At 49.5% G+C, this 71,122-nt stretch overlaps 1 protein-coding gene across 1 annotated transcript; it reads left to right on the top strand.

Moving 5' to 3' along the window:
• The first annotated feature begins 36,176 nt into the window (after positions 1-36,176).
• On the top strand, positions 36,177-51,688 carry MEX3A (mex-3 RNA binding family member A). Its single transcript, XM_070951079.1, has 3 exons — positions 36,177-36,538; positions 36,576-36,727; positions 50,586-51,688. Exons 1-3 carry the CDS (start codon positions 36,177-36,179, stop codon positions 51,686-51,688), a joined length of 1,617 nt encoding a protein of 538 aa, XP_070807180.1.
• The last annotated feature ends 19,434 nt before the right edge of the window (positions 51,689-71,122 follow it).

The following is a 71,122-nucleotide window of genomic DNA, read 5'->3' as shown; positions in this document are numbered from 1 at the left end:
TATAGAGTGATGAATGGATGGTGGGAAAAACTGGACATGGAAGGAAAGGAATGAAATAAGAATGAAAGCGGAATGATTGCATGGCTGGCTGAGGAATTCAATTCGATTCAAAGATGGGATGTTTTGCTAACTACGGATAAGAAAGGGTCTCAAGTTCCCAAAAGCAGCAGCTGGTGGTCAGTACTGACCCTCTGGCCAGAAGGGAACAGCTCCCAAAGAAAGAAGACGCCCCTTTCCTTTCCACTTGGAAACCGTTTCTAGACTTTGCACTTTAAAACAGAAGGAAATTAAAGTTTGACTTTGGGAATTGCTAAGTCTCTTGTTAGATAAAGTCTGTTGTTGCAGGAATGGCTAATATCTTTTGTATGTAAAAGTAAAAACTGGAGGCTTTACCTTACTATTTTTATTCTATTGCACTGAAAAAAAATTAATGCCTTTTTTCCCCCATTCCCCAATTTTTTTCTTTCCATCTTTTCTCTTCCCCATTTCTCTGTTGTTTTTCATATGGTTTTCTTAATTTTCTTCACATTTTTGTAGGGAATGGTACATAATATTGTGTGTATTCTTTTGTAGTAATAATCAGTATTTGCTGATTAACTCGAATGTTTGTCAGACATATCAAAGTTACTAAATTTGAGTATCCATGCTAGACCTATGCCTATCCATTACAAACAAGATTGTCACTTTAATGTTTAAATGTTGTATCTTGCCTGTTGTTTTTTTTATTAGAAGGCAGCAAAATAACTAACTTCTAATTCATTATTCTTTTTGATAAGTATACATGTACCTAGAATTAAGGAGAAATTTCCTGACAGTGAGAACAATTAACCAGTGGAACTCCTTGCCTTTGGAAGCTGTTGGGGCTCCAACCGTGGAGGTTTTTATGAGATTGGGCAGCCGATTGTCTGGAATGGCGTAAGGTCTCCTGCTTGAGCATGGGGTTAGACTAGACGACCTCCGAGTTCCCTTCTGGTTAGATATTAACAGGATAGTTTTCCCTCTGGTCCACTGTTTGGGCGGGAAGAATGTTTAAATGTGATTGGCTGAGCTCCCTGACAGCCCTCTATATAAAGGCTGGCTGTTACAGGGACTGGCTGCCGGATAGTAAATAGTTGCTGAATAAAGGGCTGTTTTCTGAAGCCTGTCTCCAGTCTCTTCAATCCATCTATCTAACACTGGCGACGAGGATGGGATACCGAAGAAAACACTGAGACCAAAAAGAGCTGATAACGAAACAATCCAGCCCAGCGGCAAACACGAACGGCAGCCATCTTGCGCGCCAAATTCAAATGCTCGGAACTGCGGCAAGCATTTCTGCGTTCCACCCACCGGCTCCATTCGACCCAGCAAAGGAGAAATGGGGCACTTAACATGATGAGATTTGAATGCTTCATGGAAGCAAACTACTTCCTTGGACTGTCGGACAACAGGAAAAGAGCACTGTTCCTGAGCCACTGCGGGCACGTGTTCGACACTGCTGAAGCCCTGTCCGAACCATCTCCAGTACAATCCGTACCATGGCAAGTGCTACAAAATGCACTAAAAACACACTATGCTCCTGCCCCATCAAAGACGGTGAGGCGCTATGAATTCCGGCACCGAATGCAGCAGGACAGAGAACCTATCAATCAATTTGTCGCTGCGCTACGAAAAGCCGCTGCCCACTGCGAGTTTAGAGACCTGGACGATATTTTAATTGACAAAATAATTTGGGGGGTAAAAGACCTCCGGCTGCAGAGAAGATTCTTAGCAAAGACAAATCTAACAGTGCAGGCTGCATTGGACAAGGCAAGGGCAACCGAGTCATCAAATAGGGTGGCCGAGTCCCTCCAGAAGCTTGCTACAGCTCCAGGTGCAACAAAACAAACTGCCACTATACATAAGAGCCATCACCAAGACGAATAATCTGAAAGCAACGAGGATGAGGTCTATTGGACAGAAAGGAAGAAACACGCAGAGCCAGAAAATAGAAGGCAACCATGTGCCAGCTGTGGGGGGCAGCACCCTAGGGCATCCTGTCGTTACAAGGACGCCATATGTCGACATTTGGCAAAAGTCTGCCGAGCGAACCTGCCCGCTAGTTATCGTGCAGACACAGACATTCCAAAGACAGAGGGTTCAAGACCGTTTAGGCGGGAAACCTGGAAGCCTAGGCGTGAAGCTGCTAACGCAAGAGCGCCAGAAACAAACTGCCAAACTAGGATAGCGCAGGCGAGCACCCCCTGCAGGAAAAAGTTTCATGTCACTGTACAGATACAAGGGCTGCCCTGCGGCATGGAAATTGACACCGGCTCATCGGTAACAATTATCTCCTGGCAAGCATTGAAGGCTGCTGTCCCAAGACTTCAAAAACACCAACTTGGATGCCAACACTTGCGACTCAGCGATTACCAGGGGAATCGGATCCTTGTCATCGGCTGCGGAACCTTCAAGGTCCAGTTCAACGAATTCCAGGGTGAGCTGACCTTAACAGTCGTCAGAGGAAACCTTCCCAACCTGCTCGGGCTGGACTGGTTCGAGTCCCTTGGCCTGGGGGTGACCGGAATCAACGCCATCGCCAGCTCGCGGGCCAATGACCTGATCTGGGAATTCCAAGATGTGTTTAACCTGAACTCGGCAAGTATGTGAGCACCCCAATATCATTCAGTCCAGACCCCAAGGTGGCACTGATTAGGTTGAAACCCTGGAGGGTTCCATTTGCCCTAAAACCCAAGATTGACAAAGAACTTGATAAACTGATCAGGCAGGGCATTCTTGAGCCAGTTGACCACGCTAAGTGGGAGACCCCCATTGTCACCCCAGTTAAGAGTAATGGTTCTGTTATTCTATTTTATGTGTTTGTGTGCATACGTATATACATATGAAATATATTATATTCTTATTTTATTATTTATTGTATTATACACAAAAATACACATGGGCCCTTCGCACTATGTATCTTGTGCCTAACAAAAAGTTGATGCTGGGCACCAGACCGGTATTAAAAGAAATGGTTGCATTCAGCTGACTATATAGAGGCAGAAACTGGTAACAGCAGCAACTGAAATTGTGGAAGAGAAGAAAGGGCCCCAGGCACCAGGGCATCTGCCTTGAGAGTGGGTAGAAACAGGCTGGCCATCCCCCAACACACAGAACCCACACCCGGATGGTGTTCCTGAAACAGTGAAGACTCTGCACTTGGGTCTCACTTCCCCCCCCCCCCCCGCACCATCAGATAACTTTTGCAGCACTGAAATTTTTATGTACACAAAGCCTCTGGCCACAATATTTCTGTTTCCTTCACTTTCTCTGCCTTGCAAATGTGTTGGGTTTGGTTTATTGAACCTGGGATCATGTTTCAAATGTGTAAGAATGTTGGACCATGTTTCCCCAACCGGCTGTCTTTTTTATTTTTTTTGCAAGTTTGCAAAGAAAGACAGTTTTGGGCTTGCAAAGTTAAACCCCCCCCCAAATAAAAAGCCCACCCAAATCACTGCAAATACCATTAAAAATCATAAACATATTAAAACCACTAAAAAGATAATTTTGGGAGGGTCCAGTTCGTCTTTCTAAAAGTGCAACCCTTTAGCAAGCTCCCCACCAACCTTCACCAGTCAATCCCACAATGCCAACCCAGTGGGGCCTGCGGGCATCCTCTCTTCCTGGACGCAGAGCTGGCAAGGCTGGAGGGAGCCGGGATGCTTGGCGCAGCTCTCACCTCCTTGGTCCAAATTGCCCTCAGCCAGACCCACCTCCAAGGGTTGCTGGGATGGGCACAATGGGAGGGGAGGGGGTGGAAAGGCGAGACCAGACACGGGAGCCCTGAGGAGAGGACTTAACCCATAGGCGCCGGGAACACGAGGGATCCCCTGCCCAGCCCTGTGGGCGCCACCTCCGGGCCCTTCAGCCTGGCCCGGCCCGGCCCTGCTTGCGGCGGACCCCTGGGAGGAGTGCAGCCCGTAGGGCGGGGAGGCGGCGCCGCTTCCCGGTGTCCCCCAGACCCCGCAAGGGGACAGCGCCGCCTTCCGCGAGGGCCCCTCGGTCGGGACACGTGTGAGTGTTTGTAGCAGCCGCACCAATACCCAGAACCGGCCCAGCCCCGATAGGGACTGCCCTGCTTGGCTTAGGTGAGCGAGGCTGCCCCGGCTTCCCCCGGGCACCATGGGGGGCCCCATCCGCCCCTCCCAATCAGCTGTTCGCTGAAAGGCACCGGAGGAAGTGAAGCTTAAACGAATTCCGAGATGCTTATTTCTATTCGGGCTTTTAAAAGGGGGGGGGAGCAATGGAATGGGGGAAGTCAGCTGCAAGGAACTTTATTTCTTTGCAGCAATCCTGAAAATGGTTATGCTGGAAACAGAAACAAACATGAAACTTTGATTTTGGCTTTTGATGATTAGATTAGATGGTTGTTATAGAAATCGCTAGTATTTGCTATACAGATAAAGCAAAAAAGTTGAGGCTCTATTTTGTATTTTATTGCACCAAAAAGTTGGAAGTCACCATTTTTTGTTTCTTCCCTTCTTATTGCACTCCTTCTTCCCCTTTCTATTTCCCTTTTTATCCCGCTATTATCTATTTGCACTTTAAATTATAAGTAAGCTTCAATAAATTATAAATTTAAATTTATAGAATTTAAAATTTAATAAAATACATTATAATAAACTTTAATAACAACTTAAAAATCCTTTACAAAATGGCAAGATTGAAGTTGCGGTGGTGTGTGTGATGCACTTTGCCTTGTGTGAGCCACACAACAGCCCCCGGAATAGAACTGGCGACCACAACCGAGCCCCTTTTTGACCTGCTCCCTATGGGGGGGGGGTGGCCCATAAAAGGCTTGCATGATGAGAGGGTGGCCACCATCTTGACTTTGTGGACCCCTTCCCTGCAGACGCCCCCCCTCCTCCCCCAATACACCCCTGCACGTCCCTTGCTAATCATGGCTTCATGGTTCAAACACAGAGGACCCTGGGCAGACTGTGAAAGGCCGTCTTCAGAACTGGACTTTGGTAACACAGTGGCTGCAAACGGCTGCGGTTTCCCACCTGGAAGCTGAGCAGCCCCTGAGTGGAATTCAGGGGGATCCAAAAAGAGCCAGCAGGAAGGATGGGGAAACAAGCAGTCACACCCTCCTTCGTACACAAACCACACCTGAATGCAAACAAAGGTAGATAAAGGGAAATCCAATATGCCTTGCAGCAATTTTAGGACTGCAGTTTCTGGGGAGGGGGCGTGGCCAGCCCCTGCAGAGGAAGACCTCTCCTTTTGCAAGGCGGGGATGTTGGGGGGCAAAGAGGTGGAAGCCGTTTGCTGCAATTAGATTCCTCCCTGCAGGGGCTGTGTGGGGCTGGCCCTGGCAAAGGGACAGAGAGAGGCTGCCTAGGGGCCCAGTCCGGCGGCTGCACAGTGGGCAGAGCTTCAGGATGGACCTTCTTGAAGTTCTTGAGCTGTAAAGGAGCCAGCTGGAGAGCTGGACTTTCAGATGGGCAAGATTCTGAAAATGCCCCTTGCTCACCAGCCGTGGCGTGTCCCTCTGGTCTGCTTGGAAGGGCTGACAGGAGGTGGCCGAGGGCTGGAGCCTTTAGATGAGCCAGGGCTGAAGGGGGGTTCATGCTCCTGCCTCCCTGAGTCTCTTCGCAGGGCTGGGCATGGGGTCTTCCAGGCTTTCATGCTGGGGACTTTTAACCACCATGCTTTGGGAGAGAAATTCAAAGAGGTTCAGGTCCATCATGGGCTTAATCCCTGGTCATCTCAGCCTCACGCCAGAGGGCAGGTGGTCTGAAGATGGAGACATGGATGCCAGCCTCCTGCCATGGTCAGATCACTTTCTGCTCAAGCTGCTATGACCCCCCCATCCCTAACCGCTCTTAAGATGGCCTGACCTAGGATCTGGTGGATCTCTAGACAGATCCCCCAGTGCAGGTGATTTTCCCAGTCATCTTCCAAGCAGCTCTGCAAAACATCTGGTCACCTGCTGGAAGGTGCAGGTGGATGAAACTGCTTCTGAGTGGCCTTTCTCCAGCCACCAGCCCTGAGTCCAAAGAAACGTATGTATAGGTAGTCCTCGACTTACAACCATTCATCTAGCGGTCATTTGAAGTTAGAATGGGATTGAAACAAGTGGCTTACAGCTGGTCTTAGCGTTCCAGTGATGAAAATTCGGGCAATGGGCACTTGTAGCATCCTGGGGTTACCTGATCGCCATTTGCAGCCTTCCCAGCTGGCTTCCAAGAAGCTAAGCCAATGGGGAAGCCAGATTCACTTAATGACCACATGATTCACTTAACAGCTGTAGTGATTTGCTGAACAACCGTGGCAAAAAAAGGTCCTAACATTGGGCGTGACTCACTTAAAGACCACCTTGCTGAGCAACCAAAGTCCTGGCCCCATTTGTAGTCATTTGTAGTCTAAGTCAAGGGCTGCCTCTATTTGAGGGCTCTGAACCCTCAGCAGGTCAAGACCCACTAAGGGGGAGGTTCTAATTCTGCATGTCTGTCTAAGCCTGGCGAGAGGAAGAGGAAGGGCTGCTCCATGCTGAGCCTGGCCCTGAGACCTTCTCCATTGCCCTCCAGGCTCTCAGCACAGGTGTCCAAAGCAGCGCCTTCTTCCGACCTTCTTCTTCTGAACTGGCCCTGCTCCTTCCTGCTTTCCTCCACCTTGTAGCCTTCGGCCAGGCAGAGGGTGGGAAAATGTGGACTTTCGGCCAGAAAGGTTTAAAACAAATGGTTGGAGCAAGTCCAGCTGATCAAATCTCCCTCCGGCAAAAAAAGCTATGGTTCAGTCCAGGCACAGAATCTTCTTTAGAATAGAATAGAGCTGGAAGGGACCTTGGAGGTCTTCTGGTCCAACCCCCTGCTCAAGCAGGAGACACTATACCATTTCAGTCAAATGTCTGCCCAGTCTCTTCCTAAAATCCTCCAGTGATGGAGCACCCACAATTTCTGGTGGCAAGATGTTCCACTGGTTAATTGTTCATTCTTTCAAGGAGGAAGAGGCCTTTGGCCTCTGGTCTTGCCTTTCCCTGCTTTTAGGAATGGGGTTTCCTTGTTTCTTTTTTTTTTTTTTCTCATCAAGAGACAACCCACCATTTCTCCCTAGTTTTGACCATCGGGGCAGTTTTGGCCTCATGGTTTGGCCTGAGAGTGGGTCAGCCAGGGAATCCCTTGAGAATAAGATGGAGAACCACAAAGTCCTACATAAATATCCCATTGAGTGGGATGCTCCAGTCAGCAGCAAATGCCAATCAAGTCCTCTCTGCATGTTTGAAGTGTCTCCTTGAGAGCCATGTTCCCCGCTGGGCGTGAGGCGGGGTCTCATTTAGGCACAAATGCTGTTTTTCCCAGCGCAGGGCACTCAAGCATCCTGCCTCTCTTTTGCCTGACTTCTGCATGGCAGGAGGTGTTCCTGAGGGCCGGTAATCTTCAGCCTGGACCTGGGGAAAAATCTGGTAAAGCAGATCCAACTTGGACAGGGACCTCTTCCTAAAGTTTGCCTCCCAGAGTTGTGGGGGTTCCATCACTGGAGGTTTTCAAGAATAGACTGGACGACCATTTGAGCAGAATGGTCTCTCCTGGTTTGAGCAAAGGGTTGGACTAGAACAGGGGTGTCAAGATCAAGGCCCGTGGGCCGAATGTGGGCCGCGGGGTGCTTAGATCTGGCCTGCAGGACCAGCCTGGAAATAGCAAACGACCAGCCCACAGTGCCTCTGCTAGCAAAAACGGGGCATGGGGAGGCGTGGTCCCCGGGGTGAAATCCAGAACCCCTGGAGAACCGGTAGCAGGAATTTTAAGTAATTCGGAGAACCAGCAAATACCACCTCTGGCTGGCCCCAGAGTGGGGTGGGAATGGGGATTTTGCAATATCCTTCCCCTGCCACGCCCACCAAGCCACGCCCACAGAACCGGTAGTAAAAAAAATTGAATTTCACCACTGTGTGCGCCCCCCCTGTGCCCCATTTTTGCCCTGGACGGCTTCCTGCAGCACTCTGCCAGCCAAAACAGGGTGCGGGGGCCTCCAGAAGCCTCCCCCAGCCCATTGCTGGCTGAAATTGAGCCTCCACAGGCGAGATCCGGCCTCTGAGGCTCCGTTTGGCCCTCCCCTGGCCTGTTACAGGCTGAAATGGAGGCCTCCGAGGTCAAACACAACCCTGATGCGGCCCTCAATGAAATCGAGTTTGACACCCCTGGACTAGAAAACCTCCAAAGTCTCTTCCAGCCCTATAATTCTATGTTCTGTGAGGGATTCTTGGTGCTCTCCGAGCATTGATGTTACCTATTCGAGCCATGTAACGTCTGCACAAAAACAAGCTAGCTCAGAGAACGCCAAGGAGCCTTCGTGTCAACCCTGAGCTACAAATATTGTCCTTATGTTCTGTGAAACAAGCCTTTTCAAGCAATGGGACCAGGGTGGGGGGTGGGTGGGGGGGGCAGGGAGGGCACCCCTGGCTTGGGGGTCCAGTGTCTGCAAAGGGGGTCTCCTCCTGTTCAATTTCCGTGGATCAGCACAGGGTTAAAAATAAAGACTATGCCGACACTCCCACAGAGCCTCCCTTTCCCCTCCCTGCCAGCTGAGGCGGCTCTTTGAGGTGGTTTCCTTAGTGACATCAGGGAAACCCCAAAGCCTCTGCGGTCTGACAAGCGCATCACATGCTCCCCTCCCCCCCCCAGTGGCAGCATCGGCAGCCTCATGCGCTGGGGAAGCAGCAAAGAGGCGACTGGTCAGCACGGCCGGCCTCTGGCACTGAGGCAGCTCGGCCAGCCCTTGTCCAAAGGGGAACCCCCACCCACCCCCACCCCCTTTGAGTTGCTGGAGACCTGTCCAAACAGTGCCCACCCTCCCACAACTGGCAAAATCCACCAGGACAGGACATCCCAGGGGGAGGTTAAAATGCCAAGATGGCAGCCCCCATTCAGGTCCTGCCTGGCCATCTTGAGCTTTTTAACCTCCCCCTCCCCCAAATGCCCCTGCTTTGGGATATGAACTTGAGGAGGCTTCTGAAGGGGGGAAAGCTTCCTCCCTTTTGGAGCTGATTTAAAGTCTACCCCCCCCCCCCCAAATCTCTAGGTTGCTGGGAGAAACTCTTGTAAGGCTTCCTCACTGATCTGGCTGTGTGGCTGGGAAACTGGATGAGCTTGTTCTAGAACAGAGGTCTCAAACTCCATTTCATTGAGGGCTGCATCAGGATTGTGTTTGACCTCGGGGGGGGGCCTGGGGGGTCATGGCCATGTCACTTGTGTTGGGGGCACCTGTGGTGGCCCGGGCGGGGCTGGGGATCCTCCCTCCCTCCCATCTTTCTCCTTCCTTCCTTCCTTCCTGCCTGCCTGCCTGCCTTCCTTCCTTCCTTCCTTCCTTCCTTCCTTCCTTCCTTCATTCCTGCCTGCCTTCCTTCCTTCCTTCCTTCCTTCCGTAGAAAGTTAGCACCCACCTTTCTCATAGAAGAATGAAATATTCTAGAAAATATTAAAAAGGCAGAATATTATACGTCCCTGGATGAGAAAGGAGAAACATGCTCTTGGATCTTTGTTAATAACCCCAGAAAGCCTGGTGCCAGCCTATCTACAAGACAAATGGCTGGGCCAGCTTATGAGGGTGAAAAGACCTTCACCCTCAGGACATGATAGGATTAGCCCTCACTCAAGATCCAAACCAGGACAAAGCCATTAAGCCAGGGGTGAAATCCAGCAGGTTCTGACAGGTTCTGGAGAACCGGTAGCGGAAATTTTGAGCCGTTCGGAGAACCAGCAAATACCACCTCTGGCTGGCCCCAGAGTGGGGTGGGAATGGAGTTTTTGCAATATCCTTCCTCCAGGAGTGGGGAGGGAATGGGGATTTTGCAGTATCTTTCCCCTGCCACGCCCACCAAGCCACGCCCACAGAACTGGTAGTAAAAAAATTTGGATTTCACCATTGCATTAAGCCATAATAGGAATTGCCCAAAGCCCTTTCATTACATCACCCAGCAAGATTCAACCAAGCCTGGATCTCAAGACAACCTACAAAGTTACCCCTGCATGGCCCCATGGGAGTCTGACAACCAATCAGAATACATTTCTTTCACAGGAACAGGAACCAAGTTCAAAGCCCAAAAGAGGGTGTAAAGCTCTCTCTCTCTCTCTCTCTCTCTCTCACCCATGTGCCTTTTTTTTTGCCCAGGACCTCAAAGCATGTGGTCCTGTTTACCATAAAACCATCTTCCAAACAGTCTCCGTGCTCCCCGTGTCTTTCTCCCCACTTGGAATTGAACCCAGATGGACATTTCTTCCAACCCTTCCTTCCTTCCTTCCTTTTTCTTCCCTCTTCATACTCCTCCCTTCTTCCTTCCCCTCTTTCCTTATTTTTCCTCCTTTGCTCTCTTTCTATCTTTCCTTATTTTCCTTTGTCTTTCCTCTTTTCCTTTCTCCTTTCCTGTCCCTTCTTGGATGCTCAAATGCAAAAGGGGAAACATTTCTCCTTTTGTTTTGTTTTGCTTTTAGTTTGTTTTGCTAGCCCTCTGCCAGCAAAAACAGAGCTGGGGGGGGCCACGCATAGCCCCCCCAGGCCCCATTTTCGCCTGCGACGGCCTCCTGCAGCCCTCTGCCAGCGAAAATGGAGCCTGTTTTCACTGGCAGATGGTTGCAGGAGGCCGTTGCAGCTGAAAACGGAGCCCAGGGGGCTGAATGCGGCTCTCCTGGGCTGTTTTCACTGGCAGAGGCACCGTGGGCCGATCCTTCACTGTTTCCAGATCTGGCCCACGGGCCTTGAGTTTCACACCCCTGTCCTAGAAGGTTTCAGGAGGGGAGGGGAGGGGAGATGCTGATTGGCAAATTCTGGAAATTGAAGTCCACACATCTTAAAATTGCTGAGCTTGAGAAATGCTGCTCCCAGCCCTTGAGTCCCCCTTGATGAGTCTGGACCAGCTAGTAACCTAATGATTTCTGTCAACCAACCCCCTCCTCCCCCCCCCCCCCGCCCCATGATTGTTTATAAGATGCGGTGACTCATGCAAACTAAAAAACTAATCAGGTTCAATTCATCAAAGCTAGATACGCTATGCCAACACAGCTTAGCTCTATTTCTTACCCTTCCTGTGGAAGTCCCACCTTATGGTGGTTCTCATGCAAACCAGGAATGTCTGAAGTGTCTCCCTTTTCCACCCCTCCATCGGGACTCAAAGCCCTCAGGCCAGACAAGGGTCGCTGGGCCAACTTTGGGGGGAGGCGGCTTCGGAAAAAAGGGTTGGAGAAATCCAGCTGCAGAGAATTCCTTGAATTGATGGCTATTTTTCAAGATGAGAATTCTGTTTTTCTCATTTGCACTGGGTTTTACTAAGACTCCATCCCCTGCCTTCTCAAGGGTGCCACGGAAGTCAGACATCCATGAAGTCAAGTTTGACAGTCCTTCACAATGACCCTGTGAGGTGAGCCATCCTTATTTCTGCAGTAATTTCTGGAACAAAGAGACTGGGCCAGGGTGAGCTTTCAGACAAGGCCTCCCAGCTGCTTTGAGAGCCCTGCCCCATCCCCCTCCAAGTGTGGTCCCCTGGGAGACCCCCACCCCAGACAGTCAGAGCAAGAGCCCATCTGGACAAGGTCTCTCCTCTGTGGCTCTTTATCAGACGAACACATTTCATTACAAGGCAGAATCTGCGGCTTCCAGCCCCCCTTGATTGCTCTTTTAATCACTCACTCGGGTTAATTTCCCTACATGCTGATCGATTCCAGTCTCCTTATTAGCATATGCAAATAATATGCAAACCTCCAAGTGCAAAAGAGAGTGAGGCTGCCATCTGGTGGTGAAATGTGCTTTCCAGGCCATCCTGGTGCCTCCGCCCCCCAAATCAAATGATCTCCCGTCAGACTGAATGTGATTGGGGTGAGTTGTATGAACCCCTCAGTCTGGATGAGGGACTTTGAGCAAGAGCCAAAGTTATCTCTAAGTAGTACAAAGGAGAGTGGTTGAATTAATTGGCTGACCGATTAAATGCAGTTAACAGGCTGACTCTTCATGTACTGAATAACTTCCTACCCTGCCTGGGACCCACCTTGTGCAGCCCTGAATGACTTTAGGTTCCTTCAGAAAGTTTTCAAAGTGGCAGCTTAGCGTAATTCCTCCACGCCAACACCCCTTCGCAAGGCCCCGCAGGTCTGGTTTTGCCAAGGGCCCTGGGGAACCCAGAGTGGGAGGGAGGGGAGACTATCAGGTGGCTGATCGGTTGAGTGATTGTTGTTCCCAGGAGGGTGGGGTGGGTGGGGTGTCATTGCTTTTTTTTTTTTTTATATTAATCTTTTAATCTTTGTAAGCCACCCGGAGTCACTGAGAGTGAGTTGGGCTGCCCTATAAATTTTCTTAAATGAATAAAATAATTTGATTGATGGGTTTTCTCATGGGTTTTAACATTAATTGGCTTCCTGTTATAATTTTACTTATTGATCCGTTCATTCACCAACTTTCTATTCACCTGATTCTAAGAGCCCTGTGAAGCCCTCTTTCTTTTTTGAGGATCGCCTGGGGGCTTCGGTTTCTGCATGAAGGCTAAGCCCCCAGAGGGGGGGAGCTGGATGGTGAGACTCTGCAGGGGTGTTTTCCAGCTCAAGGGTGGCTTTTCCAGGCCTTTTGGCATGTCTGGGGCTTCAGCAGAATCCAGGGAGCAGCTTCCAGGCCCTGCTCTGCCCCCCACGGGAGCCCCTTGGTGGTGACTCTGGAAGCCTAGGGTGAGGACTCAGAGCCCCTCCAGATGGTGCTACCAAGTTATACGGGTAGTCCTTGCCTTATGACCGTAATTGAGCCCAAAATTTCTATTGTTGAGATATTTGTTAATAGAGTTTTGCCTCATTTGACTACCTTTCTTACCACAGTTGTTAAGTGAATCACTGCAATTGTTAAATTAGTAACACAGTTGCTAAGTGGAGTATGGGTTCCCCGTTCGCTCTGCTTGTTAGAAGGTCACAAAAGGGGATCACGTGAACCCAGGACACTGCAAGTGTCATACTTATCAGTTGCTAAGCATCTGAATTTTGATCACGTGACCAAAAGGATGCAGCATCGGTCATAAGTGTGAAAAACTGTCATAAGTCACTTTTTCAGTACCGTTGTAACTTTGAACGGTCACTAAACAAACAGTTGTAAGTCAAGGACTACCTGTAGTTGTTATTGTGCAGAAGGTGTAATGGTGTCTGAGAAAGACTTTGAGAGAAGAGGTAAGGAGGCGTTCCCTAAAGAACAGTCCGAGAAGAGACTGCACAGCCCTTGGTGCACAACGGGGGTAGAAAGAAGCTTCCTTAAAGGCTGCTCAGAGGCCAGAGAAGGTGGGAGGTGTGCACTTGCAGGATTATGTTGATATATAATTGGCTCATCACAACAGGTGGCACCCTGCCTAGTGCCTTCTCTCGGCGTCTGGCCCACCACCCTGGAGCTCAGTCAAGGTGGTGTGGCCCCCAGCCCACTCCCCTCCAGCGCGGGCTTCCTCGTCTGGGGAGCAGCTTTAGGAGTTTCCAGGCTATCTGTCTGCCAGTCTTAAGGCCCATTAATACGCTCAGAAATACCAAGAAGGTCCCATAGGACCATTGGGGCCCAAAAGGGAGGTGCCAACAGTTCACATGTCCGCAACTCAGCCATCGATGAGCTGAGGACAGACCCCCGGCTCCTTTGCCCATTTAGTGCCACAACCGGGACTGCCTCCTTCCGCCTGCCAAGCCCAGGGGCTGATGTGGCATCATGAGTATTGCGATGGTGTTGTTCACAGGGTGTGGGCAGAGAGCCCCCAAAGAGGATTTTCTGCAGGACTCCCTTCCTTGGGACCTTCGTGGCTTTCTCTTAGGCAACAGGTCCAGGGCGGCTGAATTCACACAAGATGCTTATTCAGCATTAAGGTAACCATTGTTTTCTCAACCTCATTTTCTGAGTTGGCACAATGTCCAACTGATCACACCCTAGGGCAGGGGTGTCCAGCCTTGACAACTTTTAGACTTGTAGACTACAACTCCCAGAATTCTGAGTTGAAGTCCACAGATCTTAACGTTACCCAGCTTGGACACCCCGGCCTAGACAATGGAGTGATGCAAACACAGTCGCCATCCAGAGCTATGGATGTCTCTTTTACGTTTAATTCCTGTGGATTTCCCTCTGCTTTGTGGTTCCCCAAACCCTGCTGGTTAGCCCCCTTGCCTGCCCTCCAGAGCAGAACGGGCTCCACCAAAGCATGCATGCAATAACCAGCATGCCCGATTTGGGCCCCTGTGTGCCAGTTGCCCACTCTTTGTTTCCAAGGGCTGCTCTGTGACTCCAGCTGGCATCGCCCTGGCGGCTGCCTTCCCGGCCACCTGGGCCTGGTGTTGAATGTCACTCTTGCCACGTGGCTGGGAGTCTGAGCCACCCTGGCGCTGTCCCCAAGGAGGCCAGACGGCGCTCTGTTTCCATGGGGTAATCCCCATTCAGAGTCGGGTCCCGCACAAAGCAGCTCTCAGAGTGTGTCCCCTTCCCCCCCCCCCCCCCGGGAAAGCTCCGGCTCTGCCTGAGGCAGGGAGAGAAAAGGAGGGCAGGATTGTGTCCCCAGCAGAGGCCATCCAGATGGTGAAGAAGCTGCCGGAGATTCACACTCCATTCAACATCCTAGCCACTGTGACATTTATACTGTGACTCAGAAATATCCTCTCTCAGTTCAACTTCCTCCCTCCGAGGAAGAAGAAGCACACCAGAATCCCCTCTGCCCTGCCTCTTTCAGACAAAGCTGCTCCCTGTTTTTTGTGGCAGACACAAGTTTGATTGGATTTCAGCCGGCGGAACTCCTAGCAACAAGGAGTAAAGAGCTTCCGCCAGGCTTACCAGGAGTTCTCCCTCTTCCCAGGGGGCGGGAAACCTGTGGCATTCTGGATTTATTTATGGGTTATTGATCAAACCTGCACACGACCCAACTCCCAGCAACTCTGGGAACCTGCCAAAGTTAAAACACACACACACACACACTGCAATAAAACCATGTTGTAGGATGTAGCAGGACTACCTGACATCCCCCAGGATTCCTGATCAGCAGCATTGCATGCTGGGAGTTGTGGTTCAGCCGAGTCTAGCAGGCCTACATCTGCTCGAAGAGATAACAAGCTGGAAGCCTGAGTTGCCTTTCACTCCAAGCTACAGTTGACGGGTTTAGGGGGGAGTGGAAGGAGTCGGCTGTTGGCTTTCTGCCCACAAGTCAGCCTGAAATGTTTTCACAGAACTGGCATAAAGAGAGAGAGAGCAGGAAGAAGAGGGCACCCTGTTTTGCCAATCTGGGAGGCCAAATTCCCTTCCCCCCCACACCGTGATTGTCCCGGGTGATGGGGGGCGGCTGGGGCTTGTGAAGGTCTCTCTCTTCCCTGCCCCCCAAGAGCCCGGCCCCAGCTCCTTGCAAACTCTGCCTCGGGTCTCCCCACGGCCATCCCAGGCAGAGCTGTTTGGTTCTCCCCATCATGCGAGCGATGGGTGATCTGAATCACTTGAGGGGTGCCAGATTTATTTTCAAATAAACCAACTGTTCCTTTCTGAAATGGGGTGTGTGTGTATCAAACATCTGCCTCGCTCCTGGGCTTGGTCTGCAAAAAAGGAGAGGCAGGGGTGTGCAAGTTATTTTATGTCAGGTGAACATCATGGTGACATTTTTAGATTAACCATGGTTTACTAAATAAACCAAGATTAGCTGAACTGTCAACACATATTAAGCCATAAATCATGGTTTTCAATCGCTAGATTCATGTAACATTAAAACCAAACCAATTACTTTTTGGATTTGTGGATCCAAATCAATATTCTCATCCTCTGCCTAAATTCAAGGAAATTACACTGAAATAACATCTGTGTGGTACATCACTCTAGTGAAAGTGATATATATATAAAAATAAGAAGAAATCTATGCTCTGCCTGCATGAGGCATTAAGAAAGGCCATCTGTGAGAGCCATGCCCAAGAATCAGAAATGTCCGGGGTTTATTATTTACAGGAATAGGTAAAATAATCAATCTGGAAATCAAAATTCAGACTCCTCACGGCAAGATGGGCAGCAAATAAATTTAATATATAAAAAATAAAATTGAGTTAGCTTTGTTCAGAAAAATGCATTGAAGATGAAGAAAATAAAATATACAAACATTGTTGAGAGTAGCGAAAACAGAATAACAGGATGCCAATGTTGGAAGGGACCTTGGAGGTCTTCTAGTCGAACCCCCTGCACAAGCAGGAGACCCTCTATCATTTCAGACAAATGGGGTTTTTTTTTGACAGCCTCCAGTGATGGAGCACCCACAACTTCAGGTGGCAACCTGTTCCACTGATAAATTGTTCTCCCGCTGTTAGGAAGTTTCTCCTGAATTCCAGGCTGCTTCTCTCCTTGGTTAGTTTCCATCCATTGTTTCTTGTCCTGCCTTCAGATGCTTTGGAGAATAGCTTGACCCCCTCCTCTCTGTGGCAGCCCCTCAAATGCTGGAAGACTGCTATCATGTCCCCCCTAGTCCTTATTTTCTGTTTTTCTGTGCTGTTTGCACTATTCTCTACTATTACTACAAGTAACAGTACTTGTAGTACTGTTAAAACACTCGATGGATATAGTGAACTTTATCTTTAGGTGAGTGGGATATTCATTTTGGTACACTGTATATTGATTGCAAAAGTAAATTAATTAATTGTTACACCTTCAAGCAAGATAATCCAAACTTTTTTTTCTGAGATGTTTCTGGATTTTGCTACTTTCTATCAGTCAAAGATAGATGAAGGAGGAGAGTGTAAAAGTTGGCTTGAAACTCAACATTAAGAAAACTAAGATCATGGTGCCCGGCCCTCTCAATTACTGGCAAATAGATGGGGAAAGTGCATATAGTCAAGGCTTTGGTTTTCCCAGTTGCAATGGATGGCTGTGAAAGTTGGACCATAAGGAAGGCTGAGAAGGCCAAAGAATGGAGGCCTTGGAACTCTGGTGCTGGAGAAGACTCCTGCGAGTCCCTTGGACTGCAAGGCCATCCAACCGGTCAGTCCTAGAGGAGATCGACCCTGACTGCTCTTTAGAAGGCCAGATCCTGAAGAGGAAACTCAAATACTTTGGCCACCTAATGAGAAGGAAGGACTCACTGGAAAAGAGCCTAATGCTGGGAATGATGGAGGGCAAAAGAAGAAGAAGGGGACGGCAGAGAACAAGGAGGCTGGATGGAGTCACTGAAGCAGTCGGCGTGAGCTTAAATGGACTCCAGAGGATGGTAGAGGACAGGAAGGCCTGGAGGAAACTTGTCCATGGGGTCGCGATGACTTTGCAACTCACAACAAAAAGACCAGTTCTAGGACTCCAAAGGAGGGCAACATCTCTTTGAGAGAACATCTTGGAGAGCACCTGGATTTTCCAAGCAAGCAGCCATGCCCAGCTTGGATGAGACCACCACCATCATGCCTGGTGTGAGTGGGACAGGCCTTTATTTGCCACCTAGCACCCAAAGACTGAGAGGGGCAACTTTCCTCTGGATCAGACCTGGACATTTTTCAGCCTCTGGGCCACATCCAACCCTCTGACTGTCCCTGTCCCACCCACTTGAGGTCAATCAGAAATTAGAAAACCAATGTAAATAACTGTATGCCAGGCACACAATACAATTGCATTGCTTCCATTTTGAAGCCAATTGCCTTTTTTTTTTTTTTTGCAATTGATGCATTTATGTGCATGCATGCCTCTGCACCTTCACGATGCAGCTCTTCCCATCCGTCCCAGGTTCTCATGTGGCCCCTTGGAAAAATTAAAGCCCTCCCTCCCTGCTCTGGATGGTTGAAATTGTCTCACATGCATTACCACATTGTCAATTTTACAAAGACATTTCGTGAATCTACACTGTACCCCTAACAAATAAATTATTGAAGAGTCCAGCTAAATTTTACACGAACTTTCTCTGGGTCTTTGTGCAGAAGTTAAATTTTCTGTTGCGGCAATGGAAGTAAGATAGAATTGGTCAAAGACATGTATACCTTTGTTTTAAAACACTACTTGATTTGATATATCTTAACTATTAACTCTGGGTGATATATAGTTTTTATTTTTATTTTATACCTATTAATATTTTATATTTATCACCTGGGTAAATAACTGTATTAATTAATACACGTACATAAATGTATTAATACAGTAAGAGGAATGTTTATTATATTCCAAGATTTATTCTACTAGTTGTAAAAATTTCATTGTATTTATTTATTTATTTATTTTTGTTTGGCTTGTATTAAATTTTGCTGGTCATTGACTGAATAAATATCATTAATTGATTGATTGATTCCTCTCATGGCCAGCTAGCCTATTTGTTCAGGATGTTGGCTGGATCAACTCCAACTCCTCCATTTTACAACAGTAGACCAAATCCAACAGATGAGGGAATCCAGCCCCTAATAAATATATTAGTTTTGTAGCGAAGCACGGCTATCCCCCCATCCAATCAGAGCACAGCCAAACCCCCAACCAATCAGAACACACCTCCACCCAATCAGAACACAGCCAAGCTCCCACCCAATCAGTTCACACCCCCACTGGCAGTTAAAAGGAAGAAACAGCTGCGATCACACACATTGCTCCTAGAAGCACGAAGCCGAGAACACCAGCCTGAAGATGACGAATGAGACTTCATCGAAACGTTGCCAAGACACCTCCAATTTTATGCGGGAGAAAACCCGAATAACCAAAGACCTACATACACACACACACACACACACACACACACTAGCTGGATACCCGTGCTTCGCTACAAAACTATGTGATCCGGCTTGATAAATCGACACAGCTTGAAAATAGTAGTTACGATCAGCCTCTCCTCTCCCTTTCTCTCCCTCAGCCTTGCCCCACAGAAGCCTATCCTATCCTATCCTATCCAGGGGTGGGTTCTACAATTTTTTACTACCGGTTCTGTGGGCGTGGCTTGGTGGTCATGTGACAATTATTTAGGATTTAGCAGAGGTACTGCTTGCAGAGTTGTACCGATCTACCCATTTATTTTTGCAGGCACTGATCTACTCATGTATTTTTGCAGGCACCGGTCTACCCATTTGTTTTCTTTTAACACTGATCAGCTGTAGGGCGGCTCTTTGAAGCCCCCCCCCCCGCAAGAGTTTAAACAGTTTTTTTCCCTCTAGCCATCAGCTGTGACTCAGGAGGAAGCAATAGATTGGGGGTGGGGCCAAATAAAAGGTAAGAATAACACGGGCTGGGTGGGGGGGGCAGAACTGGTTCAGTTACATCATATCGTCACCGCTACTGGCTCGGCGGAACCAGGCGGAACCAGGAGGAACACACCACTGATCCTATCCCCTTCTCTTCCTCAGGCTTGCTCCACGGAAGCCTCCCCTATCCCCTGCTTGCTGCTGTGAAAGTAAAAGTGAAACTGAAACTCCTCTCCTCTGCTTGTGTTTGGAACATTTGGAACAGATTTCTTTTCAGGTGGGAAGGGGGAGTAGAACTCCTTAGCATCAGAGCATGTTAATCATAATATAGACCCTGGTGGCGCAGCAGACTAATAGCCTGTTATTAACATTCAGCTGCCTGCAATTACTGCAAGTTCGAATCTCCCCAGGCTCAAGTTTGACTCAGCCTTCCATCCTTTCTAAGGTAGGTAAATTGAGGACCCAGTTTGTGGGGGCAATAAGCTGACTTTGTATAAATATACAAAAGTATGAAGGCTATTGCTTAATGCATTGTAAGCCGCCCTGAGTCTCCGGAGAAGGGCAGCATATAAATCAAAATTATAGATATATATATGTATGTATGTATGTATGTATGTATGTATGTATGTATGCATATATATATATGAAATACTAATGCTCTGATGGGCATTTCAAAAAATCCTTTCTTAGTGAGCACCTAGAAGCCAAGAGGAACATATGTTACACACACACACACACACACACACACACACACACACACACACACAAATTTTGAGTAGTTCGGAGAACCAGTAGTAAAAATTCTGACTGGCCCCACCCCCATCTATTCTCTGCCTCCCAAGTCTCAGCTGATTGTGAGGAAATGGGGATTTTGCAGTAACCTTCCCCTGGATTGGGGAGGGAATGGTGATTTTACTTTATCCTTCCCCTGGAGTGGGGTGAGAATGGAGTATCCTTCCCCTGCCACGCCCACCAAGCCACACCCACAGAACTGGTAGTAAAAAATTTTGAAACCCACCACTGATATGTGTGTGTGTGTGTGTGTGTGTGTGTGTGTGTGTGTGTATCAGGGGGTGGGTTCTACTCACCTTTACTACCAGTTCACAATGGGGCCACGCACGTGCGCTCTTCTGCACATGCAAAAGATGTCCTGATGACATCAGGGTCGGTGGGCGGAGCCTCCCACCAGTTTTACTACCGGTTCTATAGAACCGGTCCGAACCGGGGGCAACGCACCACTGATATATATATGTATATATCATACACATACACATACATATACACACATATATATACATATATATTGCTCAATCCACATTTATGAAATTTATACATTGCCTCAATGCATAAATTTCATAACGCAGTGTGTACCCCGTGTGGGTTCTTCATTTCAGTTGAGCAATACGTCGATCAGTGCAATGTACAAATCTTAGAGAGGCAGTTCAGATTTAATGCTAAATTGTTATTTGCTGTATTACAGCAAATTTTCATAAAGATTAATTTGTTCAGATTAATTTGCTTAGGAAAAGGAAGGACTTTGGTCTCCTTTCAAAGAAAGTCCATTTTATTTGCTCAGTGACTGTATTCACACAACACGCAAAGACAAATGGCGGTTTGTTTGGTGCAGCTGCGCCAACAATCTTCAAATCCTGGTTTATAGGTAATATGTTCTATCAGCACACCCAATTATGGTTTATTCCCTTGGTTAAGCAAAACAAAGATCAACCAGGTTGTGTGAATGCTACCACTAACTACCTTTCAGAAGCTGGAAGACAATCTCTCTAGAGAAAACTTTCTGTGCAAAATTCTCCTTGTTGTCTCAGTCAATAAGTCTCTTAAAAACATTTTAAGCCATGTTTATGCTGCTGGTTATTTTTTTTCTGCTGTTTGTGTTTTATATTTTTTAAGTTTTAGCCTTCCTTTTATAGGCAGCCCTCAACTTACAACCACAAGTGAACCCAAACATTTTGTTACTAAGTGAAACATTACTTGAATTTTGCCCCATTAATGCCCTTTCTTACCACCGTTGTTAAGTGAATCACTGCAATTATTAAGTTAATAACATGGTTGTTAAGTGAATCTGGCTTTCCCGTTACTCTGCTTGTCAGAAAATCGCAAAAGGAGATTGTTATGTCCTTATAAGGACATCCGCCGGGGGATTGGCTGATTCCACCAGCGGGAAGTTTAAACAACTGTCATTGGCCGGCTGGCATGCCTGAGATGCATATAAGGCGGCTTGGCAGCCCCAGCCAGCAGTCTGTTTTACTATTCTAATAAAGTGCTGAACGGACCAGAGCTGAGTCGCGTTTCTTTCCGGTGCCGATCTAACACTGGTGACGAAGGACGAGCAAAGAACTGACAGCAGAGCAACAGGCACGATCGCCCTCGCTACCCAAAAAGAGCTGAATCACTAGCGAACCCAGAGCTGAATCACTGAACCATGGCCGGACCACAGATCTCGATGGCTCCCTTCGAGCCGAACCAGGAGAAGTGGAAGGCGTTCATGGTCTGATTCAGACAGTCCCTGGAGGGCAGCGGATTCACCGACCTGGACGACAACAGGAAGAGGGCTCTCTTCCTGGCTCACTGCAGCTCGGGAGTCCTTCCTACAGATGGCCATGGATCTCGTGGCACCAAGGGACATCGAGTTGATGCCGTGGGCGGAGCTGCAAGAGATACTCCAGGAGCACTATGCCCCATCGAGCACACCGCTAGCCAACCGTTTCGACTTCCATCAGCGCAACCAGCACGATGGAGAGTCATTCAAAGACTTCGTTTCGGTGCTCCAGAAGATCGCGTCCAGCTGTGAATTCAAGAATGTGGACGTTCAGCTGAGGGACCGAATAGTCTTCGGCATGAGGGACAGCACAGTCCAAAAGAAGCTCCTCAGCTGAAAGAAAGTCTCGCTAAAAGATGTCATCGAAGAAGCCACAGCCGCCGAGGCATCCGACAGAGCAGCAGCTGCAATGCGGAGATCCAAGGGGATCCACAAGGTCCACAGGGATCCACAGCCATCTTCGGACAAGACCTCCACGGGGTCAGAATCCGATTGCGAGATGGCCGTCCATAAGGTCACAAGACCCCAGAGGCGGGAAAACCCCCAAAATGGCAGACGGGAGGAATGCTGCGCCAGCTGCAAGGGGGACCATCCACGCGCCAGATGTCGCTGGCGGGATGCAACCTGCAGACGCTGCGGGAGGAAGGGCCACATTGCTGAAGCCTGCAGAGTGGCAGAACCAAGTTGAGAGGCTCCCAGGGCCATGGACCACGAACACCAGAGGTCATCCAAACGGTCCCAGTACCCGCGGCGTGACGGAGATGGCCATGCAAAGAGCAGAGGGATACACCAGACGACCATAGCACACGCTGCTGCCAAGGGATCCGACAAGTTCCATGTGACCATCCACATGGAAGGGGCACCATGCCCCATGGAAATTGACTCACGGTCGCCCTATTCAATAATAGCCTGGGACCAGCTTAAACGACTCAAGCTGCGGCTATCCAAGAAGCAACTGGAACCACTGCAAGCGCGACTGGTGGACTTCAGGGGCCATCCCATCGGGATCCTGGGAAGGACCCACATCAGAGTGAACTTCAAAGACTTTGCAGGGGACCTCCCCATCATGGTGGTGAAGGAAGTCCATCCAACCCTGCTAGGCATGGAGTGGTTCAAGCCCCTAGGGCTCACAATTGGCGGCATCAACCAAATTTGGCAGAATTCACTCAACCAGCTCCTAGAGGACTTCAAGGACATTTTCGACGGGAGCTTAGGTAAATTTTTGGGGAAACCCATTTCCTTCAATTTAGACGCAAAAATTGTTCCAATTCGGCTTAAGCCCCGCAGAGTTCCATTTGCCCTCCGGCCTAAAGTGGATGCCCAGCTGGACAAATTAATCACCCAGGGCATCTTGGAACTGATTGATCATGCAGCATGGGAGACCCCCATTGTGACCCCCATGAAGCATGATGGATCTGTGCTCATCTGTGCTGACTATAAGTGCACCATTAACAGGGCACTGCAGCAGAGCGCATATTCCGTGCCAGTGGTGCAACATCTGTTGCATTCACTTGGCAGCGGGACCATATTTGCAAAACTGGACCTGGCCCAGGCTTACCAGCAACTGCCAGTAGATGAAAAGACTGCAGAGGCACAACTATTGTCACGCATAGGGGCATATTTAAATGCAACCGCCTCCAATTTGGAGTCAGCGCTGCCCCAGGTATCTTTCAATCCATGATGGAACGCCTTCTACAAGGCATTCCAGGGGTAGTGCCATACTTTGATGACGTACTAGTCTCTGGAGACTCGGAATCCCAACTAATGGAACGGCTCAGGGTGGCCCTACAGCGGTTCCAGGCGAAGGGACTAAGAGTCAGAAGGGACAAATGCATCATTGGGGTTCAGGAGGTCGAGTTCCTGGGCTATCTAATTGATAGCAAGGGCTTCCACCCCACCAAAAGCAAAGTTAGGGCTATACACGAAGCTCCAGCCCCCAAAACAAAAATGGAGCTTCAGGCTTTCTTGAGACCACTGAATTTTTACAGTGTCTTTTTGAAACAGAAAGCCACCGTTGCTGAGCCACTCCACCATCTCCTGGGCAAGGCGGTTCCTTGGAAGTGGGGAGAAGAAGAAGAGGCAGCTTTCCAGAAGATCAAAAGACTCCTCTCCTCCGAAGACTCCTCTCCTCCGACAGCATCCTCATGCAATATCATGAGTCACTCCCACTGTCTCTGACTTGCGACGCATCACCGTACGGAGTCGGGGCTGTTCTAAGCCATCAGCTGCCCAACGGATCCGAAGCCCCCATCGCTTACTGTTCCAAGACGATGTCCTTAGCGGAGCGCAATTATAGCCAGCTGGACAAAGAAGTTCTTGCCATTGTAGCCGGTATAAAGCGTTTCCACAAATACTTTTATGGAAGGGCTTTTACAATCATCACAGACCACAAACTATTGCTGGGACTGCTCGCAGGGGACAAGCCAATGCCTGCATACATGTCACCCAGGATGACACGCTGGGCCATCTTCTTTCCCGGTTATTCCTACAACCTGATCCACCGACCCGGTAAGAACATATGCAATGCAGACAGCCTCAGCAGATGCCCGGTGCGAGAACCTGTGATAGATCCGGCACCCACCCTCGGCCTCTATCACATCGATGAGGACCAGATGTGCCCAGTGTCATCCACCACGGTGGCAAGCCACACCCTCAGGGACAAAACCTTGAAGCAAGTGCTGTCCTGGACTTTGCGGGGATGGCTGATGGAAAGACTGGGCGAAGACTTCACCCCTTTCGTACGGAGGCAGCAAGAACTGTCCGCAATGAAAGGCTGCCTCCTCTGGGGTGACAGGGTGGTGATTCCCCACACCCTGCAATGAAAAACATTGGAGACCCTGCATAGCGGCCATCCAGGCATAGTCCGGATGAAGGCGTTGGCACGAAGCTACGTCTGGTGTCCCTTGTTAGACAAGGACATAGAAGCGTGGATCGCCGGATGTGACCCGTGCCAAGCATCGCAACCGGCGCCACCGCAAGCCCAGCCAACAGAGTGGGAACAGCCCAGCAATCCATGGTCGAGGATACATATCGACTTCGCGGGGCCCATGAAGGGGAAGTTCCTGCTCATCATGGTGGACGCCTTCTCAAAATGGTTGGAGGTAATAACAATGCCCTCCACCACAACAGATGCCACCATTAGAGCGCTCTGCCGGTTGTTCGCCACTCACGGCCTACCGGATGTCCTGGTCTCCAACAATGGCCCGCAACTCACGGCAAAGGCGATGGAAGACTTCCTGGCAGAACAGGGCATCAGACACGCCCTCATCGCCCCATACAGACCGGTGGGAAACGGGCAGGCGGAAAAAATGGTGCGCTTCACAAAGGACACGCTCTCCAAGATGGGCACTGGAGACTGGCAGAAACAAATCGATAAGTTCCTGCTGGCCCAGCATATCACACCACACGCGAGCACCAAGAAAAGCCCAGCAGAACTCCTGATGGGGAGAAGGCTCCGCTCTCCGCTAGATCGGCTCCATCCACAGTACAACCCAAAAGACAAGCTGACCAACCCACCGCCGACGCGCAGCTTCGCTAACGGAGACCTGATGTTCACGCTGAACTTCCAGGGTCCACCAAAATGGGTCAAGGGATGAATCGGGAGAGTGACCGGTCCAAGATCGTACGAGGTGGAGCTGGACAACAGACGATCATGCAGACGGCACATCGACCAGCTCTGGAAAACATGGAGGGGAATCGAAGAAAATCACCCAGACGAGGTAGACCTACCACCCCCCTGACGAGGTAGACCTACCACCCCCCCGACGAGGTAGGCCTGCCACCCCCCAACGAGGTAGGCCTACCGCACCCAGACGAGGTAGAGCTACCACCCCCCGACAAGGTAGGCCTGCCACCCCCCAACGAGGTAGGCCTACAACACCCTGTGGAGGGAGGCCTGCCCCACCCCAACAGGGCAGACCGACACCCTCCCAGCAAAGAGAGTAACCAGCAGGCCAGCAAAGAAGACACGGTAGACCGGGACCACCTCAGCGGGACGAGCCGACAGCCCTACGGCAACAGTGACCAGCGACCCCTCAGCGGACGGGACCTCCATCACCACGACAGGGTAGACCGGAGACCACCTGACGCGGTGGGCCAACACCAACTCAGCCGGGTCGTCCGCCGCCATCCGGCCAAGGGAGACCGACACCACAGCAACGGGGTAGACCGGCGACAACCCAGTCCAGTGAGCAAACACCAACCCGGAAGGGTCGACCACCGCCACCCCGGCAGGGTAGACCTGCACCACCCCGGCGAGGATGACCTACACTGCTCCAGCAAGAGAGGACTGCAACACCCCAGCAGAGGAGTCCTACCCGACCCCGAGAGGGTAGGCCAGCGCCCCCCAGCCGGACCGGGGCACCAACAGTCACTATCGGCAGGAGACCAGCCTTGGGGGTGGCCCGCCACCTCCACCCGTGGAGATCCTTGGACATCAAGCAGAGAGGAAAGTAAAGAACCAAGGGTCCTACCGGGTCTCAGCTGTCCAGTCCGACTCTGAGACGAATGACAGGAACCGGCCATTCTTTATCCAGGCCCGGTCGAGGCATCCCACCAACCACGGGTGGTGTCGTCTACTCCAGCTGGAGGTGCTAGGCGAGGCCCCGCACACTCAACGGCAGAGTTCCGGGACATTTCATTGCAGGGACGGGAGCTAGCAAGAGCCAGACCTGTCCGGAGCAGCATCGTCGAATGAACTGAACCGCACAGGTCAAGTAGGACTATTGTTCGTCCCGCCTACCTGCGCGACTACGTGACCTACGTCAGCCACGGAGTGATTGACTAAGGACTAGGAGGGGAGGGGTGTTATGTCCTTATAAGGACATCCGCTGGGGGATTGGCTGATTCCACCGGCGGGAAGTTTAAACAACTGTCATTGGCCGGCTGGCATGCCTGAGACACATATAAGGCGGCTCGGCAGCCCCAGCCAGCAGTCTGTTTTACTATTCTAATAAAGTGCTGAACGGACCAGAGTTGAGTCGCGTTTCTTTCCGGCGCCGATCTAACAGAGATCACATGACCCCGGGATACTACAATCGTCATAAATATGAGTCAGTTGCCAAGCATCTGAATTTTGATCATGTGACCATGGGGATACTGCAGCAGTCATAAGTGTGAAAAAATGGTCATAAGTCACTTTTTTCAATGCTGTTGTAACTTTGAACTGTCACTAAATGAATTGTTGTAAGTCAAGGTGTGTTAACTATTTGTTGCAGCTGCCCAATTCCTTGGGCAACAAATCAGATACAAACCTCTACATCATGGGTGTTGAAGTTGCTGCGCCACGGTGCCGTCACGTGAAGACGTTTTCAGGCGTTTTTCCCCATTCACAGAGCTGGGGTGGGCGTGACTCATCTGGCCCGCGAGCTGCCAGTTTGACACCGCTGCTCTACATCAACATCTGAAGCAGCACCATATCGCAAACTAGGCTTGGTGAAGAACAAAACCAGCCGGGATCACACTGGAAGTTGATTTGCAAATCCCAGCTTGGGCAAACTGAGGTTTTCCTTCTATGTTGGTGTTTCCTTTCCAGATTGAGCCATGTGGGAGAAGCCGATTTTCAAAACCCAGCAATTGAGCTCAGGATCTGCAGGGGCTGCAGGACAGGTCAGGGAAGTGCCTGATGCTGGGGGCTCCAGGGAGGCTCAGGTGGTCCCCCTCCGCGGCTCTTCAAAACAGCCGTGTTCAAAGTCAGGTCCAGAGAAGCTGCTGCCTTGAGGAATTGCAGACGGAAACTGCGTGAGCATCCTTGCAGGCTCCAAAGCCCTGCCTGCTCCCCAATGCAAAGGGGCCCTATAGTGAGGCACACTCTGCATTCGCACATTTCAGAAGGGAGAGTCACCAAAATCACAAAATGTAAGAGTGGGAGATCAAATAGGCCAGCCGCTGCCCAGGAGACAGCTTTCATCTGGTTTCTATTTGCAAGCATGCATAGGTCCAAAGATGGCTTCTTCATTCAGATGCATTCAGCCCTCTGCCACCATCCCTTTGGAGTGGGAGAGGACTCTGGCTACCCTTTGGCCCACCCTCCCTCTCTCCCTCCCTTTTCACTGTTTGTATTAGAAAATTCCCATCTATTTCATAGTCAATTTCACAATGCTCATTACTACAGAATCTTGGGCACCTTTCTAGCAAGACCCTGTTTCTCGATTCTGGTGATTTTACAGTATCAGTGGAGTTCTCTCCATTTTCCTTTCAACGTGCGTGGAGCCTGTCTGGTGTTTACACTTTGTTTTCTTTGCCTGGTTCCACCCCTGGCACCATGCAACCCTCCGGGGGCACCCTGGTGTTGGTCTCTTAATAAGCTGTCTTTGCGCCAGACTCCCGGGAGGGCAGGGTCTGTCTGTGAGTATGCAAAGGGCTCCTGAGGTCCTCAGGTGAGGACAGGAAGGAATCAGCTCATTTACTTCTAATGCCAAAAACATGATCGTAAGTGCCAGGATGGCAGGATCCCTTCTCTAGCCTCCAGCCCCTCCCCTTCCCCTTCCCTTTCTGAGGCTCCCGCTCCTTCCCCTGGGCCCCCACCAGCCCCTCAGCATCCCTGAGTGGGGAGAGAGATGGGTTCTCCCTGGCACCAGGAGTGCCAGGCCTGGCGCCTGAGTCCTTTGCATCTGGGCTCTCTGTGCCCGGTCCTCCTGGCTCCTCACAAGCAGGCCCGATGCCCCCACTCCACCCCACCCCACCCGATGCTGCTCTTCTCGTTGCCCTGAGCACCGCCACCCCCATCCCTGGCCACTGCTTCCCTGCTGGACTCCTCTTCCTGCCTGGCTCCGTTGGGATTAGAGAATTAGAGAGCTGGGGTTTTAAACTTCCCACAATGCTCCGCCAGCTGCAGCTGAGCATTACTCCAAACTCCAGGGCATTCTGGGGAAGGTGAGAGGTGGGTCGTCTTCCTTTGGCAGTCCAGCAGACCTGGCTGAACAGGGGAGCAGGCCAGGCAGCCCGGCATGGCAGCTTTACAGCCAGTCCTGGAGGAACACACCTGTAGCCTTCCCACTGGCAGGGGGCAAATGAGAGAGACGCTCCGTGATGGGAGAGGGAAGAGGAGGAGGCCATACCCTGCTCTGGGTCTTGGGGAAGTGGGTCCTATTTGGTGCCAGGGATCCACTTCTCCTCCTTCCCAGGGCAGCAAGCTAAGGAGCAAAGCTGGCTCTCTGGCCCAGGACTAGCCTGACTCTGCTGTTGCCCGTAGGTGGAGAACCCGGAAACTCAGTGGGCCCAGATCAGATGGGAAGTGGCACAGTAGCCTTGGCCAGCCAGTAGGGGAAGGGCAACCCTTGTCCCTAAATCTACCCTGGATCGATTTGCAGCAGGCTGACCGCTTGGTCCAATGTGCACCAGCAAGAATAGAAAACTACTCTTGAGCCAGAACTAGAAAACCAACACACGACTTCACTTGTCGTGATTTTGGAATAGAGGAGAATCTCTGTGGCTCCCAACTGTGAGGTCCTTGGTGCTCTCTGAACTTGGTTGTTGCAGACATTTCATTACCCAACTAGGTAACATCATCCGTGCTCCTTGGTGTGGGTTTTCCTCCCTGTTTACCTACAGTAGCCCTGCCGGTGTTGGTGGGAATGTTTTCTCCTTGATAATTCCTTGATTCTTTTTTTTCTTGATGTTTGTCTGGTGTGAATCCCAGCTTCTCTGGGCATTGCCTGCTGGAGGCAGAATGGCACAACTTGCCACAGCAAACGCGCCACGGGACAACACTCTGTCGGACAATTCAATAATTCAATGTAATTATTTAAAATAATTTTTAAAATATTTTAATTTTTGTCATTCACATTTCATTTGTCCCTCCTTTGGCATCCTTTCTTTAATGTTTCTATCCCACCATTTCTTCGATATTAATGTAACTCTTGTCCTGTGGCGAGTTATAGACCCTGCTGAGGGGATGTGTTCTAGTCTTTTTGCTTCCTTCTTAGCTTATTTATTGTCTCTTGATTTATCATCTATTTTATATTATGACCGTTTTCTTCATTTTAGCCTCAAAATGTTGCCGAACTCTGGCTTTAACTGCTGGTAAGTACCGTATCTACGAGTCTTCCTGTTTCAGAAGTAAAATTGACGAAGGGCAACTTCACGACCCCTTCAGCTTACGATGCCCTGAGACCCTTTCCCCATCAACTTGGGGTGTCTGCAGGAAGTGGGCCAGAAAGATGGGGCCCACCCCCTGTAGCTAAAGCCCCACCCCTTTTTAACACACCCCTTTTTGAAGTCAGCCGTGACTCTCACCCTCCCTTCTCCGATCCCTCCTGGCTTCTCGGTGTCCTGTGATTCCAGGACACCAGAGGTGTCTTGCTCAGGTAATGGTGAAAGGCTGAGATTCCATGGCTGGATGTGCTTGCACAACTTCCAATGCTCACGCAGCCATTGTGACCAGTCCTGAAGGCTCACAGTTCGGAGTTGCTGAAAATAATAATGTTGGGATTAAAAACAAACCTTTTCAGTGCAAGCAGGAAAGGGAAGGGAAGAACTGGTGGGGGAGGCGGGCAGTGTTAGGCTGTCTGGAATTTCAGCCACCTTCTGCCCACCTCCCATTTCCCAAAGGAGGGGGCTTGCCTGAGGCCACCAAGAACATATGGGCGGTGGCCACAAGAATAGACTTTGCCAAATTCAAGTCAAAACTGAACTCCTTCTGTCAAAAGGAGCCTTGGTAGTACAGTGGTCTAAAGCACCCTGTTATTAAGACCAGCTGCCTGCAATTACTGCAGGTTTGAATCTCGCCAGGCTCAAGGTTGACTCAGCCTTCCATCCTTTCTAAATTGAGGACCCAGTTTGTGGGGGCAATAAGCTGACTTTGTATAAATATACAAAAAGGATGAAGGCTATTACTTAGCGCATTGTAAGCCGCCCTGACTCTCCGGAGAAGGGCGGCATATAAATCAAATTTAAAAAAAAAAAAATTGTGGAGCTGAAGGGAAAGAAAGAAACTTGTTCAAGTCTGCAGGGCAATCGGTAAGGATTGAAACAGGTAAAGGTGCTCCTGAAAACCCAGCTGGAAGCAGAGACCGTTTGCACATGGCCAACTCTAAGTAGTTACGGCCACAATTGAGCTCAAAATTTCTGTTGTTAAGTGAGACAGTTAATTCTGTCCCATTTTACAACCTTTCTTGCCACAGTTTTTAAGTGAATAACTGCAGCTGTTAAGGGAGTAACACAATTGTTAAGTGAATCAGGTTTCCAATTGACTGTGCTTGTCAGAAGGTTGCAAAACCTGGGGTCACATGATCTCAGGACACTGTGACCATCATAAATATGAACCAGTTGCCAAGTATCTGAATTTTGATCACTTGCCCAATGGGGCAATGCTGCAATGGTCGTAAGTGTGAAAAATGATCCTGTCACTTTTTTCACTGCTGTTGCAACTTCGACTGGCCACTAAATGAATAGTTCATTTATTTATTTATTTTATTTTATTTATTAATTATTTATTAATCAAATTTCTATACCGCCCTACTCCCGCAGGAGTCAGGGCGGTGAACAGCCAAGATAAAATACAGATAATACAAATATTAAAAAATCCCTTAAAATTATTAAATATTTTGGCCAAAACACAGATTAAAACACCCAATTTATAAAATCAAAAAGAATTAAAAATTTAAAAGAGGAGAGTTAGGCCAGGCCAGCCTGCTGAAATAAAAAAGTTTTGAGAGCTTAGTTGTAAGTTGAAGACTACCTGTATGGTCCACTTCTAAGGAGTCCCTGAAATATCCTGAATCCCTCCCTCTTTCGCGAGGTCAGGCATGAATGTTGACTGCCTTACTTTCAATCTCTGCCTTTACTTTCTTTCACTTCATCATGTGCCAGTTGACCGCAATTCTCAAATTAACAGCCAGGGTCCTGGTCTCAAATGAGAAACTCATTGGTTCAGGAAGACGCCCCTGGTGATGCCTCCAAGCCATTCCTGTTGCGTATTGGAACCATCTTGTGAACAACCAACTATGGAATAGCCGACTTCAGAAGCGCAGGTGGGAATGTGAGAGAAATGCTTTCCAGAGAGGTGGGAAGTCCCGACCGAGGGCCAGAGGTTCCACATTTGTTCCAGCAAAAGTGCCAGGGCAGAGCCCATCTTTAAGATGGCTGGCTTCATGCATGGCTGGTGCCAAGGGTGCAGGGATAGGGAACCTTTTTCTCCTGCCCCCGAGTTCTTGGCAGGCCTCAAGGATCTGCTGTGACACTGCCCAGCCCTCCCTGGTGGCATGGCGAGGGAATCTTGCAAGGGTGATGGAAGACATTTGCCGGGCAGGCGCCAGAGAATTGCTGCGCCTGGTTCCCCCTGCCTTTTCCTCCCTCCCCCAGCCGCCCCTTGCAGAGGAAGAAGCCTGCCGGCAGCAGCCCCCTGAGCATCTCCCCAGGGCTCTTCCTCCTTCCCTCTGCCCCTCCCTCCTGATCCCCTTGCCCCACTCCTCCCTCCCCTCCCCTGCCCTCCCCTCCCCTCCATGAGCTCATGTAATGGATGGCAGTGGTGGGAGAGACATCTGTTTTGATTCAAAGTGGGGCTGGAGCCTTCCAAGAACAAAAGCCTTCCCAGCTCTCCCTCGGAGAAGAAAAGGCATTCCTCACCACCCCCACCCACCAGATTTGGGAAGAGGACTCAGTCCAGCACTGCTTCCTTTCTTCTCCCCCTCCCGCCCTGCCCCCCCTGCTGATGATAAAAGGGCAAGAGGAGGGGCCCTGAGTCCGGGGTCCCTGGCTTTGTGGCCTTCAGCACTTCCAACCCAGAGCAGCACCTGGGGTCCCTGCCACAGAGAGCCGCAAGTCTGTGCAAGGCTGTTCTGCTCACCTCCGCGCTTTTGCTGTGGAGAACTGGGCTGCCACGAAACAGTGGTCAGGCTTGGTCAGAGCCGAGTGGAGGGAAGGGTCTCTGCTAGGAATGAAGGGGAGGGGGACTCGCTTTCCCAGGTCGCAACTGTCTCTTCCTTCTTCTGGTGGGCAGAAGGTAGCAGCATGAAAAGGCTCCCTTTGTTAAAGCAAATCGCGGAGTTGTCCAAAGCCATGCAGCTTTGAAGCCCACCAATCGCCAGGGCAGAGTCTTGGAAAGGCTGGTGACAGGTTGGAGTTGACCTCACCTGATTTCTTCAGTCAGTGTTTCTCAACAACTTTAAGCAGTCTGGACTTCAAGACCCAGAATTCCTCAGCCAGTATGGGGGTTGGAGTCTCTACATATAAAGCATGCTGGCTGGGGAATTCTGGGAGCTGGATTCCACACAAGGTGAAGGTGCTGAGGTTGAGAAACTCTGCTGCTTGTGTCCATGCCGTCTGACCCTCTTCTTTCTTTTTGAAGAATTGATCAAACTTCTTTTGGAGACTAAACCACCATGGTTAAGTCAGGGTTACCCTAAAGAACACTTTTCCAACCTGGTTGGTCTGGAATTTCAGGCCTATCATTCCTGGAGGACTCCAGTTGCAGGAAGATGGCTTAGAGCGAAGCCAGCTCTGCTACCAACTCCCAGGCCCCAGGCAGACGAGGGCCAGGAGATAGCAAGGGGGCTCTGGCCCTGGACTTGCAGAGGGGCTGCTGGGCCAGAGTATTGGGGCTTCCAGACCACAGTGGGAGCGAGAGGGGAGGGGAAGCCTTAGAAAAATTATGAATCTGGTTCTGAGCAGGAAGGCCCAGATGAAGGCCCAATGAAGTGGAGGGGATCCAAGGGAATCCCCCCCCCCGGCATACACACACAAATGGAGAAGGGTGCCTGGGCTAAAACTACATTTTATTTTATGGATATTTTACAAGTAGGTGTATTCCTTTTTCACAAGCTTAATCCCTAAAAACAGCAGTTGAAAAACAAAATGAAGTTGAGAAAACCCTCTATGAAGCTAATGGTGATCCCCATCAGATTCAAGAAAACCCCAGGTGTGGCTCTCTCGCTCTCTCTAGTCCCCAGGTTCATTTCTACAATGCTAAGTTATGGCTGGGGAACCCTCCGGTGACAGGACCCGCCAGGGGCAGTCCAGTTTCAAGTCACAAGGCCACAGGGGGAGGGGGGCAGGCAGATTTTGGAGGGGCTGGGAGAGGGCAAGGAGCCTGTCACAGAAATTGGTGGCTCAGTGCCGTGGCATCATGGAGCACTTTTACCACTCGGTCCAGAATGCAAAGCAGCCTGCTCTCCCCTTTGCTGATCTGTGGGGTTTATTACAAGGCAGGAGCTCCTTGGATGAACATGGGTCAGACTAGGCAATAATCCATCCCAGGAGGTTGGTCTGTTTATTTATTCATTAAACAAATATATATCCCCGCCCAACTCATGCACAGGTGACGCTGGGCAGCTTAACTATGTAGAACAGAGACTTTGTGGCACCTGAAACCCTTCAAAAGTTTTATTACAGCCTTTGGTGAGCCACTGCCCGGTTCATACCCCTAATGACGAGGAAATGTGTGCCTGGTGGCAGGAATGAGGGTGGCAGAGAGTGGCAAGGCAGAACGGAGGGGTCTAGACGGTGCTAATTACTTTATGAATGCTCTCCATTCACAAAGCAAAGGCTGCTTGATAACAGTCTCTGATGTTTCCGCTTTCTGTGCTGCTGAACACACGATAGGCCACGAATTTAATGGGCATTGCTAGTAAATGGTGCTCTCTCTCTCTCTCTCTCTCTCTCTCTCACACACACACACACACACACACACACAGAAAGAGAGTCACAGATGATCAGGTGTAGAAGCTCCTGATGTTGAGTGGGATGCAGTCAGATCCTTAACGGTGTTGCCGGTGTAGACGTGGGATAAAATTAGCATCTCTGGGTCCTGAATGGCTGTGCTTTTGACTCAGATTAACAAATGATCACAATGTGGAATATCACAAAGGGCAACCCCCAAAACCTGATCCAGCAGGGACTGTTCTTAAGTGGTTGTTGAACAGAAGGGCAGATTTCAGGACAAAACAACTGCAATTGTTTTTCTGAACTGCAGCATCAGTTTCACTGAACAATTGGCTTCTGGCCCAAGGATATTCGTCCTTAAAAATGCTCCATGCCTTCATTAATAACTATACAAGTTTGTCCGAGGCTTCGGCATGGTTTCCAAGCTGTTAACAGGTTAAATTGGGCTGCTCCCGCCGAGGGGCTTCTAGGCTCCAGGGTGCAAAAGAGGGTCCCTCCGGCTGGAGGGCCTGCAGAGCCCGAATTCCCAGGGGCCAGCGCTCTCTCCCCCTGGGGCTCTGGACGCCAAGAGAGCCCGCCATCCCCCGGCCACTTCGCTTCGGGCCCTGCGGCGGGTTTCTGCCCTCGGCAACCCGTCCCCGCGCTCCAGCCCGAGCGCGGAGCGAGGCCGGAGCTTCCTCCGCGAGTCGGGCGAGCCCAGAGCCAAGCAGGGCACCGCCACGCCCAGGACGCGGCGGGCTGCACCTGCCCCGCGCTGCCAGGTCGGAGCGGCTCCGGCGGGCTCGCCCTGCGTGCCATGGGCCCGGTGGGTCGGGTCGGGGAGGGGGCTCCTGCCGGAGAGAGGCTCGCAGCCCCGGCGCCCACGCCAGCCGCCCCCGCGCGCCCGGAGAGCGAAAAGGGGGTGTGTGAGCCGCCCGGGAAACTACATCCCCCATCAGCCTCCGGGCCTCTTGGCCAGGCTCGCCTTCGAGCTGCAGCCAGGGACTTGGAAACAAAAGAAGCCTCGGCATCCCCCGCCCGCCCGCTCCTCCCGCGGCCGGAGCCCTTCCTCGCCCCGGACTCCGGCTCGGCGGGCCTTGCCGGCTGGCTGGCTGGTGGCCGGCCAAGGCGGGCGGACTCGGGCGCTCCTCGGTTCTGCCGGGTCTCCCCGCCCCTCCGCGCTTCTGCTGCGCGCTCTCGCTCGCCTCTCTCCCGGTCTCCATCTCCACACCCCCTTCGCTGCCAGGCGGGGTCTGGGAGAGCAGCGAGAGCAGAAAGCAGGGAAGGGAAGAAGGAAGGAAAGAAGGAAGAAAAGAAAGAAGGCGAAGGAAGGAAGGAAGGAAGGAAGGAAGGAAGGAAAGGAGACAGAGAGAGAGAGAGAGAAAGAAAGAAAAAGACGAAAGAAAGAAAAAGACGAAAGAAAAGAAAGAAAGAAAGAAAGAAAGAAAGAAAGAAAGAAAGAAAGAAAGAAAGAAAGAAAGAAAGAAAGAAAGAAAGAAAGAAAGAAAGCGGGCGGACGCGCGGGAGAGCTTTGTGCGGCTGGCTGGATCCACGTTGGGCAGGAAGATCAGGTTTCAGCGCAGGCAGCACCGGGCGAGGAGGCGAGCCGCGCCGCGCCGCCAGAGGCGAAAGGAGCGGGGAGCTGGGGCTCGGCCAGCAGGGAAAGAAGGGAGGTGGGCGGGGGTCTCCGGCTCTTCCCTCCCGGCCGCCTCGCTCCCCCTCTTTGTGCCTCCCCCTCCCTCCTCGCAGGCTCTTTGTTCCCCTCCTCCTCCTCCTCTCCTCCCCCCCGCCCAGCCCCCTCCCCTCCCTCCCAGCCCACCAGCAGCAGCAGCAGCAGCAGCAGCAGCCGCCCCAGCGAAAGCAGGAGCAGCCCCATCCTCGCCATCCCGCCGCCGCGCCCCCCCACCCCCCTCTCTCCCCAGCCTTTGTTAGCCATGCCTAGCCTGGTAGTGTCAGGGATAATGGAAAGGAACGGGGGCTTCGGGGACCTGGGCTGCTTCCCGGGGAGCAGCAAGGACAGGGCGCTGCTGGAGGACGACCGGGCGCTGCAGCTGGCCCTCGACCAGCTCTGCCTGCTGGGCTTGGGGGAGCCTTCGGCCGGCGCCGCGCCCTCCGCCGCCGCCGCCTCGGCCTTGGGGGGCGGCGGGGCGGCGGACGACAGCAGCGGCGGCCAGCCGGCGCAGCCCCCGCCGCCGCCGCAGCCCCAGCAGCCCGCGCCCCCGCCGCCGCCCCCCCCCGCCGCCCCCGCCGCCCTCGGCCCAGCCGCCGCAGCAGCCCCCGCCGCCCCCCGCCCCCAAGGGCTCCTCGGGGGCCGCCATCCCGCCGCCGCCCCCGCCGCCGCCGCCGCCGCCCGGAGCCCCCGAGGCCGGCAAGCTCTGCGTGCTCTACAAGGAGGCCGACCTGCGGCTGAAGAGCAGCTCCAACACCACCGAGTGCGTCCCGGTGCCCAGCTCCGAGCACGTGGCCGAGATCGTGGGCAGGCAAGGTGAGCCGGGCCGCCGAGGGGACGGACGGACGGGAGGCAGGGAGGGAGGGAGGCCGCCATGCCCATTGTCTCCGCCGCCCCGCGCTCGCTCGCTCCCCTTCCCGGCACTGCCTCGGCCGAGGAGGGCCACTCCCCCTCGGCCGCCCGGTCCCGCGGCGCCCGCTCCCCTCGGCCGCGCTCCCGCCTTCCTGCCTTTGTGCTCGGGCCGGCCGGCGGCTGCACTTGTCTTGTGGGCGCTGCCGGCCCTTTGCGCCTCCACCCCGGCCGGCCCCTCGGCCGACGCGCCCGCCTCCTGCTTTGGGCGCCCTCGGTTGGTGCCGGGGCGGCGGGCGGGAAGGGCCAGGCCGCCCTCCCCAAGTTGAGCGGGCCCCCGAGGGCCCCTCCGCGCAGGTGACTGCTGGGCACTGCAGGGCAGGCGCGGAGCGGGGCCTTCGGAGCCAGGCCCGCCGGGCGGGTCCCCCTCTTCGCCGCTGAGCCAGCCGCTCGTGCCGCTGGCGGAGGGGCCGGGAAGTTACGCTCCCTTTGTCTGCCTGGCGGTGCCCAGATGTGGCGGGCGGCGGGGGAGGAAGCGATGCGCGGCTCCGGCGCTCAGCCTGCCCAGAAACCCGCCGCTTACTTTTAATTGTGTGGGAGCCCCCCGCCCCCCGCCCCCCGCCCGCCCTTTGTGGCCGTCGAGCTCCCGCTCGGAGGGACGCGCGGCGCTTCTCAATGGGCCGCCGCTGCTGCTGGGGAGCCGGCGGGGAAGGCTGAGCGAAGCCCTTCTTTTGTTGGGAGCCTTTCTGGGAGCGAAAGGGGGTGTGGTTCTCCTCGGACTCTCGCGCGGCGGCGGCGGCTGCTGGGGGGGGAGCCGGGGAGGCGGCGAGCGCTGGACCCGGCAGAGGCGTCGGGAGAAGCCGAATGGAGTCGAACTTGGGCAGGGGGACCTCGGAACCTCCGGACCGTCCGCCTCGGCCTTCCCTCGGCCCCGGCGCTCCGTTCTGGCGGCCGCTGAGGGGCTGCCGAGGCTGCCTCCCTCCCGGGGCTCTTCCAGCTCTTCTTTGGCGTCCGGTGTAGGCGGGGAGGGGGACTCGGGCTGCCCCACCCTCCGGGAAAGAGCGCCCGCCGCTGCTGAAGTCCCAGTCTTTAAGGGGGGGGGAGGGAATGGCGACGATGAAGAAACATGCGAGGCAGGAACGGCTTGGAACTAGGTTGCAGCTCCATATTGATATGCGCCAGGAAGAAAGGAGGGGGGGTCTTTGCTGGGGCTCTGGGCAGAAGTGGGAAACCGGGATTCAGGGAGGGGGTCTTGCTGTGGTGGAAAAGGAACTTGGGTGAAGTTGGAAAGGTCTGACTTTTGAATCCAGTCAGTACAATGGAACCAGCGGTGGGTTTTCTGCTGCTAAAGCTAGGAGGCTTTGAGGCCCACCAGCTGTGCTCCTGCAGCAGAGAGGACCCTTCCCGCCCCCTCCAAGGAGCACCTTTCTGAGGCCTCACAGCAAATCTGGTTATAAATCCTCCAGAAAAAGGGGGATTATAAAGATCTGCCTGTGCCCTAAAATCACTTCATTCAGAGTTCATTCACAGGCTCTGAAAAAGAAAGAAAGAAAAGGTACAGAGAAGAGCCCCTGACATTCTGGGGGTGTGTGGGTGGGTGTGTGGGTGCCTCCTCCCCCTCCCCTTGTTTTCCCACTGTCCAGGCTGGCCCACCAACCCAAATCCCCCTCTGTCCAAGCCCTCCGCTGCCACGGCGGTGGTGCAGGCAAAGCCCTCGGAAGGTGCATTGCAGCGGAAGCCACTCTGCTCTTTGTTTAATTAGGCTGGGCTCTTGTGAGGGGCTGGAAAGGGTCCCCGCTTGTATTATTTTCATGTTATTTTAAGTCGTGTTTTAAGCCCTCTGCAAAATGGAATTGTGTGCGTGACTACAAAAGAAGCTTCTTTTCCATAGGCTGGGTTACCTGCTGACCCAAAGGGGCTGTTTGTGATCCACAGGGCAGAAAGCGGGGCTGGCAGGAAAGAATGGATTTGGGGGGGGGCGCAGATAAATCCCTCCCACCGTTTGCAACTCATATAAATACGTCTCGGCTGCATTCTGAGTGCGACTGTGTCCTCATCGCTTCTTGTTTGCCTTTTTCATTTTCCGTGGAATGAGGGGGCTATTTTGCATGCCCCCCAAACCAGAGAACCCATGACAAGGCCTAGCATCTCCTTGGCTGCTTCTGAAAGGCTCTCCCGCTGCCTCCAGGCAACAAAGAGGGTTCTCTGCCCCATTGTTCCCCAAGGGGCCTGGCGGTGGGGCTTTGGGGGAAATGCCTTCTCTGGAAGGCAGACAGCATGGCTTCCATCTGGGCCCCACTTCATTCACCTTGCTTGAATTTTGGGAAATGGCAGAAAATGGTCCTCCTTCATGGCCTCCGCAAACAAATAAAAGGATATGCTGAGAAGCTCAGCTTTGCAAATGTATTGTGGTTGAAGCCAATGAAAAGAAACTGGTCTCTCTTGGATAAGTGACATTCGGTTCTGCTTGCCCTTTCTCAATACATGGCTGTAAATAGATGTGTCTCCCCCCCCCCCGCCGTTGTGATTCATGGGGTGGGGGTCACTCCTGGGGAACCAAGTCCTATTTCCCAGTTGGCTTTCTCCAGATTTTGAAGGGATCCAGAGAAGGGGGAGGGAGGGGTGGGGATGGGACTTAACTTGAGCGCAAGAAAACCTGGAGACAGAAGCTTTCGGCTTGCTTACAAATAAGCGTTTGCGAAAGCAGCCCCGGTTTAAATCTAATCTTCTTCACGGGGGTAAGTTCTTTCCTCCATCAGCAAGGCAAAGTCAGTGACAAGGTGTGCTAGGAGGAAGGTCAGCTGCCTGTGCACAAGAGACCATTAAAGACTCGGTTGTCTCCCTGAAGGCTTCTCTCCTGCGCCCCCCCCCACCCACCCACCCCGGGCTGGAGGAACAAAACGGAGGGCCTCCAACCCCAACAGCCAAAAATGGAATTCAACTTCCAAAAAGTGGGGCCAGGCTTTCGTGGGAAACACCTGTCATTTTCTCATGCAACTGGATTTCCATGGAGAGGTGTGGAAAAGTGGATCCAGCTGACGGGAAAGGTAGCCTAAGAATGACCAATTTCCTTGAACCGTTTTGCATTCTGTGTCTCTGAAAAGCCACTTCGAGTGGAGGGGAACAATCTGGGCTCTGCTGCTGCCGTTTGCGAAGGACGCAGGATAGCTTTGTGTTCGAAATGCAAGCATCTGCCCAGCTCTCCACTTCTTTCATTATTATTTAATTATTAATCTTACTTCTACTTTGCTCCATCCTAACGGCTCGTCGACAGAGCAGGAAATTTGCTACCAGAAGAAGAAGGAAAAAAAGAGGAAAATAATAGCCAATTGAGACACGCAACGTTTCAACCTTGGTTTCGCTGAGCCAATGGCGGAGTTCAGGATATGGCGTGGTGATGAGGATTTTGCGCTGATCCCAGGGGATCCGGGTTCAGATCCTCTCTCAGCCTTGGGAGCCCCCTGGGCAAATTGAGGCCCCGCACTTCCTCTGCTGCTGTGGGAGGGAGGGATGTACCTCTTGGGGGTCATGGTGGAAAAGAGGGGCAGATACCTGCCGGCCAATTCAATAAATAAAGCATGGAGCCCTTGCACAGCGTGGAGCCACCAAACTCTTTGGGTTGAGCCTGTCACGTGGTCTTTTGTTAACCTGCATTCAGGGTTGAGCATGTTGTGTGAAGCCAGCTGCATCTGGTCAGTAGCTACTAAGAAGGGGCAGCTGGATGCTCAGTGCTTGACAATGCTCCTGGGAACAGGCCCAGGCTCAGCCTTGGGGGGCTTCCAGATCAGGCTCTCGGGTGGAAATCCCCCCTCCTTCCTGGGATAATTTTTCTTTGCAATTCTCCCACCTTCCTTCTTTTCGGGAAAACAAAATGTGTTGAGGAAGAAAAGAAGGCCCACAATGCCTTTTGATGAGTGGCTGCAGGAGCCATCTGGCTGGGAACCCCCTTGGCCAGATCTCTAGAGGGGAATAATGAGTGTGGCAACCCTCCCATCACATACCCTTCTCTTCGGGCTGGGCCTGGGGATGATGGGTGCCGCAGAGTGGCCTTCAACTGGTGACGGAAGGGCAGATGAAACTTGCATTTCCAAAAGCTTGTTCTGGCTCTCCTTGGATTGTCTGGATCCCCTTGTGTTGAACCCAGAGGAGATCCCGCTGAGAACAGGTGTGGTGCCCCTTTGATGGCAGGGTCTGCTCTCATGTGGGGCCCGTTGTGGGAGCTTCACCTGCATATGGGAGGCCCCATCGGGATCAAGGGAGGGGTTTCCCAATAGCTGCTAAAGCTCAAGAAGACTGATTAACCTGACAGGAGAATGAACCACCATGGAACCACAGCTGCATCCACAGAACCTTCTGTCCAGCAGGCTGGAGTTGAGGGGCCTCACCTGATGGGGAGCATCCTCTGTGCTGCAGCTGCCCTCCTGGCTGGGGTGGGGGATATAATTGAGGTGAAGTTGAGGATGGGGATAGAGATGAAGATGACGGAGAAGATGGAGATGATGATGGAAATGAAGATGGAGATGTATTATGATGGAGAAGATGGAGATGGAGAGGATGGAATGGAGACAGATGGAGATGGAGAGGATGATGGAGGGGGGAGGGGGATAGAAATGATGAGATGGTGGAGATGAAGATGATGGAGAGATGGAGACAAATGGAGATGAAGATGGATGGAGGTGATGGAGACAAGGATGGTGGAGATGGAGGGCAGATCCACCTATTGTCCTGCAGGGCTACAAGTTAACACAATATTCTTTGTCAGCCCCCCTTAATAGTCCAGGCCTGAAGGTGACAATGCTGTTAATATGGAGACAGTTTTCTCGTGTAATAATAAAATTAAATGGGAGCCACCAGAGGAGGCTGAGGATTATCTCCCAATCACGGGCACAGGGCTGGCAGGCCAATTCTGAGAAAACTGGGTGGCTTAGCTGAAGCTCTTGGCCTCCCAGATGCTGTTTTATCCTGGATGGATTTTGGATCCCCTCACAAGCCTGCAACAAAGGCCGAATTTTGCCCCTGGGACCCGCCACTCTTGCCTCGTACTACCCAGATGCACATACTGCTCCAGAGCAGCTGCAGAGGGCAATTCTCATACTATTAAGTGGTTGCGGAGGCTTTTCCAAGACAGGGAGGACCAACGGCGACTGAACAGGAAGGTACCCTGGGCTTGGAGCTCTTTTCCAGAAGTTGAGGGGCTGGACACGAACCAACATCCACCCCTTGGCATTTGTAATTCCTGAGCGAGTGGATGAGGTAGTCTCAGTGATCACAAAACGGAAGCGGTGAGTCAGATGTTCAAATAATCATCACGGACAGAAGCTGCGTATTCCCAAACTCAGGCGATGACTTTATTTATGAGATCAGAATCTTTCTCAACCTTGGCAACTTCAAGATGGGTGGACTTCATCTCCCAGAATCCCCTCTGCCTTTCTGGCCTTTTTTCCAAGAGCTCCAAGCCCAACTTCTCCCCAAGTCTTGGGGGCAGCTTTCCCTCGCCCCCATTTCCCTTGAAACAGAAATCTGACAAGGCAAATGGGGCCAGCAAACAACCTTCGCACAAGCAGCTAACGCAGAGTCCCAGTTTCCCAAAATGCAGCATGAACAAGCCATACACAGATGGTCCTTGACATACAACTTTGTTTAGTGATCGTTCAAAGTTACAACGGCACTGCAAGAAGTGACCAGTTTTCACATTTACGGCTGTTGCAGCCTCCTCATGGTCACGTCATCAACATTTAGACGCTTAACAATTGACTAATATTTGTGACAGTCGCTAAGTCCCCTTCCGTGACCTTGGGACAAGCAAAGTCAATGGGGAAGCCAGATTCACTTAACAACCACTTAACAACTGCAGTGATTCACTTAACAGCTGTGACAAGAAAGGTCGACAAATGGGCAAAATTCAGTTAACAAACGTCACTTAGCAGCAGAAATGTTGAGCTCGTTCCTTTATGACCGGAGGGATCTCGTGTACAAAGCAGGCGTTACTCAACCCCCGTTTAGCCTTGTCCTTGAGATCCACAAAGGAGTTGCGCCAGCTTGGGTGATACCTCGGTTTCCTCCTATCCACGCCCTTGTCCAAGGCTTGCCAAGGCTTCCTGCCCACCTGTCCAAGAGGCGGGTAAGGGAAAGGGAAGCGCTGAGAGAGCACCGGCTCCTCTGCCCTGGGGGGAGGAGGAGAGAGGGGGGTGAACACTGCCGTCTCTGTGGCGGTTCCCTGTGGAGGGGAAGGGCACGGGGGCCTTGCCAGCCTGCAGGGAGGGGCACTTTGTGACCAGGAAAAGATTCAGCATTTGAAGATTGGTGCCACCAGGTGTGCTGAGTCTCCTTCCACATCTGTATGCACCAACAATGTTCTTCCTTGGAACCTGCGCTGAGGGCTACTTTGGAGCAAGGCAGGGTGACCCCCCTCAGCCAAGCTAGGCCTCTGTGCCACTCTGGCGCTTCAGGTTGCCACACCTCAATTAACCCTTCCGGGCCTTTCCTTCCACCCACCTTGCCACCCCCTGCATTCAAGAGTCTTCCGTAGTGCCAGCTGCTCCTGCTTCGGGGCTGCCTTCAACCCAGTCTGGATTTCAATCTGCGGCACTGGTTCTGACTCTGCTGGTTGGGTTTTCGTCCTGGGGCCCAACTCGCAGGCCTCCCCCAGCCAGGAACTGCTGCGTTCACATGAGCTGCTCCGCTCCTGGCTCAAAGAGGGCAGCCCTCTTCACAGAAGCGGATGAAGCCCACCTGCCAATCTTGGTAGGGCCCGTCCTGTGAACTGGGTCTCTGAGAGGCTTCCTCCGTCTCCTTCCAGTCTCTTGCCGGGTGGCCTTTCCTGCAACAGAGACGGGAATCCAGCTTCAATCACAGCAGAAGCAGCCCTGAAAACTGGAATGGCAGAGCGGAGCTGTCCAGGGAGCTGGTTCAGGCCTGAGATGGGGGTGCAGGGTGGGAGATGGTGGCCTTGTCTGTAGAGCAGCCCAGCAGGAAGACACCAGCAAAGGCTGTGCGCCTGGGCCTGCTACCTCTGCCATTGGAGGAGGCCGAGGACCAGGCCTGTCTCTTCTGCCTTTCCTTGGCAGTTACTGCTGAGCTGGCAGCCGCCATCGGCCCAGCGTTCCCCATGGATGGGGGGCTGGCTATGATTTCTTAGGGCTGTGGAAGAACTAAGGAGGCATTTCCTGACAGGGAGAACAATTAACCAGTAGAACGGCTTCCCTCCAGAAGTTGTGGGTGCTCCAACACCGGAGGTTTTCAAGGAGAGACTGGGCAGCCATTTGTCCAGAATGGTATAGTGTGTCCTGCTTGGGGTTGGACTAGAAGACCTCCAGTGTCCCTTCCGACTCTGTTATTCTGCATTCTGTAGACAGAAGAGCTCTTAAAACCGGGAAGAGAAGTTCAGGATTGGAACCCAGAGCAGGAAGGCTTGGTGGGGGGGGGGGCGGGGGGGCGGTGCTGTTCAGTGTTGAATGGATCCTCCTGGCCAGGAAGGCAGATGCTCTGTGGGGAGCGAGGGCCAGGCTGAGGCATGCAATGCTGCTGAGTGGGGCTATTGGTGACTACTGAGGGGGGGGGGTGTAGGGGGGCCTGAGTATCAGTCCTGCAGAGGTCTGCAGCCCCGCCCCTTTCCTGCAGTCTCCGGATGCTGAAAGTTGGCAGCTAAACTGCCCAGTTTGGCGGGGAAGCTTTGTGCTGTATGCAGCAATGAGCCAAACCAGGTATGCGAGATGGTAGCTTCTCCGCCCTCCCCCCACGTCAACAGGCCCCTGTGACCTGCCTTAAAGGAAAGGGAGGTCAAGGCAACTGCAGCTGAGATTTGGGCAAAGAACAATGGGGCTGCGGGTTTCTTGGCTCCTTGGACCCCTGGAATGAAATACTTTTGGGGCTTTGCAAAGAGGGACGGTTGGAAGCAGCTGCTGGGCTGAGTCAATGGCCCCCATGTTTATCATGCAAATGTTTTACAAATTGGCCGCTCTGCCCCCGGAGCCTGTTGGCTCCCTTCAGAGGTGAAGGGCAGGATTCTGCCTAGATCCGGACATGTCCTCAGAACTGTGCTTCATGCAGTCTGGCAGCATGAAGGCAATGGGAAGAAGACTTGCTAGTTCCATTTTGCCAGTGTTAATGGTCCATTTCTGGTGACGGGGAGGCCGTTGGCCACTACTGGTTTCTGACAACAGTCCTGGCTCTTGCAATCTCGCGTATGTTGAAGTGTAAGCACCGGGGCCAAAAGTGTGGCTGTTCACGGGGAAGATTCAGAAACGTAGGAGCCCAATTCTGCTTCCAAAGCTCCAGAATTGAAGCCTTCAGACACACAAAAGGCTTTGTGTTTTAGGATTAGTGGGAGCCAAGCAGAGCTTTCCCGTTGAAGGGGTTCCTTGCGGATCTTGGTCAAGGCATGCAAAGGGGTCCAGGGTCACAGCATTGTGTCTGCCCCGGGGAGAGTTCCGGCTGTGAATTTGGGGCACCTGGTCTGTTGCTTGCCTCGTCCCTTGCCAGCTGGTACCTGTCTCAGGACACCTTCTGCTGCTTCTGCCCCCTGCGTGAGCCCCCTTCCCTGCTTCCCATCTCAGCCCCTGCCTCCTGAGCATCCTGAAAAGATCTCTCAAAGCCCAGCTGGGTGGGGCAGCCCCCAATTGCCCACAATTCTTGGAGAGAGCCAGCCCGCCCACCCGCCCTGCTGGGGTGATGGTGCCAATTTTAGATAGAAAAGGCAGCAGGGTGGGGGCACACTTCTGATGACTGGCTGGCTCACTCCAGGACATGGGTTTTGGAAAATAAATCTTCGCTTGTTTAAAAAAAAAAAAAGGTTGCATTTAACATTGCAATCGTCATTCTCCAGCACAAAGGCCCTCTTCTGTACAGATATCAGAAAAGAATATTGATGATTAGTCCAATCCGATCTGTATTATGAGACAGATTTAAGACATCTGATTCCCGGCTTCATCGGACCCAATAGAGAAAGTTTCATTCCTCGTGAGTAATGTTCCTGGAAAGGGAGGCCAGGGAGCTCTCCTCAGGACCTTCCTGGGGCTACCTCTGTTCCAGGTTTGTTGCAGTTCTCAGTGCAAAATTGTATGACTGAAATAAAAAAATTTTAAAATGTTTTTGTGATGGTAACCTTTACACTACACACTTAACTAGCTCAGGGTTTCTCAACCTCGGTCATTATTTAGAGAGATCCAAGATATATGGACTCCAATTCCCAGCATTCCAGTGGCTAGGGAAGTCTGGGAGTCGGAGTTCACACATTTTAAGGTTGCTGAGGTTGAGAAATCCTGAGCTAGATCACAATTAGTTTGTTAGTGAACTGACAGTTTTAGTATGTTTGGCCCTGAGACCTCAGTGCCTCCTCCTCCTCCTCTCACTTTGCAGAGAGCCTCTCGCACCCACTTCAGTCTCTTGCCTTTGTGCTCTCTACAAAAGGAATATCTTTATGCCTTTTCTACAAGTCATGGATTACAAGTGGGGTGTTCCTGTGTAAACATTTCTGTTCTTACCCTCAGGATCACCCACCACTTTACGCAGTTCTATCACTTTCTGTACTCTCACAATCACAGCCTCCTTAAAGGAGTAAGAAAACGCAAGAGAAGGCTTCCTTGCCAGATGGATTGGGGCCAGTTGGTAAAATAGTTGTAGCTGCCTGCTTGGTGCCATTGGAGTGTTTGCCAGTGTCTGGCTTAGCTGCACCTGGGAGAATTTTAATTCTGAGGTTCTGTGTGTTCTTAAGGGTGATAAACATGAATTATAGTAGCCGGAACCGGAGGAAATTAGGGTTCCTGATGCTGTGCAGAGATCCTACACAGGGCATTTTGTGAAGGGGGGGATCATGTGGGCTTTTTCAGCTCCTCTTTTTCCAGGTTATGATCTGCAGAAGAGCTTGTCTTTTTTTTTTTAATTTGTTTTATATGCCACCCTTCTCTAAAGACTCAGGGCGGCTTACAATGCATTAAGCAATATCCTTCATACTTTTTGTATATTTATACAAAGTCAGCTTATTGCCCCCACCATCTGGGTCCTCAATTTACCTACCTTAGAAAGGATGGAAGGCTGAGTCAACCTTGAACCTGGTGAGATTTGAACTTGCAGTAATTGCAGGCAGCTGATGTTAATAACAGTGCTTTAGTCTGCTGCGCTACCAGGGCTCCTTTTGGGGGGAGGGTTGGTGCTTCTGTGGTCAAGATCTCCTAAATCTCCTCTTTGGTTAGTTGAGATGAAACCCACCCTCCTGGCACCCCATTTTTTTACATCTTCAGCCAAAGGAAATTTGGACAAATCCTGAGCGGCAAGGATTTGCAGAGATGGGGACTTGCTGTTCTGGCCTTTGAGGTGCTCCTCCATTCGTTGTGCTTGCTGAGGATGGGTCTTGACTTATGGCCTTGATTTGCTTAACAACTGTTCAAAGTTGTGATGGATCCCCCCTCCCAAAGGTCTTTATGGCCTTACTTTTCACCAGGTTCCAAAGTTCCGACAGCCATACACCCCCCGCGGTCACTTGACTGCATTTTGCAGGTTTGGTAACCAACCTGCATTTAGACATTTGCAGCACCCCATGGTTATTTGACCATGATCTATGACATTTTTTGTCAAAAATTGGCCTTCTAATTTTCAGCAAAAACGTCCTAGAGTGAACAATGGCTGACTTAACGAGCATCACAAAAATGGCTGTAAAATTGGATTGGTTACATGCATGACCTGCTTTACAACGGTCACAGCTTATGCTGTCATGGGCAGGCACCGTCAGTTCCTGTACAAGCAGCGTAAGGCTCTGGGTAGCTTCTGTGCCCTGCTCGAGAAGGTGCCCGAAATGGTGCCCTCCCAGGCAGCCCCTGGTGGAACGGCCTCATGGCTCACGCCGCTCCAGCAGGCTGGCTGTGGGGTTGGGCCCTGGTGGTCTGGCCGGCTGGGCGAGATGGGCTAACTTCCATTTAGTAAAGGAGCTCATCCTGAAAACGGGGAACGAAGCCTTGGGCTACTCCCAGGGGTCTTGAGCTGGATGAAGCATCCTTGTTGAGAACAGGGGACCCCTCAAAGCAGAGACTGCTGCTAGGGATTCCCCCTTCCCAGCCCTTCGGAGAAGGAGCTGCCAGCCTCTTCAAACTTCCACCAGCTCCCCTGAGCTGCAGGATGCGGGGGGGGGGGGGCGCAGATCCCCTCAAAAGTCTTGCAGGGCAGATGCCCCCCACCAACCTTCTTGCTGGACTCATGGGTCCACCTGCTGCTCCTTCCACTCTCCTCTTTGGGGCCTGCCTCCAGGCACACGGGCACACCCCCCCCAACCCAACCCAGCTCCTGTTCTTGCTGGCTCTCCCCTCTGCGTCCCCCACCACCATCATGAGGCTGGTGCAAATGACATTTGTTCTTGGTTAAGCTTCTGGCTTGATTTAGATTCTCTCCATCTGCTGCCTGCCTGGGCTCCCCCTTCCTTTGTCTCCGCGTCTGCATGACCCCTTTGTTGCTGTCAGCTCCATCTTTCCGTGGCTCCTGCCAGCACCGCTACGACCCTCTTCTCCCAGATTGGGTGGGGGGCAACCTTTGCAGAACCAGCAAGCTAGGAAAGGCAGCATCCCCAGAGGGATTTTGTCTCAAAAATGGTCCCCAGATGCTAGCAAATTGCGAAAGCCAGTTGAACAAGGAGGGCTGGACCAATCCTTGAGAAAGAGGAAGCAGGAGCGTGCACAAAGCCCCTCTCTCTGAACCCTTAAAGCAGCCACCTTTTCTCCCAGGGCTTTACGTCCGTTTTGGGATGTGAAGCAGCTGTAGATGCTCACCTGCGTGGAGGTGGCCCAAGGCAGCTTCCAAAGCAGCTGAGCTCGACCGGAGTGGGTACGAAGGAAGCTGCCTGGAGGGTTGGCAGGATCCATTCAGCCTTGCTGCAAATACACAGCCAATGAGGAAGGTTAATCTCTGGCGGACACACACACGCACGCCCACACACACACGCAAGTGATGCCCTTCTGGCTACCCCTGAGTTGGGATTCCAGAAAAGCCATGCTGGGCGTGTGTCTGCGAGGGATGAGTGTGGAATGTTTGGGGGCCTTCCAGGGCTGGGGAAGCACTGCAGTGGGCAGAGGGGCATTGATGAGTGGGGTGAGAAGGCAGGAATTCCATCCTGGCTGGGACCAGCAGAGGAAGGCAGGATGGGAAGCTGAGGACGGGCTATTCAGGAAGAAGATGGGTCTGGTAGTTTCTTTCTGGTCCTCAACCCTCATCCTGGAGGGCAGGGTGTCCGATCCTCAGTGGCCCTCAATTCCGTCTGTTGCCTTAGGATGCCCAATGGAATAAGCCTCCTCATTGGCTACTTATTGTGAATGAGGCAGCCGACCTGATGGGCATAAGTGAGACCTTATGGCAGAGTGGCAGGAAAGAGTGTGCCCAGATTGCTGCTCGGGATCTTTCCTTATTAATTGCAAACACACACACACAATCTATCAGAACTGGTGGACAATTTGGGTTCTTCTTGGCTTCTGTTCTGTTTCGATAAGAAGAATTTTGCACAAATCTGTCCTCCAGAGACTTTTCCAACAGCCACTCCTGCATGGGCTAAGCCAATGTGCTTTACGTATGGCTTCCCTTGGAGAATTCTCGGAAGCTGCTACTAGTCCCAAATAACGTTCTGCCCATTGCGTTGCCATCAAAAGCTTGCCGGAGCAATTCAAGCTATTGATTATCAACCACAAAGCCTTCATGGCAGGAGATCTACTAACCCTAACCTTAACCCTACCCAAGGGATCATTGGTCTTCCTGGTTTCTCCTGAGCCTGGGCACAATTGGCACAGACCCAGCGCCTTCCCTTGGGCCAGTCTCTCTCCACCCAAGCAACTTTAAGATGGTGGACTTCATGCTGGGTGAGGGATTCTGGGAGTTGAAGTCCAGCTGTCTTAAAATTGCTGGGGTTGAAGACCACTGCCTGAGGCAATGTCTCTTGATGGGCCCTAGGAAATCTGCCTTCTTTGTGCCAGCACCAGCTCTCTGAAATGCTTTCCCCACAAGGTCTCCCTCGCTCCTGCCCCCAGAATCTTTACAAAGGACGTTTGGTTCTTTTTCAAGAATGTTTTCCTTCCAGACATTTGGATTCTTAATTGGGTTTTATGATTATTTTTACTGTATATCACCCAGAATCAGAGTTGCAGAGTTAGGCATTGTTATAAATGGAATGGAACAGAATGGAAGAGAAAAATAGGAGAATAGAATTGAATATAATAGAATTGCCTTTGAAGAGCTAGGCAACATGCAACTTTGATGAATAGAATAGAATAGAATAGAATAGAATAGAATAGAATAGAATAGAATGGAACGTAGCATAACAGAATAGAAAAGAACATAGAATATAGAACAAAATAGAACTTAGAACAGAACAGAATAGGAGGTAGTCCTCAATTTGTGACTGGTCACTTAGCAATTTTTCACATTTACAACCGTTTCCAACATCCCATGGTCAGATGACAGTGATCCATGATATTTTTGCAGAAAGCTGGCGTATCCTTCTGGTTTCTAGCATGGCTGGCTGGGGAATTCTGGGAGTTGAAGTCCACCCATCTTAAAGTGGCCATGTTTGAGAAACAAACTTGTCCTAGGTGAATGGTATCCAGCCTGAGCTCAAACACATCCAGAGAATGTGTGTGTGTGTGTGTGTGTGTGTGTGTGTGTGTGTTGATTGTGAAACTGCTCTTAATATTAGAAAGGAAGAAGAGGAGCCGCTGCCTTCCCATTTTAGCCCCCTTCTGTGCCATTTTTCCTCAGTGGTCCAAGTGTCGTAAGATCCCTGTTTCCTCTGCATCCTTCAGATCTGGGTCCAGCTACTAAGTTTTCTTTCTCCTTTGTTTCTTCTCTCCTTTCAAAGGTTGCAAAATCAAAGCTCTGAGAGCCAAGACCAACACTTACATCAAGACCCCGGTTCGCGGCGAAGAGCCCGTCTTCATGGTGACTGGGCGACGGGAGGACGTTGCCATGGCCAGGAGGGAAATCATTTCGGCCGCTGAGCATTTCTCCATGATCCGTGCTTCCCGCAACAAGGCCGGCCCCGCCTTTGGCAGTGCCCCCACCTTGCCTGGCCAGGTCACCATCCGGGTCCGGGTCCCCTACCGTGTGGTGGGCTTAGTTGTGGGCCCCAAAGGAGCCACCATCAAGCGGATCCAACAGCAGACCAACACCTACATCATCACGCCCAGCCGCGATCGAGACCCTGTCTTTGAGATTACGGGGGCCCCTGGCAACGTGGAACGAGCCCGGGAGGAAATTGAAACTCACATCGCTGTCAGGACAGGCAAAATCCTAGAATACAACAACGAGAATGACTTCCTGTCCAGCAGTCCTGACTCAGGCATGGAAAACCGCTACTCGGAGGCCTGGCGGGTCCACACTCCGGCCCCGGGTTGCAAACCCCTCTCTACCTTCCGCCAGAATAGCCTCGGGTGCATCGGCGACTGCTCCTTGGACCCTGCCTATGAGACGCCCCGGCTGAATGACCAAAATGATTTCAATTACAGTTACCTCTTCCCTAACTACGGGGTCAACAAGCAAGATCTATATTATGGGGTCCCCGAGTCGGGAGCCCCTCTGTGGGCTGGCCAGGAAAACACCAATCCGGTTTCCGTGCTCTTCTCCAAACAGCGCTCGGGCAATGCCGGCACCCTCCACCCCAATTCACACCGCTCCCCCTCGTCATCTATCCAAGAGCCTCCCCTCTCCGGGCTTCCGAGACGATCTCAGGGGGAGCCCCTGCAAGGGTTCTCTAAATTGGGTGCTTCCGCGACCAGCCGGACATCCCTCTCGAGCAGCCGGGAGTGCATGGTGTGCTTCGAAAGCGAGGTAACGGCGGCCCTGGTGCCCTGCGGCCACAACCTCTTCTGCATGGAGTGTGCTGTGCGGATCTGCGAGCGGACCGACCCCGAGTGCCCGGTCTGCCACGCGGCAGCGACTCAGGCCATTAGGATATTTTCTTAAAACCAGCAGCAGCCGCGGAAACCCTGAGAAACAGGAAGACGAGTGAGTGAGAGAGAAGACGGATGGAAGGACATCTGAAGCAGGAACAAACACAGGAGAGAAACGAACATTAATTTAAAGAGGAAAGAAACTATTTTAGGAGCAATGTATGTTATTTTTAAAGAAAACAATGATAGTGGCGATGATGATGAAGATGACGGATACGATTTAACTGGAGAACCTATAAATATTTGGGCAGGAGATTTGATACGCAGTGGTTGACGGTGCTGATTTTCTTTCTCAAGATGGTCTGGGGGGGCTGGAGGAGGGGCTGGCCATCCGGTGGATCTGTGGCACCTCCTGGTGACCGAGAAACTTCTCCTTGGGGGCTGCTGCTCCTCCCCAACAACCCAGCTCTGGTGGTGGTCACAATATGGCCGGAAGGTCTTGGCCAGCCTGGCGGACAACAGCTTTGGAAAGAACTCAATCAGAAGGACAGGAGAAACGAATAAATGAGAGAGAAGCCTCTGGGAATATGATCAAACGAGGGCACAACTGCATTACCTCAACATTTAAAAAGAAAAAAAAAGAAGCAGCTAAAGACCTTTATATTCTCTGTTTCCTGTATTTTTTTTTTCTAAGAAAAGAAGTTTAATGAAAATGAATAATATTTGGGCCAGGGAAATGAGGAAAGGGGTCAGAAGAAGCCCTGGGTGAATCCTCCTGGCTACTTTAACCTTTTCGTTTGGAGTCTTCTGAGCCACCGCAAAGGGTTTTGAACATTGATCTTTCTTTTTCTATTCAAGCAGGGATTCATCTAATAAGAATCAGGAGTCACTAACAGGGTATTTCCAAAAAAGAACAAAAATCCCACATGCAAATCAACCCTTCCAAATTTCGGGTGAGGGTTGACCTCCATAAGCGTGCATTTCGTGATTCAATTTCAAAGACACATCCATGCAGAAGAGAAGTATTTTCCCCCTTTTTTCTCACTTGAGTTAAACAACAGTTTCCCATGAAAACCTAAGAAAATGATCACGCAATACTGGCAACAAAGCCCCATTTTAATTCACAACCCAACACAATGCAAAAACAAAAACAAAAAAACACACACCAGTAACTATTCAAATTAACATGTTCATATATAATTTTGTTATCTAACCGGACCAAAACTTTTGTTACTCAAAATCAAGTAAAAAGATTTAAAAAAAGAAAGAGTATTTCCTTATGGACCAAAACCTCTTTTCACTGTCCTCATCTGGATTTTCCCGAGGTTATCTAGTTTTATATATTCTATTTTTTTCAGAATGAAGCAGACATGTGCTCAAAAAAAAAAAAAAAAAGGAAAAAAAAAGAAAAAACCCCTAATATTGAATTGCCTTGCAGAACATCCTTAATCATTTCAAGACATTTGATTGCTTCTTTTGCCTCTCAGATACTTGGTCCAACTTCTGGGATAGAGGCAGTTGCTGCACTGGTCTCCTTGTGAATTCACATCCAGCCACGTCACTTGGGTAGATTTATTCAACTTGCTACCTGGATGCCAAACTGCAAAGGGGTGGAACAAAACGACACACACACAAACACACATACATATTCCTTTTGTGCCCATTTCCTTTGCTTAAACTTCTTGGACTCCTTTGCAGAAGGAACCTTTGCAAGCTCAGAGATGGTTTGAGAAGACAAAAGATTCTGATTTGGGTTTTGCTTTGTGCATTTTATGGAAGACTTTTGTTTCATCACCCTGTAGCATTCTTGGGGGAAATTCCTTCTTTTTCTCTGTCCCAAATATCACCCTCTGACCTCTGTTGATTTGTCCCAGGCCCTCACGGACGGTGCCAGGCCCACCACCTGCAGCCATGGCTACCCCTTTCTGGTGTAGCCGATCCCTGCCTTGGGAAGAAGCTCACAGCTATGCATGTACCCCACGCTTCCTCCCTTGGCCACAGAAGAAGCCCCACTGTGACCCACGGGATGCCTGCCCCCTCCAGCTTCAGAGATTCTGACACCTACCCCGACTTCTCACGATGCCAAATCCCATCTCAAGCCATGCTTTCTCAGCACAGAGAATACCCGCAGCCCTGATTTTTGGCCAACCTGGCCAACCTTGGGCCAAATGTGTCACCTGGCCAGGATCTGTTTTTGGGGGGAGGACCTGGGGAGGAAGGGCCATGGCTGCTGCGGCGGTGGCTGCTGTTCTTCTTTATGATGAGAACATCCAGGTCTTGTCCAGGAGTGGAAAGAACGGGGCCGAGCTGAAGCATGCCCGCTCACTTGCTCCGAGATTCTGCATGCAAAGACAATGTAGAGTGAACGGGGACCTGTCAGCTTCACCTGGGCCTTTGCACCTGTCCTGCAAGGCTTCAATCTGCACTGCAGCTTCATCTGAACACAATGACATCCTGATGAGTGGCATTTCATTCCCATGCCACTCATGCCAGTTTTGTACCCAGAGCAGCCTCCTTGCGTGCAACTCCCCTCTTGTATGCACCGACGTCTCTAGGGTTATTCCCCTCCTCACCGGGCCGGAACCAAGCAGCCCCACCCAGGCGTTCAGCAGCACGAAAATGTTTTCTGGCCAACCAAGGAATCGGAGGAGGACCACGAGGGGGGTTTCATTGGCCCTGAGTCAGCAAAGGCTCCGGGCTGCTCCCTGTCTGGATGCACTGCCCCACCTGCAGGGGAGGGTGAGGAGGTGCCCCATCCCAGCACACCAGCCAAGCCATTTTCTATGCATTCTTTTCGGGAGCCAGAAAGACTGAGCAATTCCCTGGCTTCACGGGCTTTTTTCACTGGAAACCCCTCATGGATACCACAAATTCTGACAGTCTCACATCTATTCTACTGGGATAGATAGATAGATAGATGTATATCTGAATATATAGATATAGATATATATATTCAGATATGTTTATTCCAGGAGAAGACAAAAGAAATGTGGGGCAGGGTCACCGAGCAACTCAGTCCTTTCTGGGGGGCAGGGGATGTGGGGAGGCAGGTCTCCACTTCTGCTGATGTAGATAAGAGGGGGGGTTGAAGTTTGGGGGCAAGGCAGGAAGTGATGCTGGGGCTCCCCAGGGGTTCTTGGGGTTAGGTGTTCTTGGCAGAGTGTAATCTGTTTTGTAATTCACGTGAGAACATTTTGGGTCAATGTTGGGTTACTTTATTACAGGCGAGGGAGGTTTTGCTGGCAGGCAGTTGTAATCAATATCTGGCCCTTATACAGGGCGCAGGGGGCATGAAAGGACCGTGTGCCCAGAAGGGGAGGTGAATTAGCCCCTTTCCTCCCGTTCCCCCCTGTTATCTCCTGAGTAAGATGGAAAGTTGAAACAACCTTTCCACCATATTCACCCATGATGAATATATTAGAATATGTCCCCTTCTAAAGAATAGATGCAAATGTAAAATCCACCTGATTAAAACTGGAGGGGTAAGGAACCAGGCTGGTCTTGTCCTTCTCAATGTTTAAAAAAAGAATAACATTTTTTCATCCCAATAATCTTTTATGTAGCACCTCTAGTTTAATAGCAGTATTTTAACTCCCATCTTTATGTGTATGTGTGTGTGTGTGTATGTATATGTATATATATGTATATATATATATATATGTATATGTATATATATATATGTATATATATATATATTCTGCCCACTTGTCCTTGTTATTTTTAATGTTGAGAGAGAGAGACAGAGAAAAGAAAGATAGAAAGAAAAAGAAAGAAAGAAAGAAAGAAAGAAAGAAAGAAAGAAAGAAAGAAAGAAAGAAAGAAAAAGAAATTGACCAGAGTTGCATACCCTCTCCGGCAAAACCATGATCAATCTTTGGTTGAGGAGGGGATATATATATATATATATATTCGTATGTATGTATATATATATATATACATACACTTATCAAATAAGAAAATGCCCATGACCTTAATTTTTGCTCTGACTTGTATCTTCCTTGATAGGTAGACAGAGATCTCTTGTTGGTCTGATTCACCAGCAATAAAAGGAAGAAAAATGGATGAGATCTTATTTTCTCCAGGTAATCCTTCCAGTAGGATCAGGGGAGCTCATGCAAACCTGGGAAATTATCAGTTCAGTCCCTGCACCAAAATGTCTTGCCTCCCAACTGCCCCACCCCCCCATACAAAAGACCGAGCTGCAGCAGAGATGGTACCAGGAGATCCACCTGAGCCCTGGGGGGCAGCTCAGCACCAGGTGAAAGGATGCCAGTCCCCAGGAATGGCATCAACCGACCCTCCACTTGGCTAGTCTTTGAGTAAGCAGCCAAAAGCTTTCCCCAGCCCCTGCTGCCCCCATTGCTGCTGCCAGCTTGGGGCATTCAGAAGACCTTGCTTTCCCTAGCACGAATTTGGTCTCTTCCTGTGTGATGGGAGCCTGTTTTCTGGAGAACCAAAACGGGGGATTTGGGAATCAAGACATTGCCTGTTGCTGGCTGACCTCAAGAACACTTCCCAGAATTCCTTGGAGGAAGCCATGCCTGCTGCTTCACCAGCGCAAGGGGGTCGGGGGTGTAGATGTCATCTGAGCAGACCACCAACCTCCCAAGTGCCAGCCTGTCCAGCGCCTGAGGAAGCTTGGTGGTCACTCACCAACCCTGCTTTGGCAACACCATGCGGGCCTCAGCCAAGCATGTGCCAAGCTGTGATTGGGGGGGGGATCCTGGGCACCCAACCAAACCAGTGGTGGTTACCCCAAGTTCTGGCTGGTTCTACTGTGTAGGGATGGTGACATCCAGAGCCTATGGCAACCTTGCAGGAAGGTCCCAGTGCTGAGGCTTGGAGGGGGGTAAGTTTTTTTGCTGTGCCTTTCATGGCATCCTTTTTTAAGAAAGACCATCAACCGCAGAGTAGATTTTAACCAGTTCAGTAGGGCTAAGCTCTCTTGCCAAACCATAACAGAAGTCATTATATTTTATAATAACTGAATCGGAAGTACTGAAATGAGGTCTCCTGCCTTGGACAGGTTGGACTAGAAGACCTCCATGGTCGCTTCCAGCCTTGGGATTCTATGTTTCTAAGTCCAAACCTCAAAGCTTCAAATTTTCAAAGGAGCCCAGGCCTGGTTGGCATTGCCCCAAACCCCCAACACCCCCTCAGGAGACAAAGGGGAGGGGTGGAAACAGAACATTTCAAATAAAAATCTAGTTTTCTGGAATTTATCCGTCTTTAATGGAGAACTTACAGAATATCGAATGACAGAGTTAGAAGGGAACTTGGTGGGCTTCTCGTCCAAACTCTTGCCCGAGCAGGAGACCCTGTATTATTCTGTTCAACCTCTTCCTAAATGGGGAATTTAAAATTCAGGAAACCACTAAGGTTGTCGCATTAAGAACCAAAATTCATAATTTGGCATTTAGATTTTTGAGAATGTTTTTTCAGATCTTCACAGATTGATACTTTCTTTATCAGCAATTTATCAACAGAAAAAAAAAAACTTTTGGGATATTTATTGTTTGCTTTTCATTCTTGTCAAATAACTAGCAACTTTAAAAAATAGGGTCTCATCCAGTTAAAGGAATATTCATTGCTTTTTTTAACTGAATGAGCAACTATTTCAATCCATTGCATCTGCAGAAATGATTATCTGAGAGAAAAGTAGCACCGGGGCTGTTTTTTATATTCTACAAAATGCCTTATGCCAGCAATACTCTAAGGCAATGTTTCTCCTTCTTGGTCACTTTAAAATAGGTGGATTTCAACTCCCAGAATTCCCCAGCCAGCTGTGCTGTGTGCTGTGCTGGCTGGGGAATCCTGGGAGTTGAAGTCCACCTATCTTAAAGTGACCAAGAGGAAGAAACCCTGCCTTAAACAGAGGTGCTTTACGCTATGTTCTCTCCAATATAGACCAGAAAAACCTTGTTAGTTTTTTAAACTCTTGTATACAAATCCATTTTAAAGTGGCTCAGGACTTCTTTGAGTCAAAGCTTGATTTCTGATGGTTGCATGGGACATTTTACCTGTTTGGTTGGAGAAGAATCTGGAAGTGGCCATCTGGGGATCCCTTCGGCCACATTTTTTTCACTCTCCTGCTCTCCCATCCCCAAAGCCACCCAGAGCTGGACAGTCCCGGCTAACCAGGAGCTGCCACTGCTTGCTGTGACCAAAACGAATGCAAGTCATGTCCAATTTGTTGAATTCATTTTTTAAAAAATTGTTGCCCTAGCTCTGACGTACAGGTAGACCTCGACTTATGACCTCAACTGGGACCAGAATTTCGGTTGCTAAATAATGGTTTGCCACAATCATTAGGTGAATAACTGCAGTCATTAAGCGAATAAATGCTAACACGGTTGTTAAGCGAATATTATTCCCTCCGTTGACTTCCTTTGTCAGAAGCTGGCGGGAGAAGGTCTCAGGGAGTTACCACATGTGACCCTGGGACATTGCAAGTGGCACAAATACACGCTGGTTCCCAAGTGCCCGAATTCTGATCACGTGGCTATGGGAATGTTGCCACAGTCATAAGTGCAAGGATCTGTTGTAAGTCACTTTTTTCAGTGCTGTTGTAATTTCGAATGGTCACTAAATGAATAGTTGTAAGTTGAGGACTGCCTGTGCAACCATTTGCTTAACTGTGATGTGACTCTTTCTTACAAGCTTTGGAGCTTTCAATCTTCCGCAGTTTTCTTACCATTTCAAACTTTGGGTTATAGAACACAGGAAACCCATCTTTCCAGCTCTGGCTGAAGGGTTTTTCATCCTTGACGTTTGCATTGGTTTGGGGGGCGTTTTTTGAAAATAATGCCAAGTTATGTAAGGTTTGAAACCAGAGGAATCGGTGTGTTTCTATAAAAGGGAGAGGTATTTCCAATTGTCATACTGTGATAAAGGTTTCACTGATATTAAATATATAGAAAATAGTATTATTATAATGCATTTAATGTTAAGAAATAAATTCGGATTTATATTTTAACAAGGGGATATGATCAAAATTACTGTCCTGTCCATAATCTAGTTGCAGAAATATTTTTTTGCTAAGGGGGAATACCTACATTGTCTCTCCCCCACACACACCCCTCGCTCATTCTCAGATGCAATTTTAAAATATCCAACAATACAAAGGCTCTGACTGTTAATTCTCTTGAATCAAATCAACAGCAACAAATATTACCAATTTTGTTCCATTCATTTTTTTCCCTTGATGATGTTCATTTACATGCTTAATCGTTTGAGATTTTTTTCCTAATAGGTGGGGGGAGATGAAAAAAATTAAATCATTTCTTTATAATTTAATATTCTATTTTAATAAATGCATTTATTACATATAAATGTAGTAAGGAACTGGGCTAAATAAAAATACTTTTTATTAGGTAATTTATTATAAGGGAAAAGGATATTTTATTTTATGATAAAGTGATCCTTAAAAAGACTAGAAAGTTTAGAATATATGTAGGTTAAAAATACATTTGTATCCAGAGTATTGCTTAAAAAGTGTTTTTAATATATGTTTCTTTTCCCCCCTTCCTTTTGTGCGTGCGTGCGTGTGTGTATCTGTATAAGTGAATAGTTATGATAAAAGTAGCCGTTCCCAGAAATTAAAATGCTATCGCAAAAGTTGTATGTTAAAATAATTAAAAATGGCAAACATTAGGAATTGGACAAAGGCAGTGCCACTTTTAGCAATGCAAGTTGTTGTTTCTGACTTAAGATGCTCTAACTGCAAAGGGACTGGGGGGTGTGTGCGTCCCAATGAATCCTCCGTCCTGGGGTTTACTACTCTTCAGTCCTGCATGAGCCGACACTGAGGAGGAAGCCCACCTCAACCAAGCAGGGGGAGCCAAAGGCAGAGCCAGGCCCAAGGACTGCTGGCCAGCCTCCTCCTGCAGGGATCGCCAGGAGGCTCCCGGTTGTCCTGGAGTGGACAATTGTGGTATCTCCACAAATGAAGCCGTCCAGAGGGGAAGTCCCTTCCAGGGAGGCCCTCCAGATTCTCAGCCGTAGCAGTGACTAGAAGGGGAGAGCTAGAAGCCCTTTTGTTCTTCAGGAGTTTAACAACATCAGCAGTTCTTTCCTTTTTTTCCCAGGACAGATCCAGGTCTTGTTTTACTCGAGATTAAGTGATTTCCATTGGCATTTGCTCTCCAGCCCCGCTGAGGAGAGAATCTGTCCCCAAGATTGGGCTAGGAAGAGCCAGGCTGGTGAGCCGCCTTCCCAGAAGACTGGCGAGGATGCCCGGGATCTGGGGTTGAGCTGGGGAGACAGGCACGGGCATTAAGCCAGGGTGTTTGTACGGAGGAGAGAGGGGGTCTCACCCTCTCAGAGACACTCCAGATGAGGCTTTGTGGGGCAGGTTTTATCAGGGAGACTGGCTTTCATCTAAAGTTCTCCCGTTTTCCGATTCTTTTTTCCCTCTTTTTTTGAAATCAAGAGGGAAAAGAAAGAATGGCTCCACAGAATTCTCTGGATGGAAGCGTCTCTAGATTTCAATCACGGCAATTCCAAGTTCCTTTGTTTTAGGACAGGAATATTTCTGGCTCTTTCTGCTTGTAGTGTCCCAGCTGAACTCCAGCAGCCTTTTTTTTAACCAAAAAGAGAGAGAAAGAGAAAAGGAATAGCTAAGTATATATAAAAAAGAAGAATCTTTCTAAAAGTATAAGCTTTCTAATGTATTTCTTATAATCCTATAGAAAATGATAAAAATGAATAGTAGATGCTATCCATATAAAATATAAGAAAATTGATAATCCCAGACTGAGTGGAATGTAAAATAAACTCATAATCACAGCAAGTTTTTTGTTCTTTCTTTGGTTCGGTTTAATTTCCCAGCTGCTCTTTTACTCTTTGGCTGAAATTTGATCCCCACTATTGCAACTTTCTGTCAGTCTAAGCTATAATGTTATTTTTTTACAGAATGGGAAAATTATGAGATCTGATAATATGTATTTTTTAAAAAGAAGAAACCTTTTTTTTATTGTTGATCTTTTAAAGTGTATCCATGGAACACAATACCAGACAAATACTAGTCTTTATACTTTTAAATTTAGACTTCCTGTACTATGCTAGGAAGCTGTCTTTTTTTAAAAATGCAACTGAAATAGGAGAATGAGATTTTTAAAGGTTTCTTGAAAGATAAATCATTGTTTTCCTTGGAAGAAAAAAGAAAAAGTTAAGGAAGAATATTCTCAAAAGTACAAAAGAAGTTTGGAAGATTTATCAAAACAATTTCCATATGTAAATCAAATAAATAACCATAAGCAACGTGATAGATAGAAAGCACTAGGGAAGCCAGTTTTTGGACGGCTGTCTCTGGAGTATGGTGAAGGAAATCTAGTTGGTGGCCATTAACGACTAAAAGTCCACCTGTTTTGTATGTGTGAAATGGAAGGACCTTTGATCATCCCAGCTTGGACACCAGCAGGTGGAACTTTGTTATACCATCTTGACTTTTTTGCCTGTATCCTGTAGATTTCTTGCCTCTGAAGGAAGGTTGGGCTAGTATTCTCCACCCGTTCCCGCCTGTTTTCATTCTTGCTGAATATGCAGCAGCCAAAACAAATTCCCCTGGAATAATCTGGAATAAAACTGGCTCATCCCAAAGTGAAACTGCCAAGAAACCCTGGAGGACAGAGACCTTCGGGGTCTCTGTGCAGGAGACCAAGGCTCCAGCTCAGTCAGCGTGCTTAGTGTTCCTTCCCCTGTGCAGCAAGGGGTCTTGAATGGGCACCCCCACCCCACCCCGGTCCTTTTGGTCACTCTCTTTCCCAGCTACTCTTCCATCCTCGGCCAGCTCTCCAGGGCAAAACTCTGGTCGTCCTCTAGAGAAATCAAACACGATCTCCACCTACAGAAATTCAGCATTCTCTTCACTTTAATCTCATCCGTCTTTTGTGCCAGGTCTTTGATCACCCACATCCTTGGGGAAGGAAGCCACTCTAGCCAGCCAACTTGCAGAGAGAGGAAGAGGCAGCATTTGGACATGTTTGAGGGATTAGTGAGGACGTGAAGGGTCAGCTGGGCGGTTTCTGATTAAGCCCCTGCCCTGCAAAGGAGTGTATATTAAATATTCCAGAAAAGGAGGGCTGGGCCTCTGATCGGGGGGGGGGGTGTAGAGCATTGCCCTTTCTCCATTTCCTCCACCTTTTCGACCAGGAGAACCATAGAGTAGCTGGATCTGTTGCCTCTGCGCCACAAAGGAGGAATAAGAATTCATCACTGTATGAATATGTTACATATTACATTACATGTTACATACTTGTTGTAATATTACATATTACAACAAATAATAACACAGATAAAACAAATAGCTGTTACTCTTATTAGAATAATTTTGACTGAAAGCTTCTGTGCCCTTTTCTCGTTCTGCTGTAAAAGAATCTTTCCAAAATTGAGGGTCACCTCCTGCACCTCAAGGGGGGACCTGTCCGTTTCCAATTCTTTCTCACCCTGGATGTGGTCAGTCCACCTGAGCTGGAAGCATCCGATTCGTTCTTCTTTTACCTTTGATGTTGCTGTTTGGTTACCAGTTCCTCCTTTCTTGCCCGTTGGATCCCTTTTCACCCGGACTCCAACTTCAAGCCAGTCATGAGTCAGTGTGAGCCTGGAGTCCCTTGCTGGCTCTGTGTGAAGGCCGCCTGCCCTGGTACCCCCGCAGTATAGCCCCCTTTCTCTTAACACCGAGGGTCCCTTGCCCTCTCTCTCCTCTGGAGGCAAGTGGAGAATCCTCCCCTCTTAAAAGGGGCTTGCAAGATCAGCAAGCCCCCTCCCCTCCAAGCCACCATTTGTTTCCATTTATTTTTACCTCGTTTTGTTATTTCTGTTTGATACTTGAACTCTAATAACAATAATGCCAGGACTGACTTTCAGGTGCACTTTAGAGTTACCTCACTAATCTCCATCGGTTTCAAGCCACTCTTCTAATCACTAGCATTTTTCCTCAAAAGAGTCTTTTTACAAAGGTGCTGAGAATTTTTTTCAAATCTTGAATGGTGGTTCTAAAGCTGCCAAAATTGCATTTGAGGAAAAGTCATGTTGCAGGAAACTGGTGTATCTGTGTAGAGTAGATTTATTTCTAACAGCAATCATTGCTTTGAGTCAAGGTAACATGGAATGTTTTCCTATCCATCCTTAGAAGCAGACAGAATATTCACAAGCAGATCATGGTTCTTGGGGAAGACTTGAGCATTGATTTCATTGTTTAATACTGTTAGAAATCCAAGATCTGTTTCCTTGAGTAGAGAATCTTACTGACTTCTGTTCAGTTCCAATATGCAGCTACATGGAGTTTTCTCCAGCTGTGGAACGAAAAGAAATTCTCAAAATCTCAAAGCAATATTTCACCTTCCAGATCACCAGGGAAAACTCAGATTCTGTTGGGACCTGTGTGTGTTGTAAACTGACCGGGTCCAGATTCAGTGGAGGACATAGAAGTTGAGGCAAGGCAGTTTCTGAACCAAACTGGAACAGACAGGTTTTGCTTGGGGCATTAAGAGATCAAAGCAGAAAGATTCAAAGTCCTTCTGTTTGGGGTAAAGCTGAATAACTGAGATTTGGAAGTTACTTTTGATATGATAGCAACATTCAGTTCCTAGATTAGAGGCATCTTCTTCCTGGTGACCAAGGAGAAGGAGTCTATCTGAAAGATTGTAGAGATTTGTAGTGTTCCTTCAGGATCAGGTTGACCGCACAAATGGAGAGCCCTCCACTACCTCTTGTCTTCTGGAGCAGCTGATCCAACACACTTGGAGGGCAGGGAGGGGAATCTGCACTCTGAATGTCCTGGACACTTGGAGTGGAGATATAGTTCTCCTTCCAAATGGAAGGATGATTGAACTTATATTATAGAGTTCTTCCATGATCCTTCAGAAGCAATCTTCACAAAACATTTCTCAGGACATTTTGCTGAGAGCTACACAAGAGGGACACAAACCCATCATTTTTGGTGGTTCATAAAACAGCCATGGTCTCTCTAGTCCAGACTGAAATCTTGCAGGAAAGCCATCCAGATATCTTCAACAGATCTGGAGCACACGAGGTAGGGAAGGAAGCAGCCTGACAGTAAATCAGTTTCCACACCTTCCCCTTAAATACCTAATTGTAAGTAGAAAACCTAATACTGCCATAAAAATAGAATTCTTACCAACCTCCTGAGGGGGAGGGCATCTACGTTTGAGGTAAACCATCTTCTCTAGGTGTCCATGGAGGAAAAACCTCTGCACCTGAAATCACATTTTCATTGGAGAAATGGGAAGTTTGCTGTTCAGTTTAGGGTGTCAAATTCACTGGTTAGGAATGGGCTGAAATCTTGAAATTCTTCAGGTTATGGGGTTTAGGCATTGATTCCATTCAGTGTGATGGAAGGTTATTTCCCATAATTCCCAGTCAGCAGTTGGTTGGCTGTGGATTTTGGGAGTTGTAGCCCAACACCTGAAAACCAGAGTTGTTGTAGGTTAAATAAGGACTATTGTGGACTTAAACATTTTTTTCTGTTAATATGATGTTGAAATGTTTTTCTAATTCACATATGTATTTAATATTCATGGTTCACTTTGTATTCCTATGATGCTAGGTGTTTCTAGCTCATTCTTTGTTAAAATATTGGAATTTCTTTAACATAGGAAACTTTTAGTCAATTTTGGACGCTGATCATACATTCCTGGCAGAATTCAGATTTTATTTTGTTTTTGATTCCATCTCTCCTCTCTCTATATAAAAATGAAAAGAAAAAAAAGATAGAACAAGGAGGAGGAGGAGGAGGAGGAGGAGGAGGAGGAGGAGGAGGAGGAGGAGAAGAAGAAGAAGAAGAAGAAGAAGAAGAAGAAGAAGAAGAAGAAGAAGAAGAAGAAGAAGAAGAAGAAGAAGAAGAAGAAGAAGAAGAATTGTTGTTGTTGAGGCATATAGTGAAAAAAGATTTTTAAAAAGTTAAAATTTTAAAAAGAGAATAATGATGTTGCACAACTTGTAGGAAAACAAAGAAGGGAAAAGGTTATTGTATTAAATGTGCTAAATTACATTAAGAACTTAATTTTATTAAAGTATTGTTACTTAAGAAACACACAGTGTGGACTCAATTCATTTCTGGAGGAACTGGACATGTTTGTAAAAATAAAGCTGATTTCTGACTTTCCCTCCTCTGAGGCATAACCCCCCTCCCCATTTGTATGGTTGACCCAATCCAATAATAGCTCCTACAAGTGAGATGACTGACATGCTAAAAAGTCCCATCTGCTTGCTGTATTCATGGTGGTCTAGTCACCACTCCTGTCCTGGGTCGAAGTGTAGAATCCGAGGGCTGGAAGGGACCTTGGGATCTTCTAGTCCAACTCCGTCCCTGTTCTCTCCCTATGGAGCCTGACCTTCTGAATGAAATTGGTTTATTAGTTTATCTGTGTGCTTTATCACCACCTGAATGTGACCAGTTTGCAGATTTTTTAAAGAGAGTACCAATCATGCTACAAAAACAGATAACAATAAATCATAATAATAACAGCAGAAATTAGCTCTGTGACTGATCCTAATGGTTCTTCCAGAAAATCCAGGTTTCACCAGCTGGGTTTCCGCAAAGAGAGCGGAAGGTCCAGGAGATCTTTCAAGATGTGTCTCCTCTCTCTGTAGCAGGAGCCCCGTTGAGGGTCCAATTAATAACTGCTCCATTTTGTTTTGGTTGAGTCTGTTTTTAACTCATGCAGACCCAGACAGCCAGCAGGCACCGTCAGAAATTCCACTTCCTCCCCCAGGCCCAGGATGGAGATGGACCACTGACTAACACCATCATATTGAGGATACCTGCCCCAAAGAGCCCTGGTGGCGCAGCAGACTAAAGCCCTGTTATTAAGACCAGCTGCCTGCAATTACTGCAAGTTCAAATCTCACCAGGCTCAAGGTTGACTCAGCCTTCCATCCTTTCTAAGGTAGGTGAAATGAGGACCCAGATTGTGGGGGCAATAAGATGACTTTGTATAAATATACAAAAGGATGAAGGCTATTGCTGAGCACATTGTAAGCCGCCCTGAGTCTCCGGAGAAGGGCGGCATATAAATCAAATAAAAAAAAAAAGGTTTCCTGCAATGGTTAAATAAAATTTATTTATTTATTTATTTATTCAATTTATATGCCACCCTTCTCCGACCACTCAGGGTGGCTTACAATGCACTTACAATTTGGGGGTGGGGAGAACGAAATTGCTAGTTGCTCCTTAATGAGGCAACTGGACACCTGACCACTCCACCAGTTGCTCCCACCTTCTCAGGCAGGAATAGAAACATGGCCACAAGCATGGCCAGCTCGTATCGGGGGTGCCTGTGGTGGCTCGAGCGCTCTGCCAGAGAAAGTGCCCATTTATTTATTAGTTCAATTTATATGCCGCCTTTCCCCGGAGACTCAGGGTGGCCCATGGCCCTCCTGAGCTCCGTTTTTGCTGGCAGAGGGTTGCAAGAGGCCGTTGCAGCCGAAAATGGAGCTCAGGACCCCTTTTTGCCGGCAAAGGCACCGTGGGCTGGTCCTTTGCTGTTTCCAGGGCAGTCCCATGGGCCAGATCCAGCCCCCAGCCTTGAGTTTGACACCCTTGATCTAATCTGTTTAAATAAATTATTCTCCTCTCCAGATCCCATCACAGGTCATTCATGAAAATGTCAAGCTGCTATGGGTTCTGGTAAGCCATATCCTCTACAATCTTCTCTGTCTGAAGCACCATCTTTTTCTGAACAATCTTCTCCCAAAAGGGGTGTTTTTTTTTTAAATTTGATTTATATGCCGCCCTTCTCCAGAGACTCAGGGCGGCTTACAATGCGTTAAGCAATAGCCTTCATACTTTTGTATATTTATACAAAGTCAGCTTATTGCCCCCACAAACTGGGTCCTCATTTCACCTACCTTAGAAAGGATGGAAGGCTGAGTCAACCTTGAGCCTGGTAAGATTCGAACCTGCAGTAATTGCAGGCAGCTGCAATTTTGATTGTTGTTGACCAGTTGTCCAAGTTCCAAGAGAGTTGGTGGACCAGGGCCTGATTCAGGCTTCTAGAACCTTCCGTCTCATCACAAAAGCACTGACACTCTTCAAGGTATTTGAGGAGTGGAATCTCATCCTCCTCAGCCGTCTCTTCTCAGTGCTAAACGTCCCAGCTCTCTTTAGACCAAATGTCCTCAGCTAAAACTATTCCGTTCTCTTCTAATGATTGCAGGCTTCTCCCTCAGATTCTGCTCAACACAGCAGGAAGATGCTTCCCTCACTGTAGTTGAAGCTCATTCCAGCAGAATGTTGACTTGTCTCATTCCCAGCCCTTTGGGGAGGCCACTTAAATGGCTCTTTACTGGTTCTATGCTTATAGCAGTGTTTTCTCCATAGTATAGTATTTAATAGTAGTGCAAAGAATTTTCCATGCCTCATTGACAGTAATGGTTCCTGCTGGCTATTTGAGAAGCCTACAGTCATGGACTCCTAGCTTTTGGGTGCTACAAACTTCTGCCTGTGGTTCTTGCACCTGGGCTGCCCAAGTAAAGTCTTCCCAGCCTAACCCAACACCCTCTCCTCATATCTGCCAGCTGGAATATTTGGAGTTTTAGACCATGCTCAGAAGCAGCCTGAGTGACCAGACACCAGCACAAGCATCTCAGTTGTGGTGGCTGCTCACTTGGTCTTGCAGCTAGATCTTTCTTCCAGGCATCAATTCACCTTATTCAACCTTATTCAGAATATAGGGCAGCCGTGGGGACGCCAGAAAATTATCCCAGCATGCTTTTCTGCCTGCTTTAAGACTAAAGCAGAGATCATTAACAGACTGGAGAGGAACAGCCGTCAGTTTTGTTTGTTTTTTGTTTTTTGTTTTTATTGAATTTGTATACCGCCCTACTCCCGAAGGACTCAGGGCGGTGAACAGCCATAAAAATAAAACATATAAATACAAAATTTAAAATAGAGATAAAACAAATTGAATAAATTTGGCTGAACCATATTTAAAACCCCAATAATTTAAAACCGAATTTAAAATTCCCATTTAAAAACGGAGAAGTTTAAGTCAGGCCGGCTTGCTGGAATAGAAACGTCTTAAGCGTGCGACGGAAGGTGCGCAGATCCGGAATCCTCCGTATCTCGGGGGGGAGCTCGTTCCAGATAGTAGGTGCCCCCACAGAGAAGGCTCTCCCCCTGGGGGCCGCCAGTCGACATTGTTTGGCCGACGGCACCCGGAGGAGCCCCTCTCTATGGGAGCGTACTGGTCGGTGGGAGGCTATTGGTGGTAGCAGGCGGTCCCGTAGATAACCAGGTCCTAGGCCATGGAGCGCTCCTGGTTAACCTTCTTGTCCTTTCTGGACCGGTTCTTCTTTGGCCTGGATCAATTCCAAAGCCAGAGAAGGTGATACTCGGTTTCTGAAAAGAGACCTCCTGAAGGTTTCAGACATCAAAGATGATCCCAATTAGTACAAGGAGACTCTCGTTCCCCAAAATTGTATTCAATTGAAGTGCCATCCATGGTATTTTTGGAAAAGGCTGAGGAGATTTATGGAGAAACAGAGAACTGACAGGCCCTTTCTCACCCAAAAGAGCAAGGATGCCTCTCAGGGTTTCTCTCTCTTGGTCAAAGTCAGAAACAACACAAAGGACTGGAGGGTATTTCAAGACGTGGCAGCAAGTATTTCCTCTGGATGGACAAGTTCAGTTCCTTGACGAAGCTGGGTCACCAATCCAGCTCTGTCTCCATGACCCAAGAAGCCTCCTTGAGAAGGTGCTTCTGCAACCCAGATATGTCCCGTCTCTCTTTAACTTTGTCCCTCAAGAGATGCTGCTGCAGTTGGCTGGGGAATTCTGGGGGTTGAAGTCCACACATCTTAAACCTGCCACAGTTGGGAAACACTGCTTTTAAAGCACTGCAGAATTGGACACAATACTCAGTGTGCGGTCTGGCCAAAACACAAACAGATTCCAAATATTTGGAAGTTGTACTTCTGTTAATGCTGGCTAAAATTGTCTTTCCTTATTTTTATAAGGAAATATATATAATATTTTTATATATATATATTTTGCTAACTCATATTTGTGTGGCACTCAAGTGTCAGGCAAAATTCCCAGAATGATGTAGAATCATTCTGGGAATTTTGCAAGACAAAGTGCAAATTTATTTGTAAAGTAAAAATAAAAGGAGGGGCCCTCCAAATATTTTCCCGAAACATTCTGAAATGACTATTAAGATATACCTGGAGGACACCAGGCTTGAAAAGGCTGCCTCAGCAGTGGAATCCAGTGTGGGGGTGCCTTTAAAAAAGTAAAGATGGTGGCCACAACCATGGAATTGGACCCCCACCCATTATTTTTACATTTGGTCCAAGTTTGATCACATAGCCACCATAGTTGCAGCCACTATCTTAACTTTTTTTTAATCTCTTCCCTGCAGGCAGGCAGACACACACACACACACACACACACACACACACACACACACAGGCCTCAGGAATCTTATGCAGCTTTCTGAAGAATTCCTCCACCAAGTTAGATTTTGGACTGGAAAAGCAGAATTACCTGCCAACATAATGGCTCAATGAATGACTTTTCCTTGGTTAACTGAGGAAGATCTGATGGAGAAGTGTCCAGTTTCCCCAAAATCTCTCCTGCCCTGGCATGACTTGACTTGGCTTGGGAGAAGCCTCAACAAGATAGTTGAGCTAAAGAATTGTCCTGCAGGCAAGAATCAAGCAACACACAACAGTCATGGCTGTTTAAACTCACAATTTCTACCTCCAGCCCTTCCCCTCCTCAAATCAGCAGATGCTTAGTGGTCTTAAAACCAAACAACTGATGTCTGCTTAGAAATCTGACACCTCTGGCATGAGAGCCATTGACTTCTATCTCAAAATCTACACAAAGAAACATCAAAGCGACAGAGGAGAACTCATGACAAGATCCACTTGGAGACATTTCATGACAAAAGAAGTAGCAAGGAGGGCTGATTTGCTGCTGCAAATTCACTTATGAAATCTGGTTTCTGCCTGCAGGAGGCGTGAGAAGATCACTTGATGGCCCAAGTGATCTTCTTTGAAATCTTTCAGATCTGTTCCAAGCTTGATGTGATATTGCAATTTTAAGGCTGGAGGGGCAGTTTTAACAGGTTGATCTACAGCTGTGATGGCTGCTTCTGTGTTTTCCTGCAGCAGATCCTTCTTGCCAATCCCAGCTGATTAAGCCAGCCTGAGAAGGAAGTGGCTGCCTGTCTCCTTCTGTAAGGAAGTTTCCTAGTAGTTGAAAAATGTCTCCATTGATTCTACTGATCTCTGTGGCCTTGAACTCAAACTTAAGGACCATTCCAACAGATAAAATTTCTAATTTACTTTTTAGACTGTTTAAACTACACGTCCCTTGCCTGCATATATCTTACTAAAGGCACTGAGGAACACAACAGGACCATCCCTACGATCCCAATCCCATCACAGCTCATCAATCAAGAGTGATCAATACAATATTAGTCCCAAATCCAAGCTCGAATCATCCTATCTTCCTCTCAAAAATCTTCTCTGGAAACAGAAGGTGGGAGGCAGGTCAAATTTTATTATTCAAGGTGAGTGATGATTTCTTGAGGAGGTGGCAGAAAAACCCTCCTCACCACTGACTGCACCCAACCCCATCATAGCCAAAGACGAGAGGGTTCAATCTGCAGATAGCAAAGCTAACCACAGAGAGTAGCAGCCCATCTCTCCAGGATCCACAAGTTCAAACTAATGGCAGTGAATATTGCAATATGCGGCTTCTGTCACCTTAACTGGACTTGACAGTTGGCGTCTCACTCCAGGTGATTCTTATCCTCCAGACACCCAGCTTCTTTGATCAGCTATGCAGGAGATGGTCTGGCCCAGATTTTTCCCAAAAGGATCATGGGACTTTAAACAAGTTGTTAGGTAGCTATTCATAGATTCAAGAGGAGCAGGGAAGTAAGCCTCCTCATCAGCCTTACTATTTGTCGAAGGCGTCAACTTAAACTCTTAGCGAAGTCTGCTCATGTTCCTCCTTTGTTTTACACCAACTTTGCTGCAAGTATTTTGCCTGCTGCATCTGCTCCCTGACCAGCTTTCAGTGCCCTTCAGCAGGTCAATCTAGGAGTTCCCTTGGATCAGCTGCTTGGGTCAGCTCCGAGGTGGACACCAGATCTAGAGTGCAGCCTCTGCATAAGGCAGGTCAGTGATCCCCTGGGACAAGGCCAGAGGGCCCATAAACACGGGAGCAGCTTTTCCCTTGTGTCTGGCAGCTCCAAATCCTTTTAGCAGCTCAGGCGGGGATGAAGCCACGCAGCAGGGAAGCCAAAAGACTATCAACACCAGGTGAGGGAGGAAGGGCTGGGACACAAGACCAAAAGGGTGTGTGCTCTTCAAGAACAGCCCTAGACTCCCACAAGAGTTTTCTTCCCTGCCCCTACTGCCCCCACCATCCTCTTTATCCCCACTTCCTTCTCATTCTCTGCCATGGCCAGGGTCCTGTTATGCCACCCACTCCCACATTCTCTCTCAGCCTCAGGGTGCTTCTGACACC

This window comes from Pituophis catenifer, unplaced genomic scaffold, assembly GCF_029215685.1.
Source record: "Pituophis catenifer annectens isolate HBS135680 unplaced genomic scaffold, rPitCat1.0.hap2 SCAF_10, whole genome shotgun sequence".
NCBI classification, from domain to species: Eukaryota; Metazoa; Chordata; class Lepidosauria; order Squamata; family Colubridae; genus Pituophis; species Pituophis catenifer.
This window is presented reverse-complemented; position numbering and strand designations above follow the sequence as displayed.

Coding starts and splice junctions, on each gene's coding strand:
- MEX3A (XM_070951079.1), top strand. CDS start 36,177: ATGCCTAGCCTGGTAGTGTCAGGGATAATGGAAAGGAACGGGGGCTTC. Junction 36,539..36,575: donor CCCGCCGCCCCCCGCCCCCA/AGGGCTCCTCGG, acceptor GCCGCCGCCCCC/GCCGCCGCCGCCGCCGCCCG. Junction 36,728..50,585: donor CGAGATCGTGGGCAGGCAAG/GTGAGCCGGGCC, acceptor CTCCTTTCAAAG/GTTGCAAAATCAAAGCTCTG.